General features: G+C 41.8%; 4 protein-coding genes across 4 annotated transcripts; all 4 read right to left on the bottom strand.

The window, feature by feature from the left end:
• Positions 1-17746: 17746 nt before the first annotated feature.
• LOC311081394 (meprin A subunit beta-like) lies at positions 17747-33423 on the bottom strand (the record flags this gene model as incomplete). Its single annotated transcript, XM_084111935.1, has 5 exons — positions 17747-17903; positions 32428-32547; positions 32841-32952; positions 33086-33238; positions 33375-33423. 5 exons carry the CDS (start codon positions 33421-33423, stop codon positions 17747-17749), a joined length of 591 nt encoding a protein of 196 aa, XP_083968061.1.
• A 25-nt stretch (positions 33424-33448) lies between these two features.
• Positions 33449-42600, bottom strand: LOC311081393 (meprin A subunit beta-like; the record flags this gene model as incomplete). Its single annotated transcript, XM_084111934.1, has 10 exons — positions 33449-33495; positions 33624-33812; positions 33897-34121; positions 34208-34363; positions 34567-34785; positions 34871-35049; positions 35221-35338; positions 35436-35509; positions 42101-42242; positions 42396-42600. 10 exons carry the CDS (start codon positions 42598-42600, stop codon positions 33449-33451), a joined length of 1554 nt encoding a protein of 517 aa, XP_083968060.1.
• A 7885-nt stretch (positions 42601-50485) lies between these two features.
• Positions 50486-61641, bottom strand: LOC311081391 (uncharacterized protein; the record flags this gene model as incomplete). Its single annotated transcript, XM_084111932.1, has 7 exons — positions 50486-50507; positions 53499-53576; positions 54459-54570; positions 54831-55017; positions 57782-57846; positions 61019-61301; positions 61576-61641. The coding sequence occupies 6 exons, from the start codon at positions 61639-61641 to the stop codon at positions 53516-53518; spliced, it is 774 nt and encodes a 257-aa protein (XP_083968058.1). The 3' UTR covers positions 50486-50507; positions 53499-53515.
• Positions 61568-66015, bottom strand: LOC311081390 (uncharacterized protein; the record flags this gene model as incomplete). The annotated part of the gene is made up of 15 exons (XM_084111931.1): positions 61568-61769; positions 61940-62104; positions 62333-62414; positions 62498-62612; positions 62730-62834; positions 62908-63068; positions 63149-63358; positions 63437-63460; positions 63601-63886; positions 64279-64600; positions 64733-64828; positions 64911-64991; positions 65120-65191; positions 65279-65380; positions 65807-66015. 15 exons carry the CDS (start codon positions 66013-66015, stop codon positions 61736-61738), a joined length of 2064 nt encoding a protein of 687 aa, XP_083968057.1. The 3' UTR covers positions 61568-61735.
• Positions 66016-72089: the final 6074 nt, after the last annotated feature.

The following is a 72089-nucleotide window of genomic DNA, read 5'->3' as shown; positions in this document are numbered from 1 at the left end:
TTACTATATAAACATAATACTTTTAGTAATTTTACCATAAAACTAGTATTTAAATTAAACTACACCCATGCTTCATTTCTAAGAGTGTATATGTCTGAATAATAATATGTATTTAAATAGTTTATTAATCATTAGGGTTAGGGTTAGGGTACACTTTCTAAGTGATCTTATGAATCACTGACAACTCCTAAATAACTGGTTTGTAAATGATGCAATACTTCATATAGAAATGATAAATTGATCATTAATAAAGTATGAAAATACAATTATTAAACACATTATAGGTATGCTTATAAATCAAGAATAAAGCATTTAGAACTGTGTTTATAAACTGCTTATTAGTGTCTATTAATGCTTTATAAATTACAAATGAACTGTTTACTAATGCTTAACTAATGATTAATAGTGTGCAGTTATTATAAAGTGTTACCCAGATGTCTTTTGTTAACACATGTTTCCATGTGAAAGGTTTGCCTATATAATGAAATGCAGCAGGGGATTCGGGGCCTTTTCTGTACCTCAGATTGGCCCGTGTATTTCTTAATGTTGGGTTGCATCTCTTCTCTCTATTCCAGAGAATTTGATGTTTTGTATCGATTATCTTTGAATTGATTATGAAATTGGCATGATACATTTACCTGACATAATAAATTGTTACATTTGATTATTCTAACCAACTTTGACGTTATTTTCATTAAAGAGTTAAAATAGTAGAGGTCCTGGGTAAGATTTCTATGCGCTTCATTTAGCGGAGAATATCTTAACTGTTATAGACTAATATGACCCCATTGAACAACATGGGATGTGTGCCAAAATCTCTACCCGGGACGAAAGTCCTGAAAATGACCACAACCGGTGACACTTATTATCACACTACAGGTGAATCGGACTTTTTTTTTCTTTATAGATATCCTCATACATTTCTACCAGATTAATCTTCATATTAAGATAAATACTTTTTGTATTACACTTTGTCTTAAAAATAAAATAAAATATGCAAATTAGGCAATATCTCATTAAATATGCATACATATAAACCCTTGAAGCTACAGATTTTCTGAGGTGATCACAATGTTCACAATGAAATGATTAAGGTCATACAAGAGTGTAAGGAATTGCCAGTTATTTATTAACCTAAACTTTAAAAGCTTACATTTCCTGCCTGTTCTAAATATTGCTGTCATCATGTCACCACCTCCAACCTTTTTTTTTTCAACAAAAGTTTACTTGGCCATAGTGACCAGAGGTCATAGCAGAGCACATAATTATAATGAAGTTATTCCTCACAAAGAACAGTTGGTACATACCAATTACTCATATTTGAAACCTTATTTTACAAAAATCCAAAAGATCTGGAGAGTGAGAGAACAACTTATCCATCCAGTGTCACATAGATAATACTTCACTGGACTGGGCTACAGCGGGAAACATGGTGAGATGAGCTTTAATTAATTAATTTCAATTTATTTGTGGATTATGGGGGTTAATGGGATACTTCAGGATTTTGTATTAGTAGAAAACCTGTAGTATTTTCGAATTACTATGCTTTCCACCCTCATATTCCCCTGAGACGAGAGATTTATGTATTTTTTGTCTGGAAAAAAAATCCGCCATTTTGCGTCATCGGAGGATTTTTTGGCCAGAGGCGAGAGACTACAGCCAGTAGGAGGAGCTGTCCCAACCCGCCCATAGAGGGTGGGATCTCACTCACAGAATGTACACACAGTCAGCCGTCTTTCTTTGGAAGCTAAGCTATCAGGCTCTTGTTCTGTGGAGAAAGCTGAGTAGTAGGGGTTACCATCCTCTTTTTCCCGGACATGTCCGGCCGTCGAGATCGTCCAAAATGTCCGGGATTCGGCTTTTGCTTTCTGCAGTTGCCATTCATTGTTTACATGCACACCTTTTGTTTCAATCTAACTGAATTCATTCCGATTGGTGAATCTGAATGTAGTGTTTACATGAACGCTAAACAAGTGATCGGTTGATGTGCATTTTAACATTGCTAAGATAATTCCCGCTCCTCCGTGAGAGATGCGAGACCGCAGCGTCTCAGTAATCACACCACCGGCCTCGCGCCGTTCTCCCGCGCCCCTCAGCCTCGTCCTGCTCGCCACAGTAAACATGATGAATGGCGACTGTAGAACGCAAAAGCCGAATCCCGGACATTTTGGGCGATCTCGAAATCCCGGGCAGAGTAATCTGAGTGTTGTGTGTAGAGAGAAAGATGACCCAAGAGCGATATGCAGCAATACAGTCTTTAATAAACAGAGTCAGAAATCCAGAGGTAAGAACAGAAATCTTCTGTGTATAATAATTGACAACGAAAATCTTCCGGATAAACAGTTGCCGGGAACTTAACACAAATCCTCCGTCTAGGCAGCGGAGCGTCTCTGGTAGTCGAGGGTACCGTGAGAATGCCAGCCCACTCCGGGACCTCCAGGAGATCAGAAAGCAACGAGCGCAGTCACAGGTACTCTGTAACAAGCATAGCTTTGTAGTAATTCACAGTGGTAGAACAATCCCCTTACGTGCACAGGACAGGACAGAACAGGACAGGATTTTGACACGACAGGAGAGGATACTTCGCAGAGAAATCGTTCGCATGGCTTCTGAAATAATCTGGCAAAGAGACAGGGAAAAACCAGGCTAGAAGAAGTAAAGATAATTAGGGAAAATGATGACTGGTGTGGAAATGATGATGAGGATAATAAGTAATGAATGGGAACACCTGGGGATGAGAGCGATGTGTGTGCGTAATGACCAATGAAGTAATCGGGGGTGAGTGTGCGCATGTATGTGAGTGTGTGTGACCAGAGGGGGGAGACAAAGTAAAGGAAGAACCAGGGTCATGACAGTACCCCTCCCTCAACGAGCGCCCCCTGGCGCTCCCGAGGAAGGAGACTGACGAGACCGAAGAAAATCATCAACCAGCGAAGGGTCCAGGATATCCCGGGCAGACACCCAACTCCTCTCCTCCGGGCCGTACCCCTCCCAGTCTACTAAGAATTGATGTCCACGGCCTCGGCGGCGCATGTCTAAGAGTCGACGGACCTTGTACACAGGAGACCCCTCGATACGAATAGGAGGAATAGAGGGGCGAGTGGGCGCACGAATCGACGGTTTAATGCAAGAGACGTGGAAAACGGGGTGTACGCGACGAAGATTTGGAGGAAGCGACAGCTTGACTACGACAGGACTAATGACTTTACAAATGCGAAATGGTCCGATGAAGCGAGGGACCAATTTACGAGACTCAGAGTGAAGTGGCAGATTAGACGAAGAAAGCCAAACCCTCTGGCCACGAACGTAGCGGGGGCTTTTTACGCGACGTTTGTTGGCAGTGGCGCTCATACGTCTCCTTGAGCGACAAAGAGCTGATCTCACCGTTCTCCAAGTGCGCTTACAGCGATCGATAAACGCCTGTACGGACGGAACACTGTGGGTGAAACCCGGACGAAAGGCTAGCGGAGGCTCCAATGAGGCGACAGAATTCCCTCCAGAATTGTGAGGCAAACTGTGGTCCCCTATCAGAGACAATGTCAGTGGGCAGACCGTGCAATTTAAAAACGTGATCAACCATGATCTGAGCCGTCTCCTTAGTGGAGGGGAGCTTCGGGAGCGGGATAAAGTGAGCGGACTTAGAAAAACGATCGACGACCGCTAGGATGACCGTGTTCCCCGCGGAAAGAGGGAGACCGGTGATAAAATCGAGTCCAATATGGGACCACGGACGCGAAGGGACCGGTAACGGGCGAAGTAGACCGGCAGGAGGCGAGTTACCGGATTTAGTCTGGGCACAAACCACACAGGAAGCGATAAAACGCCGCGCGTCACGGTCCAAAGTGGGCCACCAAAAACGTTGGCGGATTGTGGCAAGAGTGCCCCGTACGCCGGGATGGGCAGACAACTTAGAGGAATGTCCCCACTGGAGAACAGCCAAGCACGCAGTGATAGGAACAAACAGACGATGCTTAGGACAGGCGCGCGGGACAGCGACACGGGCTAGCAAAGTTTGACCAACCTCTCTATTCCCCAAACCGCCGCGCCCACCACACAGGAAGAGGGAATGATCTCCTCCTGGGTGGTGGTGGGAGTTGATGAATCAAAGAGGCGAGAAAGGGCGTCAGGCTTGACATTCTTCGACCCGGGGCGATACGAGATGGTGAAATTGAAGCGTGTAAAAAACAGCGCCCAGCGAGCTTGACGAGCGTTTAATCTCTTAGCAGAACGAATGTATTCTAAGTTTCTGTGATCAGTCCAAACAATGAACGGAACCGGAGCTCCCTCCAACCATTGACGCCACTCACCCAGAGCCAAACGAATGGCGAGTAGTTTGCGGTTACCGACGTCATAATTGCGCTCAGCGGGAGTGAGGCGGTGAGAAAAGAAGGCACAGGGGTGTACCTTCTCATCAGAAGGTGAGCGCTGAGAAAGGACAGCCCCGACCCCCACCTCCGAGGCGTCGACCTCGACGATAAATTGTCTCGAGATGTCCAGAGTGAGTAAAATGGGAGCCGTAGTGAAAAGAGTCTTAAGACGATCGAATGAGCGTTGAGCGGAATTGGACCACTCGAACTTAGACTTAATAGAGTTTAAGGCGGTGAGAGGAGCGGCCACCTGGCTAAAGTTGCGTATGAAGCGGCGGTAAAAATTTGCGAAACCAAGAAACCGTTGGAGCGCGACACGAGAATCGGGGACGGGCCAATCGGTAACCGCTAGTACCTTGTTAGGATCCATACTGACCCCTCAGCAGAAATAATCGAACCGAGAAATGAAACAGAGGAGACGTGAAACGAGCATTTTTCTGCTTTAACAAAGAGTCGATTCTCCAATAAGCGCTGGAGGACTCGACGAACGTGTTGCACGTGCACTTGGAGAGAGGGAGAAAAGATCAGAATGTCGTCGAGATAGACGAAGACAAAAATATTAAGCATGTCCCGAAGGACATCGTTTACGAGGGCTTGAAACACGGCAGGAGCGTTGACCGGACCGAACGGAAGAACCCGGTATTCAAAGTGACCGAGGGGCGTATTAAACGCGGTCTTCCACTCGTCACCCTCCTTGATGCGCACGAGATGGTAGGCGTTACGGAGATCGAGCTTAGTAAAAATCTTTGCTCCCTGCAATAATTCAAAGGCAGATGACATCAATGGTAAGGGATAGCGATTCTTAACGGTGATGTCATTCAGCCCTCGATAGCCTATGCAGGGACGCAAAGAACCGTCCTTCTTCTTAACAAAGAAATACCCGGCGCCGGCTGGAGACGAGGACGGAACAATAGTACCCGCATTTAAAGATTCAGAGAGATAATTCTCGAGTGCTTCGCGTTCAGGAGCTGATAAAGAATAGAGTCTGCCGCGCGGGGGAGTGGTACCCGGGAGGAGGTCTATGCTACAGTCGTACGGCCGATGAGGAGGGAGAGAGGTTGCCCGGGACCGACTGAAAACCTCTCGCAGATCGAGATACTCCTCCGGGACTCCAGACAAATCACCTGGCTCGACCTGTGAAGAAGAGACAGCAGAGACAGGAGGGATGGCAGAGGTTAAACAATCAACATGACAAGATAAATTCCATGATAAAATCGAATTATTTGACCAATTAATAAGGGGATTATGTTTGACCAGCCAGGGGTGTCCTAAAACCACTGGGCTAAAAGGGGAAGAGAAAATTAAAAAGGAAAGAGTCTCCTTATGGTTCCCTGAGACAGTGAGAGAGAGAGGGATGGTCCTCCTTTGAATCCTAGGAAGTGAACTTCCATCTAAGGCAAACAGGGGGGGTGGAGTCTCTTAAGTCTATGAGGGGAATACCTTGTTCTAGTGCCCACGTCTCGTCGAGGAAGTTTCCTTCAGCGCCAGAGTCTATAAGGGCAGAACAAAAGACTGAAGTGTCAGGCCAGTAGATAGAGATAGGAAGAGAGGTACATGATCCCGATGGAGAGTCCTTGGAGTATGCACTCGCCAGTAGCCCTCCGTTCACTGGCGAGCCCTGGCTTTTACTGGGCAAGCGCTGACGAAATGGTTAGGCGCGGCACAGTACATGCACAGGCGATTAGTGATTCTGCGCTCTCGTTCTCTTGCAGTGATGCGCAGTCCACCGAGCTGCATTGCCTCCGGCTCCCCAGCAGAGGGCGAAGTAGTGACGTCAGGCGGAGCAGACAGCAGAGATGATTCCCGGCGGCGCGCGCCGTGACGTAACTCAAAGCGCTTCTCTATACGGATCGCCAGGTCGATGAGTGAGTCGAGACGAGCCGGAACCCCCCGAGCGTAGATCTCGTCCTTGAGTTCCGGAGAGAGTCCCTCCAGGAAGCGGGCCACCAAAGCTGGCTCATTCCAGCCACTAGTGGTAGCTAAAGTGCGGAATTCGACCGAGAAGTCCGCTGCAGAGCGCCTTCCCTGGCGAAGAATAGACAGTAATCGTGAAGCCTCCTCTCCATAAGCCGAGCGATCAAAAACTCGGATCATCTCTGCCTTAAACTGGGGAAAATTAAACACACAGTCAGCGTCGACCTCCCAGTTAGCAGCTCCCCATTCACGGGCTCGTCCAGCAAGGAGAGAAATGACAAAGGCGACTCGAGCACGATCAGTAGCATAGGTCGAGGGCTGCAGAGAGACGACAACTTCACATTGCGTCAGGAAGGCACGACATTGAGTGGGCTCACCGGAGTAACATGGAGGATTGTTTATCCGCGGCTCAGGCAACTCACGGTGATCCTGGGAAACGGATGCTTCAGGACGCAGATGATGTACACGAGTGGAGAGGTCCGATACCTGAGAGGACAGGGACTCGACAGCCTGTCTTGCGGCAGAAAGCTCCTCCTGATGACGGCCCAGCATCGCGCCTTGGAGCTCAACTGCTGCCTGAAAGGGGTTGCTGCTCGCTGGGTCCATTTGGCCAGATTATTCTGTTGTGTGTAGAGAGAAAGATGACCCAAGAGCGATATGCAGCAATACAGTCTTTAATAAACAGAGTCAGAAATCCAGAGGTAAGAACAGAAATCTTCTGTGTATAATAATTGACAACGAAAATCTTCCGGATAAACAGTTGCTGGGAACTTAACACAAATCCTCCGTCTAGGCAGCGGAGCGTCTCTGGTAGTCGAGGGTACCGTGAGAATGCCAGCCCACTCCGGGACCTCCAGGAGATCAGAAAGCAACGAGCGCAGTCACAGGTACTCTGTAACAAGCATAGCTTTGTAGTAATTCACAGTGGTAGAACAATCCCCTTACGTGCACAGGACAGGACAGAACAGGACAGGATTTTGACACGACAGGAGAGGATACTTCGCAGAGAAATCGTTCGCATGGCTTCTGAAATAATCTGGCAAAGAGACAGGGAAAAACCAGGCTAGAAGAAGTAAAGATAATTAGGGAAAATGATGACTGGTGTGGAAATGATGATGAGGATAATAAGTAATGAATGGGAACACCTGGATGAGAGCGATGTGTGTGCGTAATGACCAATTAAGTAATCAGGGGTGTGTGTGCGCATGTATGTGAGTGTGTGTGACCAGAGGGGGGAGACAAAGTAAAGGAAGAACCAGGGTCATGACACTGAGGGCAGACTAAGCCAGAACGCCCACACACGTCACACACCAGGAAGCGCGCGCGCCCTCAGATCACTTGGACGTGGTTGTGTACAAGAGGTAAAACCGATATAAATACCACTCGTTTCGTGTCTTAGGCCATCATGTACTTACGATGGGGAATTGTTTTAATTTGGACTTTAATTTGGACTCTTGGAGTGACCACAGACCTGCATTATAGGACTGACAGACAAGAACGGTTTGACCTAAAAATATCAAAATTGAAACTACTGCGGAAACAAAGACACCTACATCTTGGATGCCCTTGAGGTAAGCTAAACATACCACAATTTAATTTGAGTGAACTATCCCTTTAAGGGGTTAGTTCACCCACAAATGGAAATTCTGCCATTAATTACTCACCCTCATGTCGTTCCAAACATGTAAGACTTTCTTTCATCTTCACAACACAAATGAAGATATTTGGTAACACTTTATATTACGACAATATATAAATTACGATTAATTTCAAAGTGAACTATCCCTTTAAAGCACGAGTAGAGTAACGGTGATAATATGGCTATGTAGCCTACATCAAACACGTTTTGCTATTAAGGCAGCCTAACACGCCATTGATGTGAACTTAGCTATACATGCCATTTACCTCAGAGGGAGCTATTTCAGGCCCTGTAGAGATTTAGTGAAATGCCCATGCTTTTTTATTTTGCTACTTCGCCATTTTGAAATTACACATTCCTCATATTTGTGTTATTGCTACTATTTGTGTTATTGACCTTTCAGTAATAAAAAAAAGACTAAAGATTATTGTGGGAGTATTTTTGTATTTTCAAAATACGAATTACATGTATTTTATTTAAATACATTTTTCACATCAGTATTTTGCATTTTATTTTGTTACATTTCATGAGCCAGTATTTGTAGTTTGTAACAAAATAGTTTTTGATGTATTTGTGCCCACCTCTGGCGCTCTCTCAGGCCCGGCGCCACGAGGGGGCAATGCCCCCTCAGATCTGACTTGTGCCCCCTCTGTTTCATTTTTGTATTCATGGTTAAAAATAAAATGTTCAACCTTTTGAGTTAAATAATAATTTAACCTTATCCCCATGGGATTTAGAATGTTCAGTGTTGTGACTCGTGACATTACTGCCAGATTCAAATGTCTTTCGCGTTGGTTGGCGCTGAGCCAGATACGGACGAGCTCAACGCTGTCATATATCACAACTATGCAGTGTTTTCAACCTCATAATGTTTATTTTAGATTTCATACATTTAAATAGGCTACACATAAGCACTGGTAAAACAATAGCCTACATTTGGAGTCTGTGGAAGCAGCAATAACAATCTATTCAAATATAATTTGCCGACGTGTGTTTTTCATATCAGACAAACACAGTGGAAGTAACTTAGGCTAACTATAAAGTTTACTCTATTGTTATAAAGGTTTTTAAACGACCAAACACACTCACTTACACATATTTGAGAATCGGAATATCAGATAGTTGATGACATGGTAAGTAAGTTTGTGAATATTTCGAATAAAAAAGGAAAAACGAAATGAAGGATAGCCTACATCTGTTATACAGTGTTATTATTGTGGCTGCGGTGTTTCACGTGACAAATATGACGCGTTGCCATGGAAACATTAAGGGGGAACGGAACGTTCTAAAATAACTGTCGCCTTGAAAAATCTTACTCTCGGGAGTCAGTTAGAATATTTTAAACTTAAGTGTGAAAGGGTTAATTATTCATAATGACGCTGGCTTATCTTTTGTTGACTGTGTGATTTCCTGATGTGGGTATTAAGTCACATGGGAAATACAGCTGTTTAAATTTAAAGCAAGGGGCGTGGTTTTATCCAACCCCGCGCCATTCGGTGTCCGTCGAGCAAATATCTGAACGTGTGATATTATCAGCAATTCAGTTTCAGCTAAAATGTGAATTATCATTAATATTCAACAATGGACATAAGAAAGTATATGCAGCGTATTTCAGACCATAAAAAGGACACTGAAAGTGTGATTGAGAGTACAGCTGATGAAGATGACAGCCATCAAAATTCAGCTGCATTTTTTGATGAGCACCAACACTCAGAGCCAGCAGCACCCAGCACGAGCGTCGACCTGGACAGCCAGGCCCAAGCGGCAGTCCTGTCTCAACCCCAACCTCCTCCGCTGCTGCTGCCTAATGACCTCGGAACAGAGAGCCCAGTCCAGGTCTGCCTGCAGTCGTACCCAGGTCGTATGTTCAATGGCAGGAAACGTTCATTCTGCAGTGGTTGGTTTAAAGGAAGGGAATGGCTGGAATATTCACGTTCCGCCGATTCAGCCTTTTGTTTTCCATGTAGAAAGTTCAGTTTGGGCCCTAATGCTGACAAGGCCTTCACGCTAAGTGGCTACTCTAACTGGAGACATGCAATGGATTCTTCAAAGGGATTTTCCAGGCATGCGCATGCAAAAGAGCACTTAAAATGCATGGCGCTGTGGAAGGAAAAGGAATCACGCAGCACAGCAGGAACAGAGGTGTCAACTCTGGTTAATTCGAGACAGCTAGATAGAAATCGCAAGTATTTTTCTGCAATTGTTGACATAATTGAGTTTCTTGTTTCAAACACGCTGCCTTTCAGGGGTTCGTTGGATGCTTTTGACACAATGGGAGAGGGGGGCAGTGGCCTTTTTTTGTCCATGATGGATTATACTCTCCGAAAAGACACAGAACTTGCTGAAGTGTATCGCACTATACCTGTCAATGCCAGATACACATCGCATGACATTCAAAATGAAATTATTGGACTTATGAGTGAACTTTTAACTGAGGAAATTGTTAAAGATGTAGGAAATTCATGGTACACGTTAAAGGCAGATGGGACCCAAGATGCCAAAGGCCGTGAAAACATCTCCATCGTCATTCGCTACCTGAATGAAAAAAACGAAGTTCACGGGCGGCTGTTGTGTGTGGCAACAACTGAAAACTTTGATGCATTGTCGGTAACTAATGTTGTCTTAACAGAGATAACACGTGCTGGTCTGAGCACAGAAAAAATTCTAAGTCAATGCTATGATGGGGCCAACGTGATGTCGGGGAAGAAGGGGGGGATGCAAAAGATTCTACAGGATAAATTGAACAGAGAAGTGCCATACATTCACTGTTTCAACCATCAGTTACATTTGGTGGTGGTGCGCGCAATGTCAGTAGAGAATGCACTGGAGCATTTTTTTAATGTGTGTGACAACCTGTATAAATTTGTGAAGAAACCAAAAGTAGCTGCCCAATACCATGGCGAAATGTTGAAAAGACTTCTCGATCAAAGGTGGACAGGTCACCTGGCAACAGCGTCTGTCATAGTAAGAAGCTATGACAACATTGTGAATTTTTTGTCTGACATAGGTTTGCGACGCGCAAACAGAGCGTACAGCACAGACATAAAGCTGGAGGCTGCAGGCTTGGTGAAGTCGGTATCTGAAGCGGATTTTAAGTTCATTGCTTTGATGGTACACAAGATCCTCCTTCTCCTAGATCCCGCAAACAAGATACTTCAGGCCAAAGAAACCGATCTGTACACTGGCCTAAAACTTGTGCATAGTGTGTGCGAATGCATTAAGAATCTCCGGTGTGACAGTGAGTTTGAAGCATTGTGGGCACAATGCAATGACGAGCAACAAGCGAATTCTTCCAAACGGCGAAGATACGTGACCAAGGGTCTCGAGCAGTTTGTAGTGGAAAGTTCCTGTGGACAGAGTGATGAAGCAGATGAAACAGAATGCAAAATACTTTTCTTCAGTACTTTGGATACTGTCATTGGAGAAATGTCAGCACGGTTCAGTGAGCGTAACAGCCAATTGGTTGAAGCCCTGTGTGCTCTCGACCCTGGAAGCAATGACTTTCTGGACAGTTCAACGGTTAAACCACTCTGGGAACTAACCAAAACAGAAATTGTGGATGCTGAATTCACTGTCGCTCGACAGTTTATACGGACTGAAACTGCTCTTTCTAACAGGGAGAAATGGACCACCCTGGATGTACTGCAAACGTTTTCTGGGGCTCTAGCTGCAATGCCAACCGTGTACATTGCGCTCAGACATGGAATAACTTTTGGGGCATCTACTGCCACCTGTGAAAACTCTTTTTCGACCCTCACTAATGTGTTCACTCAGCACAGACGGAGCATGTCACATCAGAGGAAAGCGCAACTTATCCAATTGGCATTTGAACGTGATCTAACTGCAAAATTCAAAGAGAAAGAATGGCATGAAAGGTTACTAAGGAGATTCAGTGCCAAATCAAGGAGACTGCAGCTCTTCTAAAAAGGTAGCTTATAGGACATGATCATCATTACGCTGTTTAAAATTTGCTAGTCTCTGGTTACCTGCAGTTGCATATGGAGTGTTTTAGGGAGCGCTGTATTTAAAAATCTGTCGTTGCAAAGCGAGATCTCAGTGTGTATTAATCATTGATGGTGTAATAAAGTTAAGCCCCCTTAACAATTTCACATGCCCCCTCGGTCATTTCATCCTGCAGCCGGGCCTGCTCTTAGATGGACTTTGAAAGGACCGCTTGCACCTCAACTAATGCAAGAAAACATATACAAACATGTACCATTTACAGACGCCACCTCGATCTTAAATGCAGATGCTTATGGTTTTGTAAGAAAGGGCAGTTTATTAGTCTCTGAGATTTTAATCTCAAGACCTGACGGTTTGCCAGATCCCTGCTCGTGTGGTAAGTGTGCACACAAGCATGGGTGTCCCTGTCGGGTAGCTGGTATCCGTTGTTGCAAGTACTGCAAATGCAAGGGAGGCAATAGTTGTAAAAATCCTATCACTGAAAGAGCTCTCATCATCATCCCCATACCTGGAATCTGTTGAGACAGTTTTACCTTGCAACACAGCAAATAAACCTGTTGTTTTGTATTTCTCCCTTAAAGTTAAAATTCCAATTATAATAATAGCAAGGTTGGATATAAAATGTCTGTATATTAATCAAAATGCTTGTTTTCTTTCTTTTAAAAAAGTCCCTTGTTTGTATACAATTGTATTTAGAATTTTCCATTCAATACAGCACAAAACAGGACAAGACAAAGTATATTACAAAAAGTATTTCTCTTAATATGAAGATTAATCTGGTAGAAATGTATGAGGATATCTATAAAAAAAAAAAAAAGTCCCATTCACCTGTAGTGTGATAATAAGTGTCACCGGTTGTGGTCATTTTCAGGACTTTCGTCCCGGGTAGAGATTTTGGCACACATCCCATATTGTTCAATGGGGTCATATTAGTCTATAACAGTTGAGATATTCTCCGCTAAATGAAGCGCATACAAATCTTACCCAGGACCTAGACTAAAAGGAATAGTCAAACATTTGCTCACAATTAATGATCCACAGATATCATTAAAACCTTTTCATTTATGAAGTCAGATGAAATAACGAGAGAATACATATTCAAATGTATTGCATTTAATCAAAAAATACTTTGCCTCGAGAAAAGACAGTAACACGTAAAGACCTTCCACGCTGGTCGGATGCCGGACTTTGGGCCGATTGAGCACGAGCTTACAGTCTCAAAACAATGATTAAAAAAAGCTGTGATTGGATGATGACAGGTGTCGTGATCATTCTCCAGTGTCGTGATCAGCACTGCTGCTGTTGTATCAGTCAGTGGTTAGATCAGCGTAGTAGGCTAGTCAAAAAATGGGACACGGGAGGTCACGCACGGGACAAATAAATTAGGCCCAAAATACGGGACGTCCCGGCTAATTCGGGACATTTATGAAATGCATATTCATGTTTTGTAAATGATTAATTAATCATTAACTAAGCAAATGTAAATGACTTATAACTGAATCTACAAAACATATATAAAATAATGAACATATCACTTATTAATCATTTATGAATGCATATTCATGTTTCATAAATAATTAGCTAATCATTTACTAATCACTTGTTGCAAATGACTTGTAACAGAATTTACAAAACATACATAAAATGTTAGTATATCACTTGCTAATCATTTATGAATGTTTTGTAAATGATTAGTTCATCATTAACTAACCACTTATAAATGACCTACAACTGAACGTTATTATAAAGTGTTACCCAGCCCTGTTTTCTCCCATAAATAAAAACCTTGCTACTTGGGGTATTTTACATGCACAATGCCAAGAGAGGCATAGTCTAGAAGTAGGCGTAACAGCTGAACTTCAAGTCAGTAAAATAATAATAAAAATTATTATTTAATGGTGGTATATGTAAAATAGGACTATTAATATGTAGATATTCAAAATACATCAATAACTGATATCAAAGTGTAACAGTCAATATGATGGTAATGTAATAACACACAGAGCCTCACAGATTCATGCACACAGACAAGGGCTCACCCTACTCACAAACACAAATACACTCAGTATGATTTTAGTTAAGGCTTGCTTTACTAAGACTTGAGCGTATTTTTTGTAAAGCACCTTGAATTGCACTCTGCTGAAATGTGCTATATAAATAAACTTACCTTACCTGACCTGACCTGACCTGACCTGACCTTACCTTACCTTACCTTACCTTACCTTACCTTACCTTACCTTACCTTACCTTACCTTACCTAGAGTTCAGACCTGCTGAGGAACATAATATGTGGTTATGCCTAAAGGCTTTTGACTGTACAAAACATCTCACGAAAAAAAAAAAAAATCACACCATGAAAGTGTACACTGTTAGCTATAAAGAAGATTGTTTGTAGCTTTAGATGTCATGGTTTGGTCATCAAGACCTATCAGGACTAAAGTTCACCTTTTAAAGTTGATTTGACTCTTCTTAAGACAGTCTTCAAAAAAAAAGTTTTTAGGCATGATTCTTCAGATTATTGTTTGATTGAAAACCTTGCACAAGTTCAGAGAAACACTGCCGCAGCCATCAGTTTGTGATTGAGTTTAGATTCACTGAGTTTGATGACCTCCAGTAGCCGAGAGCAGTTTAAAAGCTTGAGGCAAAAAAAAAAGGAAAAATACTACATAATTAAGACGAATTTACAGCGTAATTTCGGTAATTATAGTGTACCTATAAAGTACTTCCATGTAAGTATAAGGGAACAATATGCAAAATTTGGGGAATAAAGGGGTAACAACCAGGAGAATTAAAAAAAATATATATTTATACCGTAAGTATTATAGAACTACTATTATGATACAACAATCTTACATTTGGGAGCAACACTGTGCACCTTTTTGTAAAAATTGTGTACCAATACAAGCTGTATAGGCTTTTTAAAAATTGACAGGGTACATATCTATGCATTTATACAGTTTTTTTTTAAATTTTTTTGATAGCAAAAGTGCAGATGTTTAAGTTTGAGCTTACATGCTTCAAGCATTCTTTCATGCAAGTAAAGCTAAAACTATTGCATTTTTTTTTTTTTTAATACTGGGAAATATACTCTTGTTCCAAGTAGTTACAGGGTAAGTGTGACATTGCGGGCCGTAAATTAAAGTGGTGCTTGTTACCCTCTTGTTCAATATAGTTACAGGGTAAGTACAATAAAAAATACATACAGACAATCTTATAATACTGACTTGGAAACCTTTATAAATTGGTCCCAAATGTGATTGTTGTATCATAATAGTAGAATAAGTACCCCTTAGATCTACAATACTTACAGTATAAAAAAATAGATATGTCTCCTGGTTGTTACCCCCTTTATTCCCCAAACTTTACATGTTGTTCCCTTATACTTACATGTAAGTACTTTATAGGTACACTATAATTACAGAAAGTTACACTGTAAAATCGCTTTAATTACACAGTACTTTCCGGGCTGTAATCTAAAGCGTTACCTCATTTGTTTTTCCTGCAATGTGTACAAAGAAGTTTCCATGCTTACCCTTGTGTTACTATTCTACGTGACCAAACGGTCAGGACTGATAAATAAGGAGAAAGCTAATAATAAAGAAGCAGACAGAACATGTAAACATGTAAATCTGTAAATCTTACGTAGATATATCAGTTTCCCTCTTTAAACTTTTTCAACTGCCATTTCAAAAGGTTTTTAAAGTTTTCACTTCTCTTTATATCAATACATATATACATAAAACACTAAAATGCTCCACATATGATGCATAGAGCATTGATACGAGAGCAAATGTGTCCTTAGTCAATGGCAGGTGCTAAAGAACACAGACAAAGGCTTCTAAACTCTGAATAAAAGTTGTAGTGTCTGCTTAACTATTGCCACTTCTAAAAGTACAATCATGTTTTCCTTTATCAAATGTTTTGCTGTACATTCAGGCAATTATTTAAAGTTGGGCAGAATTTGACATGCTATTCAGTAAAGTCCATAACACACTCTTTTACAGTATGTTATGGATCTGCGGTCAGGGCATGAAACATTAAATAAAAACACTTTTACACTTGTAAGAAACATATTTTCTGATTTAGATCAGTGGTGTTGAGAAATGAAGCGACAGCTTTTAACCTCCTCCCAGCACAAGCATGAGAAAATTAATGAGTAACATTAAAAGCATGCTGCGGTTATTAAGCAACATGTGACATAAGGTGTTACTTGTGTACTTTCACAGTAGTCTGACTCCAAGCAAATTTACAAATTGTGTTTATTTTAAATATATATCTTCCAATTTTAGCCATTCTCACTGTTTTACTCATGGTGCATCACAGAAATTTAGTTAGGATGTCTCCAAGTTTGATACTAAGGATCCAAATTCCAGCTCTTTTCAAAATCCTACAACTCAGCTCTTTAGATACACAGTACATTGTTTGCAAAGGCTTGAACTTTCATGTTCATATTCATGTCATTTCACAGTCATGCCACATTGTTCATCAGTGTTTCAAAGCACAGTGTCACCACTTTAGTTGAGGGGCCACACACATGCTGAAGGCATTGATAAATAATGCTCAGTTAATGATGACTACTGCATTTGAATGCCAACAGAATTCATATGTTATGTGCTGTGATTGGCCAATTGTGGGGTCTGTCCATTTACCTGCAGGCTATGAAGACATGAACATGATGGATAACTCAGATCATAATTCAGAAAAAAAGTTCTCACATTAATTGATATACTGTTCTAGCCTGTATGCATGCATTAGATAATGTGGATTTTTTGTACATTCCTTTAATAATTCAAAGAGTAGTCTTGCATGCATGAATTAATGCTTTTTTATGCATGAATTCATGATGATTCATGTACCATAACCATAGCTTTATCCACAATGGGTGATAAAGACCAATTTTTTTTGTGAACAAAGAAAACATCATGATCATGCGTAATAAATCATAATTCATGATGATGTACTCATCTTAGTTAATGTTTTAATTAAGGTGTTGTTCATCCATGAAGTCATGAATGAAAAACGTTGAACTCGTGTTAGTTCCTGATGATTCATGAGATATTAATGCATGAATGAATGCATATTTCATGTGTGGCAACCCACGGGTGAATTCAAAGGATAATTTGCCAAACTACGCCACTCTGGGAGTAGCCTGGTAATACCAAACTCTGCTACTTCGCTTTGCTTCGTAGACAGAGTCTGGAAGGGCATAATTGAAAAGCGTTTTCTTTCTCGCGGGGGGGCGCTTGTCTGAAGTTTAAAATCATTGGTTACCCGTAAGCCAATCACATAACGTTTGGTTATGGCGTGTGTTATGCGCATGCTCAGCCGCATCTAACTTCCACTGTAAACACATGTATGATGCGAAAACAAAACCATCGAGCGAAATACCGGAGTGAACATGGCTGTGAACGACTTTTGCAGATTATGTGAAGTAAATCTACGCATCCACGGTACAATCAGCGTCTACGTCACGGCTCTCAGCCCGCCTTCTGTTCGTTGATTGGCCGGCTGTTTTGAGGCCGGAGGAAAACGGAAAGATAGGTCGCTATCTCAGACTGAGTACAGAAGCGAACTGAAATTGAGCAGAAGTACGAAGTCTGACGTAGTCAGGCTACTCTGGGAGTTCCACCCAGAGAAATTAGTGTCTCTAAAGGACACGCAAGTTCGCTCACCCATAAACGCTCTGAGACATGGGTAATAGTACAAAACAATTGATTTTATTAAATCACACAATTACATTAAAACAATCATTAAGACATATCAGGCCTCAGCCAACGTACAAGATTTTGGCTCCGAGAAGGTCACAGGAACACAGCTAACTGGGGCTTACCAGCAGGGTCAGGCTATCAGAGATTTTATCTGCCTACAGCAGAGAAATCATTCCTTTCACCAGTGCACGCAGACACTCAATGTTACACACGCACACCTCTTCCCACGGATGAACACCGCACACTGTGGATAACACACCACCACCACTAGGAGGGAATAGAGCCGGCCTCCCTGCCTTTGGCACCCAGATCCTGTGACACAAGAACAGAGAATTTTTTATAAAGAATCACTAAAATGTAGAGTTATGAAACATGGCATTAAACTGCCCTCATGTTGATTTGACAAACTAAATAACAAAACACAAAATCTAAATTAAAATGAACAAAACTGCAAAAAGACCAAGGCCTATTTGCCCTCAAATTACAATAAATAAATTCAACAAAAGAGTTAAGAAAATGCACAAGAATTTGCAAAAAATAAAATAAAAAAAATAAAAAAACTAGAAAAGAAAATGCAAAAGAAAAGAATAAAGTTGCGTGTAACAAAATATAATAAAATAAATCAACCGGCCAACAAAAACATACAAACAAGGATTGTACAAATCAAACAGAGTGCTACCACTCTTAATAGGAAGTAACAAAGAAATCAAACACGTCACACAAAACACACAAAAAATAATACACAGCAAAATAAACCCAAAAACAAAAGATAAGGCTCCTAAAAAATATAGAAATCAACCAATTACAATACCACAAAAGTTATATTAGAAAATGCAGAGGCAAAGAAGAGCAAAAGAGCATCACTTCTAGACAAATGTCAATAAAGACAACGTGCGTGCATAATCACACACACAACAACGGCAGCCACAGCAGCAGTGCGAGACCCGCATGAGAAACAGAACAGCTGATTTGAACCATGCGAAAGGGAATGGCAGTCAAGCAATCGGAGTTTTCTCTGGTGCAGAAAACAGGCAACCAGCGACATTTAGTTACTAAATTTAAAAGATAATCTCACAACAAAAGCACCACGCGCTCATTCTTCTTTCCAATATCCACACCTGATGCCGGAAGCAGCCACAGTACAGCGTTAGTGACGTCGACAATGACGTTTACCTCAAGCACAGGTCTATCGCCTTTTATATTCTCATGGTGACAGCCAATTGGCTTACGACCCACATATTATTAGGGAAGGTAATGGGCTTACCCACCACACATGCATGAACATGAATTCATGATAATTCATGTACCCTTACCGTAAAGTGTTACCAGACTGTTTAAAAGTATTTTATATTATTGAATTTGAATAAAACATTAGGTTGCTTTCCTATAATATGAGTGTTTAATTTTTTTTAAACTTCTGTGGCTTAACTTCATTTATATCTAGGATATCATTGTGTGTCTCATTCATGTGTCGTTTTAGATTACAGAGAAAATGTCGGCTGCTGGAACAACAAAAGACATCAATAAATAACTAAAAACTCTTGCATGCTAAAATCACAATCGCGTCACAAAAGTGAACCCATGTTGGAATGGGCTCTATCTGCAGAACACACTCATAGGATCTCCTTTCTGGGACCCTAGCACATTGGATGACCAAGGACCGCCCTAAGGCCTAAAAAAAAAAAGTTTGGTTCCGGTTGGTTGTCAGTTGAGGTCATGGGTCGGTAGGGAATTTTTTTTTTTTTTTTTTTTTAGTGGCAGGAAGAGATAGGTAGGAAATTATTATCAGGAAACACGGGTCTAAACACGGGTTTAAAACAATCACATGCAAACGTAAAAATATATGCATAAAAACAAAATATCTACAAAAATATGCCTGTATTTCAAGTTGATCAAATAATTTAAAATCCACATTAGTTTATTTGTGCCCACGCGCCACGCCCTCCCAGGATCTATAACTTTACCTAGGCTACTTTCACTTTTAAAAATGCATCATAACCGCGCGCGCGCGATCTGCTTGCAGTCGTCGAGATGGATGCTGAGGAGTTGAAGAAAAGAATAGCTAGTGGAGATTGTAAAGTTGTCAACAATACGTCATAAAACATCAAGTCCAGTGTGTGGGAGAAATTTGGAGTTATCTGAAGAAAATATTGTGAAAGGCTTACTGCATGCATTTTGTTGGATAGCCGCAAATGTGGAACTTCATCGCTGAGGAAGCACGCAGATAACTGTGGTAACAAAGTAGTTCTATCGAACAGTATTTTTCCAAATTTAACACTGTTAAGTATGTGTGGTTTGCAGGGCGTGTTTGAAATCAAAATTGTCAAATGTAGGCTAGACGAAATTGCGTGGCAGATATAGTGTTGTAGCCGCGTCTGGTAAAATGTTATAAGTTATTCACTTTTGTGGTAACGTGCCATGATCTTTGTGTTAATTGCCGTGTAATAACTTCTGTATGACCTGGCGATAAACATTTTTGTAAGTGTGTCTATAATGTGATTGGCTAAACTGATTTTATTTCGGGTGCGGGTCGGGTGCGGATTTTAATTAGTGCTACTGTCGGATAACGGGTTGGATGCGGTTTTAAGCACTGCGGGTACGGGCGGGTGCGGATTTACAAAATCGGACCCGTGCAGGACTCTGTCTTGCATCGCAAGAGTGCTACAAACGGTGCTGTACAAAAACGTAAATTATAGTTCGCCTCAAAGTTTTAAACAATTTAAAATTGGAATACAGAAAGTAGTATTTGTGTGGAAGAACTGCAGAATTGTAGTATTGCCATATTGAGACATAATGGTTGAGGGCGGAATGAACCTATGGTCGTCGCTTATTTAAGTGCAAAAGCTGCTTGGAGTTTCAAGATAATAAAAACATTAATTACATACACTGAAGTTCAGTATTCAGATCATCAGTATTTTAAAAATGCAATTGTGGCATGCCAAACCCAAGTTATATTTACTGAATTTACAAAACAATGAAAGCACAAAGCTGGCATGGAGGTGTGTATAATTAAAATTTGACTCAGTTACTAATGTAAACTTGGTTCCCTTTTAGTCGGCCATTTTGTCACATGCCTGTCCTGTCTCGTGTAGCACATGTGGTGTTTGTGTTCCTGTCACTGTTTTGACCCCACCCTCCTTGTTATCTCATTATTGGTTTCATTTGCCCCACCTGTTGTTCCCTCATCACCTGCCTGATTTGTCCCTTTTATAAGTTCCTTTGTGTTTGCAGTCTGTGTCGGATCGTTGTTTTGTTTACGTCTCCCGCTTTCCCGTGAAACCCCGGTATGTTGTTTTGAAGTTGTAGTTTTGGTTATTTCATGTTTTCCCCCTTGAGGGTTTTTGTTTCATTTCATGTTTCTTTTATTTAATAAATATTCTTTCTGCATTTGAGTCCTCTCCTTTAGTTTTTCCTTAGTTATACGTGACAGAACGATCCGACCATGTTAAGGACTCAGCAGAAGAAATCACGACACCCACCAGGCCCTCCTGTCTCGTGCCCCCAATACGAACGCATTATTCGTTTTCAGGCACTTAGTTCCCTCCGCCAGCAAGGGGCTGATTTGAGGAAATTCGCGGCCGAATTCCTTAGAGCGGCGGAGGGCCTACAACTGAACGAGGGGCCTCTTAAGGACCTTTTCTTTTATGCACTCGATGAGCCCATGGACTGGTTACTTAGGAGGGCGTATGACAGAAGTACCTTTGAGGCAATGGTGGAGGGTCTCGCTCACTTTCAGGAGCGAGAGGCCAGGAAGAGGGTCCCAGTTCCGGTGACCTCAGTGCCGGTGGTCCCGAGTCCAGTGGTCCCAGTTCCGGTGGTCCCGAGTCCAGTGGTCCCAGTTCCAGTGGCCCCAGTTCCAGTGGTCTCGAAACGGAGGAGGAAGAGGAAGACTCCCTCCGTGACTGTTCCGGTGGCCTCAGTTCCGGTGGTCCCGAGTCCGGTGGTCCCAGTTCCGGTGGTCCCAGTTCCGGTGGTCCCAGTTCTGGTGGTCCCAGTTCCGGTGGTCCCAGTTCCGGTGGTCCTGCTCGCACTGCCTGCACCACCTCAGCGATCCGTCACGTCTGCCCAGCCAGAGACTGTTCACGTCACGTCTGACGGGCCTGTGTCTTCAGACAAGATGGCCGATGCCGAGCCTGTTCACGTCACATCTGCCAAGCCAGAGACTGTTCACGTCACATCTGCCCAGCCAGAGACTGTTCACGCCACGCCTGCCGAGCCTGTGTCTTCGGGCAAGGTGGCTGCCGCTGAGCCTGTTCACGTCACGTCTGCCGAGCCTGTGTTCCCTGACAAGATGGCCGCCGTCGAGCCTGTGTCTGTTCCTGAGCCGGTGGTGTCTGTTCCTGAGCCGGTGGTGTCTGTTCCTGAGCCGGTGGTGTCTGTTCCTGAGCCGGTGGTGTCTGTTCCTGAGCCGGTGGTGTCTGTTCCTGAGCCGGTGGTGTCTGTTCCTGAGCCGGAGCCAGTGTCTGTTCCAGCTCCTGAGCCGGAGCCAGTGTCTGTTCCAGCTCCCGAGCCGGAGCCAGTGTCTGTTCCAGTTCCCGAGCCGGAGGAGTCTGTTCCAGTTCCCGAGCCGGAGGAGTCTGTTCCAGTTCCCGAGCCGGTGGAGTCAGTTCCAGTGCCCGAGCCGTTGGTGCCAGTTCCAGTGCCCGAGCCGTTGGTGCCAGTTCCAGTGCCCGAGCCGTTGGTGCCAGTTCCAGTGCCCGAGCCGTTGGTGCCAGTTCCAGTGCCCGAGCCGTTGGTGCCAGTTCCAGTGCCTGAGCCGTTGGTGCCAGTTCCAGTGCCTGAGCCGTTGGTGCCAGTTCCAGTGCCTGAGCCGTTGGTGCCAGTTCCAGTGCCTGAGCCGTTGGTGCCAGTTCCAGTGCCTGAGCCGTTGGTGCCAGTTCCTGTTCCAGAGCCGGTGGTGCCAGTTCCTGTTCCAGAGCCGGTGGTGCCAGTTCCAGTGCCTGAGCCGGTGGTGCCAGTTCCAGTGCCAGTTCCGGTGGTGCCATCTCCAGTGCCTGAGCCGGTGGTGCCAGTTCCACCGTCCAAGGGGTCGTCTCCGCCGTGGCCGCCCGAGGGGTTCTGGCCGCCCGAGGGGTCGTCTCCGCCGTGGCCGCCCGAGGGGTCGTCTCCGCCGTGGCCGCCCGAGGGAAAGTCTCCGCCCTGGCCGCCCGAGGGAAAGTCTCCGCCCTGGCCGCCCGAGGGAAAGTCTCCGCCCTGGCCGCCCGAGGGAAGGTCTCCGCCCTGGCCGCCCGAGGGAAGATCTCCGCCCTGGCCGCCCGAGGGAAAGTCTCCGCCCTGGCCGCCCGAGGGAAAGTCTCCGCCCTGGCCGCCCGAGGGAAGGTCTCCGCCCTGGCCGCCCGAGGGAAAGTCTCCGCCCTGGCCGCCCGAGGGAAAGTCTCCGCCCTGGCCGCCCGATGGACTCTCTGCTCCGCCCTGGCCGCCCGATGGACTCTCAGCTCCGCCCTGGCCTCCCGAACTGTCCATTTTCCCTGCCCCACCCTGGTCTGTCTTTCCTGTTCCCCCTGTCCCACCCTGGTCTGTCTTTCCTGTTCCCCCTGTCCCACCCTGGTCTGTCCCTCCCGTCCCGCCCTGGTCTGTCCCTAGTGGAGCGTCTGGTAGCCGCTCCTTAAGGAGGGGGTAATGTCACATGCCTGTCCTGTCTCGTGTAGCACATGTGGTGTTTGTGTTCCTGTCACTGTTTTGACCCCACCCTCCTTGTTATCTCATTATTGGTTTCATTTGCCCCACCTGTTGTTCCCTCATCACCTGCCTGATTTGTCCCTTTTATAAGTTCCTTTGTGTTTGCAGTCTGTGTCGGATCGTTGTTTTGTTTACGTCTCCCGCTTTCCCGTGAAACCCCGGTATGTTGTTTTGAAGTTGTAGTTTTGGTTATTTCATGTTTTCCCCCTTGAGGGTTTTTGTTTCATTTCATGTTTCTTTTATTTAATAAATATTCTTTCTGCATTTGAGTCCTCTCCTTTAGTTTTTCCTTAGTTATACGTGACACATTTTCGACGTTACGTCGATGTCACCGACATATTGGGATCGCGTCAGAGAGCCCCAATCATCAACAGAACGAGCCAATGCACACTGGCGTGCGAGATTTGCATCTCACGCTCCGCCCCGCGGCGCAGGTATAAATTTATACCTGCGCCGCGGGGCGGAGCGTGATGAAGCCGATACAAACACCAGTTGTCTTTTGCTTCGGAGCCGAACGGTTTAGAGTGGCTATTTTCAACAAGTTTGTCGGAGTTCTTCAGGATGAAGCAAGGCTCGGGACAACTGTGGATCAACTATCATGATGATCTGACCTTCACTTAGATTGGCATTGTCCTTCTACCATTTTTGCCGGGGCTGTAGGCTTGGTAAATAATGCTGAATGAAGTTAACCCAAAAGTGATCAGCTAGAATTTGGCTGTGTCACCATCGTCGTCTCCCTAACAGATCACTAGATGAGCAGATTGCTTGTGGGAGTGATGAATCACGACGGCCCATTAGCAATAGAGTGGCTTAGAGTTGATGATTCCCTCAACTTCCACTAGCACTGTTTGCAAGACTGGTTCAGTTCATTCATTTTCATTTTCCAACTAATAGAATGTGAAGTTGATCTGGCTTGATTTACTGATGCATAAATAGTATTGAACGATTTTGAAAGAAAGATTAAAGATTATCTGTCTGAACTTGATTACACACCAGAAATCACTGATCACAGATCAGGCATTAGAATAAACATGGTTACTTACATGTTTGTGGCGTTCCTGGAAGATCCATATCGTAAAAGTCTGTTTGCAAAGCATGCGTCAAAATTGCGACTGAATTACTAAATAATTCCAAAGTGAAATGCACCGAATACAAACAAATAAAGCACATTCACATTGTTGAAAAAAATCATTAGGATCGTTAACATTGGTTTGGAAGGTAATGGTATCGATCTTTTCTCGTTCTCATGTCACTATTCACTAATGCGCCAGTTGGCGTTGATATTCTTCTGCAAAGGCGGTCTTTCGCTGCCATGTGACATCATAAATCTCCACTTTTAAGACCCTGTCGTTTTACAGATTTGCTTTCAATTAAAGCAGTTTTTGGAATAACAAGGAAGTTTTGAGTTTTGAAACTTACAGGGTATTTTTATAGTAGAACGAACTCTTAAAGGGATACTTCACCTCTGGGAAGATGAATGTGTATTTAAAATAGGTAATTTAAGTAGAAGAAATGTGAAGAAATTTTTGAATTTGGAGCTTTCTAGACTGAGAAAAGCCAGAAAATGTATTTTTGGCTTATGTGGATGAAAGACAACAACTCCCAGAATGCACTTGCTTCGCTGCCTTAGGAGGCCACGCCTACCGGTAAGAGTGCGCAGTTGAAAACAACAAGGCTAGCCTACGTGATGAGTTTGCCAGGGATTTAGAGATCGCCCAAAATGTCTGGGATTCGGCTTTTGCGTTCTACAGTCGCCATTCATTCATTATGTTTACTGTGGCGAGCAGGACGAGGCTGACGGCCGCGGGAGAACGGCGCGAGGCCGGTGGCGTGATTACTGAGACGCGCGGGTCTCGCATCGCTAATGGAGGAGCAGGAATTTTCTTAGCAATGGTAAAACGTACATCAACCGATCACTTGTTTAGCGTTCATGTAAACACTACATTCAGATTCACCAATCGGAATGAATTCAGTTAGATTGAAACAAAAGGTGTGCATGTAAACAATGAATGGCGACCGCAGAACGCAAAAGCTGAATCCCGGACATTTTGAACGATCTCGCCCGCCGGACAAGTCCAGGAAAAGGAGGATGGTAACCCCTACTTACTCAGCTTTCTCCTACTATTCAGCTTTCTCCACAGAACAAGAGCCTGCTAGCTTAGCTTCCAAAGAAAGACGGCTGACACTGTGAACATTCTGTGAGTGAGATCCCACCCTCTATGGGCGGGCTGAAAACATGCGGAACAACGCCATCTACTGGCTGTAGTCTTTAGCCTCTGGCCAGAAAATCCTCCGATGACGCAAAATGACAATTTTTGCGTCATCGGAGGATTTTTTCCAGACAAAAAATACATTAATCTCTTGTCTCAGGGGGATATGAGGGTTGAAAGCATGGTAATTCGAAAATACTACAGGTTTTCTACTAATACAAAGCTTAATGCTAAATCCTGAAGTATCCCTTTAACTATCAAAAGATCAAGAAAAATTTGAATTCTCAGTTCATGACCACTTTAACCTCTAATTTCATGTAATTTAACAACATGAATATCATTAGAATTAATATTCTTTTTAACTCTGTTATGTCATTGTAAATGTCATTAGCAAAGCGTGTTTTGTTGATCGTGATTTGCCTCGAGCTTTTAAACTGCTCTCGGCTACTGGAGGACATTAAACTCAGTGAATCTAAACTCAATCACAAACTGATGGCTGCGGCAGTGTTTCTCTGCTTTTGTTTATGGTTTCATATTTTAGATTTTGTTTATAGTTTAGGTTTCATGTTTTGGGATTTTTGGACTTTCACTGTAAATAAACTGCACTAAGGTTTTCGCCTTCGTCAGCTTCTATGTCAGCACCGTTACAAAATGCTGGCCTTTGTGGAAGTGTTTTTAATTTGTGTCTGGGTAATGTTAGTATTCGCTGCTTTCATTTAATGCTTTAAGTGTGTTGTAACAGAATCAGAGTTCTACTGCCATCTGCTGAGTTTTCATGCTGTTGTTTGTGATGTCTGTATCTCATGCCTTCATTGATTGTGTTGTATAAGATGTTGTCAGAGAGTCAATGGAAGGATGAACTGGGAAGAAAAGTGTATGCTGACTGTTCTGACAGTGAAAGTCAAGATTACTGTAGTTATAAAAGTTTGCCAAGATGTCAGCAAAGCACAGAAACACATTTGACAGTCACTTTAATAAAATAGTGAATTGTGTCACAGTTCTGACTTGTGCCATTAAACTACTTTTCCTCAAATGATCATTATATTGTTATCAGCATGTTATTCTGTTATTCATCACTTATTTTATACATAATAGATTATATTTTGTTCACATGCAGAAAAGTGGCAGCTCCACCACATGCCACTAGATGCCGCCACAATCTCATCTGCAGGAAAGTGCAGTCAAACCAGTGAACACAGGCTCCTTTTCATGATAAACTGGGACAGTTGAGCTGGCAAACGCTTTCATTGGTAACATTTTAGATTAAGGAACATTTTCTAGTTTTCCCTAAATAAAGTCATAATTACTGCTTATTAATAGTTAGCAGCCAATATCCTAGTAATATGCATGCTAATAAACATACTAGTTCAATGTGAATTTTGTAAAGACCACCCGTCGGCCCAATGATGCAATCGAACTGTGTGGGCGAAGGGATAATGCGTGTGTCTTTTCACCATTCCAGTGAAGTTCACTTAATTTATTGGAATTTAGTTTCAATATTACTTTAGCTCTACGCTTAATCTGACTCCAATTTCAAATGATAATCAAATTTAGATCATGTTTCTTATTAGAAAATCATCATAAATATTGATTATGATTAAATTTCTCTGATTATTCTGGGTGTCCCATACTTTCAATTATTCGTTCATTAAAGGACTCGGTATCGCTTTGAGACGTCACGTCGCGAATGTGCGCTCACGATCACAAACTAGCCAGTTCTGAAATAGTCAGAGGGTGCAGTGCAACTATTTTAGCCTTAAGATGCCGCTCAATGCTGAATTTTTTAATAGTCGCGAGCTGCAACGTGCTAAATCAGTGATAGTCAGAAATCGGAAGGTCTCCTTAATGATGTGCCTTCGGTTTGATCTATCCTTGACAGAGATTTGCGGAAACACCAGACTACACATTAAAGGTACAATATGTAAGAATTTTGTAATAAAATATCCCAAAATCACTTGCACAATGTGATATATTTCCTGCAGTTGAGTACTTAAAATATCCCAAAAGTTTCCAAAGACTTTTAATTTCAGAGAAATTCCTATTTTAAATAATGGCTCATCCCGGAATCCCTGTTCACTTGTTGCCTGTCACTGACGTAATATCCACGTTATCCCTGGTTTCCGCTCATACTGCCATAGTAACCATGGCAACAGCGAGGACAACTGCGAATTTCTTAATGTCTGCACGCTGTTGTTGTTTTGTTCAAACATTATGGACCATGGCAAGCAGACTTTGGGAAAAAAGGAGAACTAAAATGAGGATCGATATCAGCATGGTGTTTTCGAGACACCGAGAGCTCCACGTCCTTGACAAACTTCGACTTGACAGAGTTCTAACATGTAGTTTATTAGACAGGTGAGCAAATGTACATAAAACTAATCAATGTTATATAGTTCAACATGATGAAATGTTAGAATATGATCTGTATGTTATTCTAATGTTGACGAACTCACTGCTAGTCTCATATAGCCAACAAACTAACACACAGAATAACATTATAACTTTCAACACACTCAAATGCAGTTTAGTGTGATAGTGTAGAGCAAGTGAAACCGCTGCGTTACAAGTTTCATTCGTCTAATAAACTGACCTGTGTGAGTAGTAATTCAGCACTTGCGTGTAGTTCGGTAGAATTAAATGTCCTTATCAGGGTGGGAATTATACCGCGGCCATGGCCGCCGTTGCCCTACACTTTGGCCTTCATGCCCCGTGAAAAAAAAATCATCGTACGGCCACAGTGGCCTGTGTGCCCTGGCCCTGTCCAAGTTCCACCCAAGTAGTCTCTGAACTTCAATTAGTTTGTGGATTCGCGCAGGTGCAGTGTTATAATCACATCGATGATCTCACGCATCAAAACAGCAGTGCAAGAAGCATGTAACGTCAGCACCAACAGAAGAACGACACTCTGTTGTCGACACTGGTGCATAGACATATACACTAGATTTCGCCTTGGCTACGGCATTCGTTCATGAACTGCATTCGTTCATGAACTGCCAAGGCGAAATCTATGTCTATCTATGCACCAGTCTGCGCACACGTCACACAGCAGGAAGCGCGGGCGCCCTCAGATCACTTGGACGTCGCTGTGTTACAAGAGGTAAAAACGATATAAATACTGTTCGTTTTCTCACACAAACCGCTCGTTTCGTGTCTTAGGCCATCAATGTGTACTTACGATGGGGAATTGTTTAATTTGGACGATGGGGAATTGTTTTAATTTGGACTCTGTGGATGCTCTTTGAGACCGTGACCATAGACCTGCATTATATGACTGACAGACAAGAACGGTTTGACCTAAAAATATCAAAATCTATTTGCTAGTAGATAAGTGCCCTTTTCAGAAAAGGGCCCTATGCAAGGTTCCAGAGGTAACGGCGTCGGCGCACTGAAGCGTTTTTTTTTTAATAGTTCAAAGTTACTATAAGATTTAATGTTTTTACCTTGACAAACTATAACTTACATCATTAAAAAGATATAAGACTCACGTTTCAGTATTTGACCACTATTGTATTCTGAGAAATTTATATTGACATTTATGTCTTAATTTGTGTCAGGAGTTATGAAATGCAAAAATGAGTCGATACCTTTAATATGAATTATGAGCGTCAGACGCTCCCATTCATAAAAAACTCCAGTGCTGTCGTCATGACAGCGATTCACAAAACAACGTCCCTCACGGCTTTTAGCTCAAAAGTGTGCAGATTTGGAGAAATATTGATATATTCTCAGTTTACATCAGATTTCTATTGACAGGAATAATATTTTATTGAATTTATAGCCAAATGCGTCGATGTAATCATTATGAGCGCTGTATACTGATGTGCTGTGTTTTCAATTCATACCAGCAGCCTGAGGGTGCTCTACTGAACTTTGCTCTACTTTTTTTTTATTAAAAAAGTCATAATCCATGTCTTATTCCAAATTAGGATGTTATGGTATCAATCTGAATGGGAAAACCATCGAATTGTATGATGGCCTTTGTGCCCTGTCATATGGCCTTGGTGCCCCTAAAAAAAAAAAAAAGGTGGAGGCCAAATGGCCTTGCCCCTAAAATTACATAATTCCCACCCTGGTCCTTATTCCTTTATATCCGCGGGATGCGCTGATATCTGTCTCTCATTAGCAATCGCCCCCTACTTTATCCCACAGTCATTTTAAAAACATCAATGTTTTCACTCATTCATAAACATTATTAGATCCATCGGCTTGACGACAAGCTCCATAATTCCACAGGAAATTTTGTGTCATCAACCTACACTTTTTTTTATTGTTAGAGGCGAAAAAAATACATATTGTATCTTTAATCTACTAGAAATAATGATTTCAGAATAATTCAGATATAACATTTTATTTGTCAGGTAAAAATGTATCATGCCAATTACACAAGTAAATGATTAAAAGCCAATTTAGAAATAATAAATACACAATATCAATTACTCAAAGATGACTTTAAGAGTAAGAAATGTATATCTGACAGAGACACACAGTGTTGTGTGAGTGTGTTCTGAGTGTAAAACTTGAGATGACACTGACACAGCACTGCATGGGGTTTACTGGTTACAGATCCCCAAAGTCCGCTCTGCCACTTACCCTTATATACCCAGACCAGAACAAAAGGGTTATACAAATATTTTTTAGGGTTGTTTTGGGTCAAATCATGTACCCCAGGGGGTAGCACCTGGTTTCGGGGGAGAGGGGAGAATTATCAGATATCTTGAAGAGACATCACCCAAAGAGGAGAACAGGATTCTCCTAAGTGTTCAATCTTTCTCATAATACCAATGACTGCAATGAAACTGAGACCATTTTACCAATCGCACCAAGACATTTAAAATGATACCAAACATGAAAAGGAAAAACAATAGATTCACAAGATACATCATATGTGATATATGGACAATCTCAGTGAACTTTTAGTGACTTGAGGGGGAGAGGAAAGGTGGATGGAGAGGGGGATGCAGAGATAAGGAAGGAGAAAAGTTTGGACGAGACGATGCTCTGTGCTCTTTCTTTGAGATCTTCTCTCCAGGGTGCATTTTCTTGCATTATTGTAGGGTGAGTTTTATCTCAGCTTTTTTCTTAGCAGGAAAATCAAGTCTTACAATTTGTTCCCTAATCTAAAGTGGTACCCTTTCATCTTTGAAAAATGTATATGAATATACTCTTACATTCACATTCATGGACCAACTCGGAGTGTGGAGAAGAACCCAGGTGCGGGAGTTTATTAAAACATAAGCGGATAAGATATTGCTCAAAACAGGAATTCAGGATTTCAGTCTTTACAAAAAAAACGGGAAAAACGTAAAAAATTAAATAAGAGTGTGCAGTTTATCTGTCAATCAAATGCGTGTAAAAATCTGTGTTTGTTTCCACAGCAACAGTAAACTCTCAGTCACATTTTCTATCAGAATCATCATTGGTTCAGTTGATTTTTACTATTAAAACAAAGTGATGTACAAGAGCGCTCTGACCCTGAAGGGTTTGCTCTAAATTGTACTCTGATGCTGATGAGAGATGTTGACAATTGTACTTTGGACAGAGTAAAGTTAAAGTTAAAACTGTTGTTAGATCATGCCAAAATGTTCGATCGGATAAATCTCCACGTCAGAAATATCAGATATATATTCGACCCTGGACGCCGAATCCCTGCCAGAAGATATAAGTCTTCTATCAGCCTGAGAGTTTGACTGAGACAATTCCAACAAGTGTTATTATATCAAGAGAAAAACAATGTAAAATTATTTACATTATAATAATGAGACATTCTCTCATCTCTAACTCATGAAGACAAACATCCCCTCAAACCACACAATCATGAGATTAAACAACAATAGCAAGCACTGCAAGAGCAGGGAAATAAGTAAAAATAGATTAAATGATAATATGAATAAATGATAAATCAAATGACTACTACATAAATTACTAATGATTATGAAATTAAATATAAAAGGAAAGAAAATAAAACAACACCAATGTATGGTTGCTTTCTTAAAGTAAAACACATGATATTGAAAACCCTTAGATCCTTGACATGTCCTCATTATCTTTAACTGTTTAGATATTATATCATAACGTACACAAAGTCGTTGGTGAACAGTCAAAATTATGTTATTAGTTATTAGTTATGAGTAAGCTGTAAGCTATGACATCAAACATACACCCTTGATATTGGTAACTATTATGATTAAAGCTAAGATTAACATTGACTGTAGATTATATGAGAGCATCTCCTTTATTTAACAATACACACTTAAGTCTGAAGACAGATGTAGTTTTTTCATTGAAATCTTGTGTGGTATAGAGCAGTGATAATGGTGAATCGTCATGATTAAATCTCCAGCAAAAGAAAGCAAAGCAGCAAGAGGATCAGAGAAGAAGCAGTCTTGGCACTGGAGTTGCAAAATATGTCCACACATTTACTACAAGAGGAGAGGAACACATGGGAGGATAAACATTAGTAATGCAATAGAAAAATACAGATTTAATTGCATATGTATTTGTAAAGTGCATGCAATAAATCATTTCACAAAGAAACGGGTCTTTTGAGGCAGTTCTGTTAGTAAATATTAGACAGACTGTTTGAATCACTCAAAGGACACAAATCCTTCACTAATTAAACTCACTGAATCTGTCAGAGATGCTCTGGAAACATTTTTGGATGTCCTCAATTGTTGTAAAACCAATTCATAAATAAAGAAAATAGAGATTGTAACTGAAACACATCCAAATGCATCATAATCAAATCAAAGTTACTCAAAGTGTTTGAGTTGGAACCGAACTGAGTTGGGAAATGTGTATGAATACGCAGCACTATTTACGGTTATTACGTGAAACTCCTGTTCATCATTTCACTGCCGTAACAGATTGCTGTTCTCGTCATAAAGCAATGCTCTGTTGTGTTGGGATGCCCCTTAATGAATTAGTTTAAACTAATGTTGTAGTCTTACCCCTCAGTGGGCTCTGGTGTAGCTGTAGTGCTAGGTGTTGTAGATGTTGTAGTTGTTGTAGTTGTAGTTGTAGATGGTGTAGTTGTAGTTGTAGAGATCGTCTGAGGTGTGGAAGGTGCTCTAAGAAACAAACAAAATACTGTTAGAGTTTTATCATCAGATGCATCAGTTTATCTCTGAACACCTTCTCCAAATTATGCAAGTCATTCTTCACCTGCTTTTTTTGTTACGATTATTAGTTCAAAATAGCAGCGTAAACTTCCAGATTACAGATGTGACTATATTCACACAGTAGAGCATATTCTCTCCTACATTATTTCTTAAATATAGTGATTCTTTGTAGAGTACTTTTACATTTTCTTTGATTTGTGTATTTTGCATAAGAGAACAACAGAGGATAAAAGGATATTCACCTTGAGGCACAGGGTCCCTGCTTCAGTGCACTTGCGTCAGTAGAAACGTTGAAGTTCTTCACTGTTGCTTTAGGGCAGGGCAGAGAGTCTTTCTGAAGAAGCCCTGAGATATCTGGATTGGTACACAACATTTATAAAGTGAGACACAATAGAAATATCATTCCTGCCCAATCATCATTCTAATAACGCCAGTTTGCTCTTAATACTGCAGTTGAACTTGATCTCTGTTACTTCACAAACCCTACCTTGCATGGAGAAGAGAAGTATGAGGTCACCACCCTTGATAAACTCTCTTCTAGTGAGATCCTCTTTTGTTAGGAGCACAAAATAGGTGTATCCACCCACAAATACATCCAAATCGTTGAAGTTTCGAGGATTGTCCCAGTAATGTCTGCCATCTGTTAGAACACAACATGGCTTATAAAATAACCCTAAAAGCTACAGATAATAACTTTGATTGTCATCTAAGTTAAATGACGCATATAAACACATGAAAATTACAGAAAAATAATCAGATTGCATTAAAGATCTAACCTTCATTAGTCAAATCAGGGTCAGTGGTGATGCTTTGCTCAAAGGACATGCGCTTCTGTATGTGTGGATTCTGGTCAAGGATCTGGACGGTTATTTGTCTCCATGGACAAGGCCACTGCAACTGGTCATCATATACACCAGATACCAACTGAACAAATATTGAAAGTTGATTCCCTAACAGTAACCGAGCCCTAAAGCGATAACCATCACTGGAGTAATACAGTGGACTCAATAAATATTCAACCCCACTGTCCAGAATCTTCTCAAAGTCTCTTATCTGCCATGTGAGGGGACACTCGGTCTCTGAAACATTGATATCATCCAGTGAGAATCCTCCACTGGAGTTTCCAGCTCCTTTACGGCCTTCAAACACAACTTGGAAAGATGTATTTGCGTTCAGTGGCACGTGATGCAGCTTCCAGTAATAACCAGGGGTTTCTGCAAGAAAAGAAGCGGTCAGTAACACTGAAACACAGGCCTATATGACTTGCAGTCTGTAAAGTTCTGCAGGAAGAGACGGACCTGTGATCTGATCCATGAGTCTGAGAGTTCCTCGGCTGTCTGCTTCATCCTGGTACTCTCGGATCCAGATGTTGAGCTGGTCAGACTCATTCCCGCTGTGATAGTAGTAGAACTGCAGGCACTGGACTTTGCAGTCTCTTGTAGGGGTCAGTGTCTTGCTCTCCAATCTGGCTGCGTCCCCCTGGCTTCTGCCCTCAGTGCTGAAGTGCATGAAGAAAGACGTCCCTGCAGGCATGAAAACAGGAGTGTGTGGTTTGGGGAACTGGGAGGTACAGTGACTGCAACTGTGGATGGAAGTGAAGTGATCTCACCATTCTTCTCTTTGCCCAAGTAGCTGTGGTCAGTCACATTGATGCCACTCACTGACTTCACTCTCTGCCAGCCATAACCAGCAGCAGAACAGACACTCATCTGACACAGAGATTCATCATCAAAACTACAGTGGTCAAGGAAAGAGATGGAGGAATCTGCAATGCAAACAAACAAACACAGACTAAATCAATTCACTACCATTTCAATTTATCACAATGGTCTTTGGTCTCCCTGGCATCAAATATTGGTCCGGGTGAGATATCCAGCAACCGCAACTTCCTTTTAGTCTTACACAGAATCCACAAATTAAAAACAAACCAAACATTAAAGGCCACAAATGAAAACTGTAAATACTCACTGCATTTATAGAGTTTGTTGAGCTCAATCGCATCATATTCACTCATTTCCATTAGTTGTCCGATCACATCTTGAAACTCGGGATTCTTGGTAATGATCGTGGATCCATTACCGTTGCTGAAGGCATTTTGATCAAAATGCATCACAGAGTAATAATCATATGGGGTGCCTTCGGTGCTGGACACATTCTCACTGGATTTATTGAAATAACTCTCATACCCTGAACATAAAGACTATTGCAGTTATTAAAGTGATTAAGCATGTAAAGCATAATGAATTTTTTTATAATAAAACGACATGACAACCTTTGATGATGTTTTCATATCTGATTGTCACATAATCATCTCTGTCATATCGTGTCTGCTCATGGTAGAATCCCAGTGCATGGAGAAACTCATGCTCAACAATGGCTTTTATTCCACAGCCATTCCCAATGGAAAGAGTCTGGCCTCCAGGAGATGTGCGTCCGATATATGACCAACACCTGCAAAATAAGTCATTTCCAATTCATTTCCAGATACAATATGTGTTTAAATACCTTATTTGTCCAGACTTTTGACTGGTAAATAATACATTTTAATAATACTGTAAATTTTACTCTACAGATTCAGTCTAGCATAGGCTACATCAGAAATGTCTGTAATATATTCCTAACCCTTCACGTCTCTCCACAGAGATGTAAAACTCTTCTGCTGCTCTGGGCTTAAAGTCAATACATGATTTCAGTCTGAACTGCTCAAAGGCTCTCAAAATGACTCCTCTGTAGTTCATACCTATAAACACAAACAAAACTGAGTGGAAAACAATATAAAAGTTACATTAAATATTTCAAAGTTGATTGAAGCGTAAGTGAGGAATCTGAAATCTTACTGAGATTTACACTCAGCTCATAGGGGACGGGAATATCCCACCAGGACTGATTCCCTGGAGTGGCGCTCGCTTGCCTAGGCTTTAAAGCAGATCATTTCAATTATCTGGATTTCATTTATATAGACTTACCTTCATTTATATATATACAGACTTACCTTCATGATGTCTCCTTCTGTGAGATTTAAACCTAATACGACAAGAGTGTTCAGTTCACAGTGAATATGCTTGAATAAAGCACGAGTAATAATAATAATTTACAAACAAAAATAGATAAAAGTTTTCTTACTGCTTATAAAAATGTATTTGGGTTCTTGAAATGCTATAATAGTTTTACCTTTGTTTATATCCGGAATGCTCTTCCATTTCTCAGAAATGCCTTTTGAAAATTAAATTGAAAATTATATTGAAGTCAACAAAAGACACAGAGAGGGATTGAGCATCGTGTGCATTGAGTGCAGGACAAAATGTTATGAAACATTATGAAAGTAAGACGATAGATGAGCATTCACATCATCAGGCGGTAATGAGCAGTTAAAACAGGATATTTCATCCTGGAAACATTATAATAAATTTACAACAGATTAATGTGACTGTACTGTACTTACTTACAAGGTGGGTTTTGAGAACATGAGATATAAAAACAAGACAAAGAAAAATAGTTTTAAGCCTTAAAAATCAACAACTGTATATTGCTTTAACAATGACAATGTGGACAATGACTGTCCACTATCCAACTTACATCTGATGCTTGACCAAGAGCCAAAGCCAAGCTCAGCAGAAGAAAAGCACATACATGCATTGTCACTGGAAATCATAATGAGCACATTTGATTGATAAAGTTTCATCTTATCACTTATTAACCTGCAAGCTATTTAAGTTAAATGTAACTATACATATATTTAATATTAATTAATGATTAGAAGACCATTAACTCAGGAAACTAAAAGAGGGATACATACCAGTTTGCAGTCGGTAATGAGGCTTTATGTGTGAAGCAAGAGTCTTTTAAGCAGCAATGCCTAAAACCACCCTGACACTGACTGGAAAAACCAGCTAGATTGCAAAGTTAACATAACAGAAGTGTCTGTTTGTTTGCTCATTTTGGTCTTTACTTAAACATTTCAGACTCCATCATTGATGTTTAATATTTTGACATTTGGCTGTTGTAAAATCACTAAACCACAGCTTCACAGGGCTTGTTTTTTGTTAGTTTGTTTACGCATTTGGCAGATGCTTTTATCCAACGTGATTTACATTGCTTTATGCTTATAATCAGGGTTGGGAAGGTTACTTTTAAAATGTAAAATGTCCGAATCCACTTTTGCTAGTTTAACAACAGGAAAAGTGTTTGTGCACCCAGCACAGCGCCGCGATATTAAGTAATAAGGAAACAACCGAGAGAAATATATGTCTACTCCCTCAGATTTAACGTTTGATCTGTGTGTATACTCTCGTTCACGGTAGAGAAAGCTGCTTACATGTACAAAAGTATCCGTGAAGACTAACGGTGCAGTCTGTACGTGGTTTCTCCCGCCTCCTGCTCCTCAGACTGGACAGCACTCACACGGGTTGCCAGTTTGAGCACACTCAACAGGAACAAGCGCAATGGACAATGAGAATTGGCTAAGCGCAGTATCACAGACCAAACCAATAACAAACGTTCCAGCCTGGAAACGCACATTTCAAAGTAAAATTACTGGCTGTAGAAGTGTTTTTCAGAGAAACGAGTATGCGAGCTTAGCATGTTTCCTCAATACATGCAAACATATTATGGTATTTTTATGCTTTAGTAGAGTGAAAAAGTTACAAACAGCACCTATAAATGTAAACACAGCTTTTGAGTCTTTATCATCTTTTCCATATGTGGCAACATGATGATGACGTGACTCTAAGGGTTTGTTAAGAAAATTTTTAAATTTACACCAGGGAGAGAATTACCGATACCGGCAACCCAGCCCCAGAGGGCAGACTTGAAAAGCTACACCTCTAAAGATACCCGACTATGCCACCCCGGAATCACCTTTTGTAAGAATCACTGAAAAACACAGCAAACAAATGGTCATCCAAACCATTGGAGGCCTCGGAGAGAGTGTGTACTCCACACAGTGCTGAATCTGCGGAAAGCCAAGCTAGCGTTCAGCTGAGATTCACAGTGTCTAGCGCTGAAACAAACACACTGGTAGTAGCATAAAGCTAGTCTAGCACAGCAGAACGCTAATATACTTCACAGACACTACACAGCCGATCTGGATCTGGCCATAACAAGACAGTATGCTGTAGCGGATGAGCGGATCATTCATTTCATTTGGTTCTGAATTAATGAATCGTGGCTCGTTGAATCTGAACACAAATGCACATTCCTTCTTGCTTTCACACTCTGAACCCCCGAATGCAAATCATTTATGTTGGCTCCAGCTAGTCTGCAACAAATGGTCTTTCGCGACACTTTATGGCACCCCCCGGAGTATTACCAGAACCTAAAAATCAACATTCTCTTGCGAGCTCCGCAAGCCTTTCTATGTGACACACACACACACACAAACGTTTCTTTACACTGTTGGATTACATTTTTATTAAATGTTTAATTTAGTTTTTCCACTGCAATAGTATCTAAACTGATAAAATTTAGTACAAAATTTAAAATTTACTACATGGTTTTCTGTGTAATCATGTAGTTTATATGACATTTTACACCCTGCGTCGCAGGTGTCAACAGTTATGGTTTTGAGAAGAACTATGACACTCATGTAAATCAAGGACACAACACAGAATAAGTTATACGTGCCTGTAACTTACACAAGTTACAAGAATTAACTTTTAAGTGTATAAATTTGTATTTTTGTGAGAGTTATTAGAACTCTCAAAGGGGGAAGTGTTGGATTACATTTTTATTAAATGTTTAATTTAGTTTTTCCACTGCAATAGTATATAAACTGATAAAATTTAGTAGACTGATTTCAGGTGATTATTGAGTCTCCAGCAAGAGTCTCCATTCCTGCCAGACCTGTTTTCTCTATTGTGTTTTAAATGAGTCAGATCACTTGATTCTCACCTTTCGGAGCCCAGACGTTGAATAGTTAGGTTGAATGACTTTCACTGAGAATCTCACCTTTTGTTCTGCAAATGGCTTTCGGACCCAAATGGCTCTTGGAGCCTTATGCTGATTGAATTAGGATTGGCCAGACCCTCACAGTCTAGGGTGTTACCTTAACCTGTATAATCATTTACATGCTTTGTTTGAATTTGTCTCCACCTCCAAAAGTCCCTCCCCCTTGGAAGGTATATAACTGTAAATGTATAATGTTTGAGTTAGGTCATGTTGGAAGTTTCTACAGCCGCGTACAGCGGAGTTCTCAATAAAGAATAACTTCTGTTGAACGCGATCCCGACTGTCTCACTGGTCTCTGCTTCGAACAAAGAAAACTTTACAACAACACTCATCATGTAAGTCATTACTAAGATGTATTTGATAGGTTTGTGCGTTGCATAGCTGGTTAGCTCCTTTGCGACTGACATGAATCAGGTACTCAAGATGGCGGCAGACAAGTTTTAGAAGTGAGTGACGTCAGTGAGGAGATGTTGGTGACATCATCTGATATTCATCTATAGAAATATGCAAGCAAAAATATTGATTGTCCCCAAAACACTGCTTGCATACAGACAGCCGGCCTACTTAAACTCAACCCCACAAGACCATGCTGGATTTTATCAGTAGTGTATAAACAGTGATATTAAAAGAAACACATGATAATATCAAACTCAACACCATACTAATTTCAAAGGGAGGAAAATGCTTAACATGTAATTAAACGAGTTGCGTTCATATTCTGCGCCCATCTGCTTTTCTTTACATAGTATGCATTATTATTAGTATGGTGTTTACTAAGTTTGATAATATCATGTATTTCTTTTAATATCACTGTCTATATACAGTATTAAGCCACATTTAGAACGTCCCCAAGGAGGACGTGTACAAAAGAAGTCCCATTTCATTGGCTTGGTCAAAACGACTCCTTTGCGTTTCCTGCAGTTCCAGGATGTCAAATGTTGAATTTGCTGTCGAATTTAAACCACTGAATTTGTGGAAGCGAATTTGTAAATGGATTGAAAATTGCCTGTTGAATATTTTAGGTTGTATTTTTAAACAGAATGAACATTTTGGAAGTGAAATCTGAAAGGTGAATATTGAATTTGTAATAATGAAAATGTGTGTGAAATGTTTTGAATTGCAATATTCATAACTTAAATATTCAAAAAAATTACATTTCAAACCAAAATAAATACAATGCATTAAAATGCAAGCATGGTTAATGCAATATATATATATTTTTTCATTTAGTGCAATTCAACAAGCTTTTTTGTTTCAAAAACATTTGGCATTGCTTTACTTCCATATTGCCTGTTACAGATTACATTAATGTTTAAATAAAATAAATGGGATTCAAATTCAAAGTAATCACTCTGGTAATCTAAAATACTTTTTGGATGTAACTGTAATTAGATTACCACCCCTTTAAAATATAACTGTAATGAAATTTAGTTACTCATATTTTGCAGTTATTTTACAGTTACTCCCCAAACCCTGCTTATAATATAATATATTTCTGCCTCATACTGTGATCAGATCGCACTCGCTGGTGTCTGAAAGTGAGTTTTGAGCTGAGAACATGGTTTGAAATTTCAAAGTTCTGTCATGAAACTCTATATGGCACAGCATTTGAAATTGAACATCTAAGATGAGTGAACATTCTTTTACTCCTTATTACTGTTCATTATTGTGTGGTCTGCCTTTTAATCTTTAAATGAGCAACAGTACACATTTTAGAAGCAAGCGTCAGGCAGGAGTAAAGCATAAGCAGCAGCGAATACATGATTGTGTTTATGCAGCAGCAGCAAACAGTTCATGTTAAGTTTCATAAAAAAAGCTGAGAAAATAACATTTTTGTCAAAGACTACATCCAGATAAGATTCAGAACGATGATCAAAACATAGATGGAGCGCATCGAGTCCATCAACATTCCCAAAGCTTCAGGGTCCTATAGCTCGTCCTGGGTCGACATTTCATTCAGTAACATTGCGATTGTTTTGATTGATACTGTTAAATGTTGATGTTCACATTATTTTACATACGCATATGATTACAAATGATATCGCGCTTGTTTCTGCGTCATCTTCAGCTTTGTTTTGATCTGGATATTCTGTACTCTTCAGAAGATGTGTCATATCGCCCCCTAGCATAACATTGAAAACACGGAAAGCCGGAAAATTCCATCAATGGCGGGAATTTTCTAAAAGCGATTTAAAAAAAGTATTAAATGCTGAACGAGTGCAGGTAGATTTCAGATGCACGCAGTGTCAGAGTAACACTCTATGAGAAAACATTGCAAGAACAACGTTCATGGAACATCCTTACTATGTTATTTTCCCTTGACGAACATAACATTGAGAGAAAACGCTCTTAGAACAGAATTCTCGGAATGTCTTTACGTGATTAATATTTCCTGAATGTTTTTGGAATGTTTGCATGAAACATTGTGAGAACAATTTTAATGAAAAATCCTTAGAATGTTATTTGAAAAACATTCAGAAATAACGTTTTCATAACATTTTCAAAATTATAGAATGAAATGTTCCTCTAATCTTCACATAAATCAAGATTTTTTTTTTTTCTTAATACATAAAAAAACATTGGACGTTTTGAATGTTAACAAACATTCAGAAATAACATCTTCATAACTTGGGAATGTTAGCGAACATTCTAAGAACACTTTTTTTTTTTTTTTTTACTTATGTTTTTATTTAGAACCACAGCATTTTTATACAGTACAGTATGGCATCGGGTTTTAACATGTTAGTCCATTTTGTTTCCATAATATTGACAATTCTTAATTATATCGTACACATTATACAGAGAATGAAAACAAATACATCTAGTACAGGGGGAGGAAAAAAAATAAAATAAAAAACAAAAAAAGCGACTAAATAAATAAAAATAAATAAATGTAGAAAGGCAGAGATGAACACAGGGTGGATATGACAGTATAATTCTTGATCATAATTGCGCTGTCCTGCCTCGAAGGAACCTGAGGCAGGTGAGCACTGACTGGACGCGTTCCTCCGTGAGGTGCGCAGTCCGGGCAACCGAGTCCAGTTCCATACCGAGATAAGAGATCCTCTGCACGGTGCAGAGTTTGCTCTTATCCTAGTTGACCTGAAGCCCCAACCGGCTGAGGTGCCGAAGCACCATGTCCCTGTGATCGCACAACATCTCGCGAGTGAGCTAGAACGAGCCAGTCGTCGATATAGATGAGAATGCGAACGCCTTGCTCTCTCATGGAAAAATGGCCGCCTCCGTGACTTTCGTGAAGACACGGGGCGACAGGGCCAGCCCGAAGGGTAGGACTTTGTACTGATACGCTCGACCCTTGAAAGCAAACCGTAGAAACGGTCTGTGTCGAGGAAGAATCGAGACGTGAAAGTACGCGTCCTTCAGGTCGATCGCTGCAAACCAATCCTGGGGACGGATGCATTCGAAAATGCGCTTCTGCGTGAGCATTTTGAACGGGAGTTTGTGCAGGGCCCGATTCAAAACTCGCAGGTCCAGGATTGGCCGTAACCCACCGCCTTTCTTGGGTACAATGAAGTAGGGGCTGTAAAACCCAAACCTCATCTTGGCAGGAGGGACCGGCTCGATCGCGTCCTTCGCCAGCAGGACATCGATCTCTTCCCGCAAGACAGACTGAATTGCATAGCCGAACCGAATGGTGCGGATGAGCCATCGGGACGGACCCGGAAGCGCTAGCCAGGCTTCCAGATACAACAAACCCACCCTGTCTCAACAAACCCACCCTCGCCACCGGCGTACCCGCGGAGGGGCAGCGAGGTGGAAGACAGGGACCCGGCTCTGGTGGCATTGTAGCGACCGAGAGCGGGATCTGGGCGTTTTAACTTGACACCAACCTGCTTCCACCTGTGGGCAGACGGCAGAGAAGGCCCGTGGGCATTCTGCCGCGGGCTGCCCGGTGGCGAGGGGAGGGGGAGAGACGAGGAACGAGGCCCTGACTCCTCGTGTCCTGGTCTCTGCGCCTCCGGGCCCAGCTGCTATCCGCGAGCTGGGGAGAGGGGAACGGGAGTGGCGCTGTTCGGGGGTGGCGCGCACTGCCATTCTGACCCTCTCGGACGGAGGAGACTGGTCTTACTGGTCTGCCAGACTCGACCGTGAGGGGAAACGAGGAGCGAGGCCCGGGGAAATGAAATTCTCCACCCGGCCCTCCCCCGGGGGAAGGAGTAGTTATGACACGCACTCCCGAAGAGCAGACATCACATACTCTGGGTCGCTCCTCTCAGGGTCGTTTCCCTTACCTTTGCTGGGGGGAAACAAACTCCGAGCGGGCTGGTTTTGAGGCGCTTCTGGACCACCAGTGTGGACATCGTCTGACCGAGGGCCAGCGCTGTGACTAATCACGGTCAGTCACTAAGCGCAGCTCCACCCCGAATTAGAACTACCCACGTGCACTGAATGTGAAGGGGTAGTGAGAGAGGAAAAACTTCTGCAGATTTAGGCATGTTTGGCTTGCCATATTGGCACCAAAATGCTTCCATACTGCCAAAAATTTTCACACGCATCCAGGCACTTTAGACCCAGGAAGTGTGGCTGTCAAGTCTGAATCTTCAGCACTAGAACACACCATTATAATAGGAACTCAGCATCATTTTCAGAGTATAACAGCCCTCTCTCCGATGTAGCGATCGACATCTGTCCTCCCCTGGGGCCCCGAATGAAATGCTTGGTCCCTCATGAGAAGGACCAAAATCCCATTCAAAGCCTCGACGGCACACGGCACGCTGAGTGGCTCAAGCCTTTACGAGAAAGGGGAGACGAACAACGTGCCGACGTGGTCATGCACTCATGAGAGAACATGAACCACCCATGAACGCAGTCCCAACACACTGATTAGGCATGTGAAACAGCGATCATGGCCGTCAACCAGGCATGCAAGACAGTGAACGTGGCCATCGCATCGATGACACACAGCACGCTGAGTGTTCAAGCCCTCAGGCAGGACGAACAACGTGCCGACGTGGTCATGCTCTCATGTAGATAGCACAAACCACCCACGAACACAGTCTCAGCATGTTTGCGAGTGGTTCGTGCTCACTGTAACCCTCAGATCACCAATGTTATTCGCCAAAGTAGCCCTCTTCTGGTGCACCAGAAGAGAGACTAGATCGGGAAATAAGCAAAGGGACTCACCTCATAGAGGCACGCGAGTCTTGATCTTGACCGCGCATCTTGAGCGCCGAATGACGCGCGCTGGGTTGCCGTGACAACCCGCGCTGTCAATTGGCAGCTCGACGGCACACGGCACGCTGAGCGGCCCAAGCCTTTACAAAAAAGAGACAAGGCTTTAAGAGCTAATCAAAGCTAATTATTGTGGTTACATCTTCCTAAACTCTATTTTAAACGTTTAAGAGCTATGAGTGATGCAATACCAAAATAAAACGATAAGCAGACTAGGCTGTCTAATAGGCGGAGATTAATGTGCACACAAACAAAGTCGGCAGTCGCGTTGAGCCTTCTGACAGGAGTAAAGGCTATGAGGGATAGCCTGGAAATCCAGACCTAAATCTAAAAGATTAATGGTCTGGTGTGGACTAATGAAAATCGGCCAGCTCGAGGGGCGGCACCAAGCATGCATTTGAAAATCTCACTGCACACAATTGGATAACACTACGACCAATCATAACAATGAGCCCCATACGCTTAGCTACCAGCGGAGCTAACTGGTAGATTATACTCTTACCGTATCCGGTCGGAAAAACAGCAAAAACGTCCTTCTTGCAAAGGAAGGATTCGGGCGGCGTCTTCTGTTCCTCTTTTAGATAAAAAGCCAAGTCTAACTCGTTCATTGTAGCGGCCAAAGCCGTTTCAAACAACTGTGTTCATTCAGAGCCATCCTGCAATGTTTACTAATGACTTCGACATCACAACGCTGTCGTCATCGGATTAGCTCGCCTCTGGCCCGCCTATATCAGATGTGATGTGATTGGTGCAGCTCGGATCGAGGGGCATATTTAATGAGCATCATTACTCGACGCCAGAGTAACTCGCTGAGCAAATTTAACTTGTGCTCTCGCGAGAACTCTGGATTACCAGGGTATATGAGGGATGCAATACAAAAAATGATGAGCTGACTAGGCTGTCTATTAGGCGGAAATTAGCCTAATCTGCACGTAGGGTTGCCAACTTCAGAAAAGGAAAATGCGGGACAATCGTGGTTCTTTATAGGAAAATGAGGGACACTCAAAATATTTGTACTGTATCACACAGTGTACGTCATTTCAGTGTCTGCTGTTAAGTGTGTTTTTAAAAGGTTATCAGACATAAACACATTTGTATTGCTTAACCTATTTATGTATTTAATTGTAAAAATAATTTTAATGTCATACATAAAAAGTCACATTACAAACAAACCATCGTTAAAAATAACAGCATTTATCTAAAATAGACATTATACACTAGGCTTACAGTTCAAAAGTTTGGGGTTAGTAAGATTATTTTTTTGGAAAAAAAATTAAAGAAAGTAATTGCCTACTTTTATTCAGCAAGGATGCATCACATTAATCAAAAGTGACAGTAAAGACATTTATAATGTTACAAAAGCTTTCTATTTCAGATAAATCTCTTATGAACTTTATATTTATCAAAGAATCCTGGGGGGAAAAAACCTGTTTTAAACATTAATAATAATCAGAAATGTTTTTTGAGCATATTATTCCCTCAGGTAGATTACATGTTTTCTTGCGTGGCTGGATGTTAGACTCATGAACAATAATCACGTTGTTTGCATTCGCCAAAATTGATTTGCCGAAATCAAAACGTGGACAGTGAAAGGAAATTACCGTTAGCGCGAGACGAGTCCGGCTTGAAGCGGAAGCGACCAGACGGCAGAGGATTATGTTCGCAAATCAAACAATGATTTGTCTCAAAACAAGGATTAAAAAATTGGATGATGATGTCGGTGATCATTCTCCAGTGTCGTGATCAGCACTGCTGCTGTTGTCAGTCAGTGGTTAGATCAGCGTAGTAGGCTAGTCAAAAAACAGGACACGGGAGGTCACGCACGGGACAAATAAATTAGGCCCAAAATACGGGACACTTATGAAATGCATATTCATGTTTTGTAAATGATTAGTTCATCATTAACTAACCACTTATAAATGACCTACAACTGAACGTTATTATAAAGTGTTACCCAGCCCTTTTTTCTCCCATAAATAAAAACCTTGCTACTTGGGGTATTTTACATGCACAATGCCAAGAGAGGCATAGTCTAGAAGTAGGCCTAACAGCTGAACTTCAAGTCAGTAAAATAATAATAAAAACAATTATTTAATTCTATAATAGGACTAGTAATAAGTAGATATTTAAAATACATCAATAACTGATATCAAAGTTTAACACAGTCAATATGATGGCAATGTCAAGTCAAGTCATCTTCATTTATATAGCGCTTTTAACAATGTAGATAGTTTCAAAGCAGCTTTACAGAGATAAACGTGTAATTTATGGTAACAGAGATTGTTTTGGCTTTATAGCGGTTCTTTAATAAAGTTATTTTCCAGCTAAAGTTAGTTTTGATTGATTCACTTCCGTCGCAACGATCATTTGTTATTAAAGGAGAACTCGGCAACTCTAGTCACTTCTTCGCTGATTTTCCCTTTTGTTGTCGCATGTTTTCCCCACGAGCTCCCCCTACAGCTGTGGGGCGTATATTTCACAACACTGTCGTGAAAAACTCACTTGCGGCGGCCTCCTCCCCCTCTCTACCGCTGCTCATGTGCGTTTGTTATGATCGGAGTGAGCCAACTGTATCGTGTGGAGTCATGTCTACTGAGGTGGGTAATACTTCATACACACATCATAGAACAATGACATGTACATTTTGTATTCTGTTATCAAACATAAACCGTAACGGGTTATGTGGATAAAACAAGAAAATATTACAGCTAGTAATTATATTAATTATAGTCTAACCTACCCCCAATGGAACTGTTATTGCAAAGTTTAGCTTATCGTGATGCAGAAAATGCTCAAGTTGCATTATTTCATAAAGTAGAAAAAAATTATAGTTTATAATGAATGTTTTACCTGTTATTATTAAACAATTATAGATCTAAATGGAGTTAGTCGACCTACCGTAAGTATAAACAATTTGCGCACAATTTTCCTTGACTACAAAATCAAATGTTAGTGTTTTAAATTAATTTTCTACGGTATACTAAACTGTTTCATCGAATGATAATATTACAGGATTCAACTTCAAATTCGGCCTCGTCCGAATTCACCCCTCAGGCTATAGGAACCAAAAGGAACACTAAACCTCCAAGGACGAGGGCACCTAGGAGGGTCACAAGACCTAAGGACCTAGAACCTGATGTCCAGAGCAGGCTGAGGGAACTGCAGGAGAAACGGACACACGAGACAAAGGTTTGTTTGTGATCAAACAACATTAATCTTACTGTTAGTTTTTTGCTGAAGATATATGTATCTAATAACATAAATAATGTGTTGTAGGAGAAAATTAAGTTTCTGGAGCCTGGCCAGAAGGACGTACTTCTTGAAAAAGTAGTTACAAGACTACCTGGGTTGATGTTTAACATCTTGTCTTTAATGGAGTAACACAACAACCGGACCCTGACCCAGAAGGACTTCACTGGTGCGTTTGTGGCCATTGTCGTGATATGGCAACAGATGTCGAAAAGGTCTACTGTCGCCAAACCCACGAGCACTGTATCAGCAACATGGCATACATGGCACACTATGTATTAGACGAGGTGGTGTTGCGACTGGCCCGTGGAGCTTGGAATGACATTTTTGCCCTAAATGGTCACCAGGAGCCAGGGGAGGAGCAGCGACAGTACAGACATTCAGCCTACCGCCAGTTTGTACTGTGGCAGCATGGCCGCCTTGGAATAGGGAATAGGGTCGTCATCCCAAGCTGTTGTGTTTGGAAAATTAGACCCAGACAGCAAACTGACTACGAAACGCATCCGCCGCGGTGTGCAAGTGGACGCAGTTTCGGATCCGCTTTCTGGATCCGTTCCGGAGTTCACTGTACCTCCGCGGCGGATGCGTTTCGTAGTCAGTTTGCTGTCTGGGTCTAATACTGATCCGGCTCGCGGATCCGGTCCGACACCGTTGCGGTCCCTTTGCGGATCCGTGCATAAATGGATACATCCGCCCCGGCTTCGCTTTGGATCCGCGAATGAGCCGCATATCCGCTCCGGGTCCGTTTTGGACCCGTTCATATGAGCATCGTATCCAGCCCGGGTCCGTTTTGGACCTGTTCATATGAGCATCGTATCCAGCCCGGGTCCGTTTTGGACCCGTTCATAAAATTCCGACTGCAATGCCACTTTTTTCCCCACACTGCCTGATAACATCCTCCTCATCCAAAATTAATGCAATGAATCCAGTGTATGAACGTGATTGCACTGCGCCTTGTTAAAGATGTCAGGAGGAGAAGGCTGTGAAATCAGCTTGACGTGGCTATATGTGGGTTTTGGTATGATTACATTAGGCTGCATTGCATTACGTTTGGCTGACGCATTTTTAACATGGTAGCCTACAGTTTGCATTTTAAGGCAATTCTCTCAACAATTATATATATATTAAAAAGGTAGAGTACAATAAGAATAAGTGCATCAGTGTCGAGTGCTGTTTTTAAACAGTCGAGTTTCAGTTCTAAGTGCTAGGATCAGCAAGACTAGTTGTAAGTAGTGCTACGAGAGGAGATGTTCTCTGATTATAAATGGGCTACAGGCCAATGGAATTTGTAAAGGGCATGGTCTCTGAATTGGAAAACAATGTGTAGCCTGCGACAGACTATTTAAATTAAAACAAACAATTTGAAAGAAATAAAACATTTTATTTAACAAAAGAACACAAACATAACAAAAGAACACATACAAATAAGTAGCCTAATCTTCGGCCTCAGCCTGGTTAAACCGGTTGTTCAGGCGCCTCCTCGCCGCACCACGGTCTGCAGCCAAATTGAACTATCTTATGGAATACCGTTGAATGTCTGTGGCTGTACGACACAAACCATTTGCACGTACAGCACCTGTAAGCACAAAATGAGGTTTTAAATTCAGTATTTGGTAGGCTACTACCCGGGCTGCCCAGTTATTGGCTGGAATTAACCAGTGTTGCCAGATTGGCATCTTTTGACTTCGTCGGCTGGGGAAAATAAGCCGGTGTTATTTTAACACCGGCTTAGGCGGGCAGATAAAGTTAAATTGTAGGGCAGATTTGAGTTCAATTGTTGATCTGTGACAGAATCATTGTTGGGGCGGATTTTTTGCTGAAGGGGGCGGGTTTTCGATCATGATTGGGTGGAAATCACTCAACCCAATCTGGCAACACCGTTTACAGTCGACCCCAGGCGCACACAATCTCAGCACGACAGACACGTGGAGCCTCAGCGGATTTTCTACAACATCACATAAAGGTATGCTCCCCTATTATTTTGTTTAGATAACCACGCTAAGTTTTGCTGATTTACGTTACAAGCAAAAGTTTTTGTCGTTAACATGGTACAGAGATGGTTGCAGTGGGTCGTCAGTATTCAATGATCTGTGGTAACGCTATGCTAACAGGTGTAGTGAGCTTGTATTCGTCTGAAATGGAACTTAGCTAACTGCTGTACCATATTGCATACAATTGAAGCTAACGTTACTACTTACCAATACAACTGCTCATTTTAATACTGGGCTAGCTGCTAATGTTACAAAATAGAGCCCTCTTGCTATTTAGTGGTAAGTTAAGTTGCTTTGGCTATATATTCTCTATGCCGTAATGGTACAGTAGCCAAGCTAACTGTGTGTGAGTGTGTGTTTTAACCCTAGATACTTCTTAGCCTACACTGGGGAAGACGGTAAAAGTGACATGACCACAGGACGCAAGTACCCCAACATACACATGTTCAAATTACTGTGTGATATGCTTTAAGAACTATAATGCAACTTTAACATTAGCGCTCAATAGTTGAGATATCCAGCAGCTAACATCATGCGCGGAAGTTGACATTGGAAGGGGGTGGGGACGACACGAGCCTCGGTAGGACACGAGCACGCAGCTGTGTGTGGGAGCCGTTACACTTCCCTTCCCTGCTGCTGAATACTTAAAGTGACTTACGGTACAGCAGTGTCTTTGACGACATGTGACCGAATGCCCTCTTGCCGTTTGCCCCCTTCCAGCTTATGGTCTTGGCCACTTCTTCAGTGAACATCCGAGAGAGGATGTTCCACGCCACTCTCTTCACATCTTGGCCACCGATCGTGGCCAAAGAAGAAATCTAAAAGTAAGTCACAAAACACCTTAAAATACAGACAAGGTATAAAGCCCTGATGCAATAACTTGTACGACAATCTTTGCCCCATCTCCACCCCACACCCACCACTTTACCAATTAGAGTTGAGAGTGACAGGCAGGAGCATACCATTCTTTGTTTGGCTGCTGCATTGGCAGCATCTTTCAGGAATGCTTCAAGCTCATCCACCACTTCCAGTGATTCGTTGGGGAACTGAATGCATTCAGGACACTATGGATCTTGAGCTGTTGAGCTGTTGAGGTGTTGAGCACCCTGCTGCTCAGGTGATTGACCTTGGCCACCAGCTGGTCATGCTGCTGCTTAATGTGCTCCAGCAGGCTTAAAATGTGGACCTGAGCAGCTGTTGAATACATAGTATTATAGAATAATTATTCCCCCTCCATTCCATGCACTTAAGTCCCCCCATGTTCCCTGTGGTTAAAGTCAAGGTATTATAGTTTGTAGTTACAGTTATTTCTTACCAGAGCAGGGAATGGTTTCTGGGCCATGTCTCCCACCTCTCCAGGTAGGTCTGTAGACCTGGCTTGGCTCCTCTGGCCCCCGTTGTTGCTGGCTGCATTGTGCAGGTTGAGAGAGGAGTGTCTGTGGTGGTAGTGGTGGTAGTGGTTGGGGAGGGGCAGTTCTGCCAAACACTGTGTTGTTGTTGGGGTTGGGGGGGGGGGTTATTGGTGTCAAGCTTATACAATAAACACAACACAAAATCACACAGACTTAAGAAACATTCACAGAGGACAACTGTAGGATGACTACATATTCAGTATGCATAGAGCAGATAAAGCTAAAAGCTGGATGGCCCGGGGAAGAAAGGACTTCCTCAGCCTGTCTGTTGAACATGCTAGTGACAAGAGTCTGCCACTAAACTTGCTCTTCCGTGTTGTTACAATCACGGCTGAAGCAGATGTAGAAGCAGGATCCAAGTGCAGCAGGTTTATTAAACAAACTCAAAAGATAACAAAATAACAGTTACTCAGGACACAAGAACAGCCCACATACAACGTTAACAACTCACAAAGACTGAAACAAGACACAGGGCTTAAATACACAGACAGACAAGCTAAACAAGATAACAAGGGGGCGTGGTTAATAGAAAACACCTGGGAAGACTAATCAACATAACGGGAAACTCCAAAACATGGGACAGGACAGAGGAACACAGACATAAATCATAACATAACCCCCCCTCTTATGGGCGGCTCCCGACGCCCATAACAACAAAACCCATAGTTCAGGAGGGTGGTGGAATGGAGGCGGACCGGGGGGCGGGATGGAGGGCCAGGCCCGTGGAACGGCAGAGGGCCTGGAGACTGCGGCAGGACGGGAGGCCAGGGCGGATCAGGCAGTGCAGGCGACCAGGGCGGATCAGGCAGTGCAGGCGACCAGGGCGGATCAGGCAGTGCAGGCGACCAGGGCGGATCAGGCAGTGCAGGCGACCAGGGCGGATCAGGCAGTGCAGGCGACCAGGGCGGATCAGGCAGTGCAGGCGACCAGGGCGGATCAGGCAGTGCAGGCGACCAGGGCGGATCAGGCAGTGCAGGCGACCAGGGCGGATCAGGCAGTGCAGGCGACCAGGGCGGATCAGGCAGTGCAGGCGACCAGGGCGGATCAGGCAGTGCAGGCGACCAGGGCGGATCAGGCAGTGCAGGCGACCAGGGCGGATCAGGCAGTGCAGGCCGTGCAGACCAGGGTGGAGACGACCCTTCGGGCGGCCAGGGAGGAGACGACCCTTCGGGCGGCCAGGGAGGAGAAGACCCCTCGGGCGGCCAGGGAGGAGAAGACCCCTCGGGCGGCCACGGCGGAGACGACCCTTCGGGCGGCCACGGCGGAGAAAACCCCTCGGGCAGCCACGGCGGTGAAGGCTTATTGCCCCCCCAAAAAATTTTCTTGGGGAGGTTAACGGACTTAGGCGCCGGGTAGAAGGAGTCCAGTGGCGAAGGCGTGTCAGGGCTGGATGAGACAGGCGGTGAAGGCAGGTCAGGGCTGGACGAGGTCTGCGACGAGGGCAGGTCAGGACTGGACAGGACCAGCGATGAAGAGGGCTCTGAGCTGGGCAGGACCAGCGGCGAAGAGGGCTTAGTGCTGGACGAGACCAGCAGTGAAGGCTCTAGCTTGGCGGGCATGTCGCTTGCCGTCTCAGGCGCGGCGGGCATGACACTCTCAGTCTCAGGGGTGGCGGGCATGACACATACTGCCTTGGCTTCGGCAGATTTGGCGTGAAGTGCGGGCTCGGCTGGACTGGCGTGAAGCTCTGGCTGGACTGGGCAGACGACTGGCTCTGGCTCGACTGGGCAGATGACTGGCTCTGGCTCGACTGGGCAGACGACTTCTTTACCATGTACTAGACTCTGAACTTGACTTGAATCAAACTTGACTAGGCTGGTGGGATGTGGAGCATAACGGCGAGTTCCCCGGACGGATATCAAAGGGGGGTCGATCAACTTGGATGCCAGATCAGCACTGTTGGAAACCAGCTTGCGTGCTCTGGGCCAGACAATCCCCACATCAGATCCCAGGCGGATACTGAGCTCCTGCTCGGTGGGTTTAACTGGTTTGACGAGATGAGTGATGTTGGTGGAAAACGCACACTCAGGGAAAAAGCTGTCCCAGCAGACAGATATCGCCTCCCTCCAGTTTAGCCCTGAAAGATCGGGGAGCGGTCGTGGGTCAACGTACTGGGCCCCGATCTGGTAACAGGTGATGATGATTTGATCGCTCAGACCACAGTCAACCGCCAGAGAACAAAATCCAGTTGTGAATTCGAACAGATCGCGGCTGTCCTGAGCCAGCGCCGCGATCAGATCCCAACACATCCTGAGCACTTAAGCTGAATCTTACTACGGGTGTGGCCGGGTATTCTCTTACATAAACCCTGCTGCTGGATTCATGATAATGGTGAGTTGTTCTGTTACAATCACGGCTGAAGCAGATGTAGAAGCAGGATCCAAGTGCAGCAGGTTTATTAAACAAACTCAAAAGATAACAAAATAACAGTTACTCAGGACACAAGAACAGCCCACATACAACGTTAACAACTCACAAAGACTGAAACAAGACACAGGGCTTAAATACACAGACAGACAAGCTAAACAAGATAACAAGGGGGCGTGGTTAATAGAAAACACCTGGGAAGACTAATCAACATAACGGGGAACTCCAAAACATGGGACAGGACAGAGGAACACAGACATAAATCATAACACGTGTAGTGAGTGGGGGTCATTTTGTGGTTTGTGTATGTGTTTTTTTGTGGTGGAGAAATAGAAACACATATTTCCATTTTTTTATTTATTTTTTTAAAAATGATTAGGACATGAATACTGTTGTAAACTCAGAATCAAAGACCAGGAGACTTGGTTGTTTCTTCAGCAGGATTCTTTACTGAGATCAGCTGCAGTCACAAAGTCTGACTAAGTGAATGTTCTCTTACAGTTTATATACATTTAGGGGCAGGGACCAAAACTTGGTGATGAGACAGGTTTAGGAACCGGTTTAGGAACCACAAACTCCAAGAGCCATTAAGAGTTTCAGTAAAACAGGACTGACCGGAGACTTTTGCTTGAAAACTCTGATAATAATAATTTATACCTAACCTTAACATGCTAAATTCAATGTAAACCTAAATTAAACATTTTAATAAATTTGTAATCCCACAATACTCTCTGACTCTTACTTTCACAGAGCTCTGGACTATTTGCAGGGAGTTGGGGGTCGGTAGTCCTCCTCTACATCAGTGTCACCAAAGAAATGTCTGTTTAAATAAAAAAAAGAAGAAGATATTTATCTACATGCAAATCAACATTTAAAGGAGACAGAGAATGGTTGAACAGGGCATTGATCTCTGTTCTGTGTTATGTAACTGAGAAAATGGCCCAGGCTCAATGTCGGCCCTTACAGACTCATAGACCTAAATGCACGTTCACACTAAGTTCACAAGAGTTTAGGGTGTTTTGCTGTCTCGGTTGCCCACTTCACCCTGTCCCAATCATGCAAACAGCAGGGTGAGCACTCACAGCCTGGCAAAACTCATTCACTTTACAGCGTGAGTCAGTTAAAGGATTAGTTCACCTCAAAGTTGAAAATTGTGTCATCATTTACTCACCCTCAAGTTGTTTTAAACCTGTATGAATTTCTTTCTTCTGCTGAACACAGAGAAAGATATTTTGAAGAATGTCGGTAAACAGACAGACTTGGGTCCCATTGACTTCCATAGTAGGAAAAAAAATGCTATGGAAGTCAATGGGACCCAAGTTACAGACATTCTTCAAAATATCTTTCTTTGTGTTCAGCAGAAGAAAGAAATTCATACAGGTTTGAAACAACTTGAGGGTGAGTATATGATGACACAATTTTCAACTTTGAGGTGAACTAATCCTTTTAAGTCCATGAGGGCTCAGGGCTTAAGTCTCAGGGAGGACATTGAAACTCCGCTAGTAAGATGTATTTTTGGTGGAGATTTCTTAAGCAGAAATTTACATGAAACAGTGGTTCAGAATGTCCAGCATTCGTATGTTCTTGTATGCAGAGAAACTAACAAATATAAGGTTAAACTGTTTTTTGATTTGGTCTTTTTTTAAAATAAAAGTATATGGTGTTAGTGTTTGTATGTGTAACATGAAGGAAAAACACTGACTTCGCTGTTGTTCTCCTTCTCCCAGGCCGTTCCTGTTCATCCTCAGTTTGGAGGTCCGAGGTGCTACATGTCAGAGCCTTCATCAGGATTTGATGTGCCTCCATGTAAGTATCTGAAAGGTAAACATGGAGCTTGACATGAGTCTTAAGGAACATGCCACCATTTTATGAAATTAATTATTCACGGTCTCCCCTACAGTTAGATAAGTGCGCAAAAACATTTTTGTCACTTATCTTACTCAAGGGGAGACCGTGAATAACCCAATTTCATAAAACGGTGGCATATTCTTTTAAATAGTGGTGGTAGTGGATTTGTAAGTGTAGGATTTGTAAAAACCACTTTGCCAAGAAACAACTTTGAGATTTGGCATACCAGATGATTTGATGATTCTGACATCATGTGTCTGCCAGTCATCCTGTGGCTCCTCTCCATGTTTTACAGCCCTATTTATTCTTTCATCGCTGTTATAATTTGGCCATGTTGCACAACCATCCTCGTACCAGCTTTGGGGCACCACTGCTACGGTTTTACTGGTAACAGTCCAACTACATGGAACATCCTTAATGGAGAAGACAAGAAAAGAAACAAGAAGAAACATGCACAGTTATTGTGAGTCAGAGTAAGAAGATCTAGTGGAAAAAGCTTTGACATTTTGTTTTTATTGATTTTGATAATATAGGGGCTCATGTGAAGTGTCAACTTGCACAACACTGATACTGACAGTTGACACCTGAAAGATGATTAACTTCAGCAAAGTACTCACAGCAACTTATCAGCCCGTTTTCTGATGCAGCAGAACCACTGCCAGCAAGTCAAACTTTGGTCAGTCCTCAGACCCTGATCTAAACTAGTCATGCTATGATTATGATTGGTACTAAAGAAATGAACAAAAACTATCAATTAATGTAATGAAGTAACTAACTAATTAATGTCTGAACTAATAAACTGATTGAAATGCATTTTTTGCATGTTAATGCAGGAGAGGAAAGGCCACAAAACCTTCCCTGTGGGGCAGGGCGACACATTTCCCATCAAGCTCTGAAACATTGGCAGCCTTGATGATCTCAGATTTTTCTGAAATGATGTAAATATTCAGTGTATCCGAGCTGAATGGGTAGCTAAAGAACAATGACTTCCTTCTATATTCCTTATATATTGCATAAATGCCCCCTCCAATGCATTCCACAATATTTTGGATGCAGACAATGTCATTTCCAAGCCTGAAGATGTTATCACCAGTCGATGTTCTGAGAGTCCACTTCTCAGTGGACATCTCGCCATACTGTGCCTTGATGGCCATCCCCCCAACAATAGGGCCCACAAAATGCTGCCATCTTAAAGTGCTGCCAGGTAATGTGACCTCCCGAATTTTTACTTCTGACAGACGACGAATGATCTGTGCCAAAGGATATTCCGGTTTTCTAACCAGTTTTTTTATCTTCTGCAGATAATTTTCATATGGGAAGGCAGAGAAGGAGTCAAGGCGACCATGCTGCTGAACTTCACCTGCCAGATGGGTTATGCAGTGTACATTATACACAACGTGGTGTCTCCCATAAAGTGTAGCAAAGTGCTGCACAAACGACTTCAGTAAAGTGTCAGCATAATCAGTGAGGTAGGAAAGTTTTGGGCTTGCTAAGATGGAGATGCCAGAGAAGAGAAGCATAAAATTCTGATACAGGTCTTTGTCCAGAAAACTGGCCAGCATTACAGGTCCAGTGTACAAAAGAAATTGTCTTAGCTCAGTAGCCTTCCAGCGATCCAATTCTCTAAGAGATCGCGGCTTTCTGGCAAACTCCACCGGAATATAAGGCCTCATGGATACCAATTTAGCAGACATTTGTTCAACTATAGTTGCAGGGACACGGACAGTCAGAGGACCACGAAGCCACATATTGAGCAAGCGCCTAACGATACCCAAGCACACGAGGTGCATGTAATCTAGGGGAAACTGTGACACCATGCCAACCCCAGTACCCTCAAGTGCATGTGGCCCCTCATGGTGATGTATCTCATCTAACCTGTCATTGAAAGACTCATCCGTTCTTAGTGCATAATCTTTACATGGAAAACTCATTCGGCTCTGTTCGTGTCTACCAGGGTTTGTGCATTTATCACAGCCGTGGTAGGCATTATGACTTTTGGTGTGTTTCACAAATGCTCTTGCCGGTGTGTCACAAATTACTGTATCAAGTTTAAGCGTCAAAGTCTTTCCCTCGAAACAGAAACCCTTTTCCAGATGAACTAATTCTTTGGTGAAGTCTTCGAGGAATTCTTTTGCTGATGAAGGTTTTTTTTCTCCAGAGTATAATGCGATCACTACAGGCTCTTTCATAGGGACACTGAGCAGGAGACCCAGGATGGGCCACAGCTGAACACTTGAGCTTTTAAATAATGGTAGCCCATCTATGTTTATTTGTAGCCTCAAAGTTAACCCATCAGTTAGCGTGTGTGCATACCCGCTGAGTGTAGAACTAAGTGAATGGATGATGCCAAAATAGTAGTATTTTCCCCCTGCCTTCTCTTGAATGGAATATTTAGTTGTTGTCCTAAGGAGTGTCCTGCCATCCTTTGGAAGCTCAGAATGGGAGAGGCGAAGGATGCCTAGTAGGGCAGTAAGAGCAACCAATGAAATTCCAAAGTGTCTGGCCCAGTCCGCAATCTTGTCAGATAAGGACATCTCATAGATCTCATCTTCAGGTTCGGAACTATCACTGCCACTAGCTAAGAGAACCTCAGTATAGTCTGACTCAAACTCCATGCCACCTTCCTCTTCATGAAAGACTGCTCCTGCTGCAATACCCGAGGTATCATTTGCACAACCGAGACAATCTTCTAACAATCCTACACTGTCATTGTCATTCTCATGCCTGTCATTTAGCCCTGTCTCTGTGTCCATGTCAGTCAGATTGAGATAGTCATCCTCATCCCGAATTTGTTCAAGTCTTTTTCCCACATCTACACGGGTCCTCCGTCTTATGGTGGAGCTGGAAACTGGCACAGTCTTTCTGTTCATTTCCTCTAAAGAAACATTTAATTTCATCAAACATTTCAGAAAGCAACCAGTGAGGGGTTAAACGACCAGATTTTTAAATGCTGCTTCAAGTATTTTGGAGTCAATCAGCCCATATCCCTGTTCTTTGAAGCTAACATGAAACAACATTACATGGGGAGGTGGTTGAAAATATATTTGTCATGATGTAAACCAAAATAAACTCAACCTAACCAAACCAGTGTACAGTGTTAAATGCTGTAGTGGGGAGTCTGGGGACCAGTGTCAGTATTTGACAAAATATCTGGCTAAATCAAGTATTAAATCTTACTTTACTCAGATATTCGGATAGATGAAACTGTTGATCAGACTGGTAGCACTTGAACAAACTGTAAGCTGAAACAGAACACACACACACACACACACACACACACACACACAGTCTTTTAATATGATATTAAATAATTATCTGAAACAACATTACATGGGGAGCAGAGGTGGGCACAAATACATCAAAAACTATTTTGTTACAAACTACAAATACTGGCTCATGAAATGTAACAAAATAAAATACAAAATACTGATGTGAAAAATGTATTTAAATAAAATACAAGTAATTAGTATTTTGAAAATACAAAAATACTCCCACAATAATCTTAAAGGGTTAGTTCACCCAAAAATGAAAATTCTGTCAGTAATTACTCACCCTCATGTTGTTCCAACCCCGTAAGACCTTCGTTCATCTTCGGAACACAAATTAAGATATTTTTGATGAAATCTGAGAGCTGGATCACTCCTCCATAGGCATAAGGCATTATAACTTGCTGGCCCAGAAAATGTATTAAAGCTGCATTATGCAGCTTTGCCGATTTCTTCACTGTTTTCTCGCTTTTTGCTTGCGGGTTTCTCTATAGAGCTCCCCCTACAGCTTCGGAATAGATATTTGACAACACTGTCGTCAAAATTAGTTGGCTCGTCCCATCTTCTCCCGCTGGTCATGTGCATTTGTTTTCAAAGAACCCGGCGAACGCACGGAGCCATGTCCACTGAGGTATGTATAATACACAGAAGGCTAGCATATAAATGTTTAGATAGTATATGTGTGCAATGCCGTAAAGCAGTTTGTTACATCGCGAGACCTGATATCACGCGATACTTCCTGATGCTGCGGCCTGCCGGCCCAAAGTTGCAAGGGTGGTTTTTCGTCTCACAGGCGCTCGAGGGGTGCGAGAAGACCACCATTCAACCCAAAAACAGTCATATAACCATTCCAATGACTCCGAAGCTGTTCGGTTAAGATAAAAAAGTTACTTAGTTCACCTTTAAAGACATCGTTAATATAGTCCAAGTGACTACAGTGGCTCAATCTTAAGTTTATAAAGCGACGAGAATACTTTTTGTACGCAAAAAAACCCCGACTTTATTCCACTATTCATTTCCTTCTCTCTGGGCCTCGAGTTAGTTCACGTAGTGTTTTAGCGCAGCGCATCTGTGTTGCACGTCACACGCATCACACACATGACCAGCGTCGGCCAATAGTGAACCTACGTGTGACGTGCAACACAGACGCGCTGCGCAGTTATACTACGTGAAAAAACTCGAGGCCCAGAGAGAAGGAAATGAAAAGTGGAATAAAGTCGTTATTTTTGTTGTTTTTTTGCGCACAAAAATATTCTCATCGCTTTATAAACTTAAGATTGAGCCACTGTAGCCACTTGGACTATATTAACGATGTCTTTAATACATTTTTTGGGCCAGCAAGTTATAATGCCTTATGCCTATGGAGGAGTGAGACAGCTCTCAGATTTAATCAAAAATATCTTAATTTGTGTTCCGAAGATGAACAAAGGTCTTACGCGGTTGGAACAACATGAGGGAGAGTAATTACTGACAGAATTTTCATTTTTGGGTGAACTAACCCTTTAATGCCGTTTTTAAGAGGAGCAGCGCCACTTCTTCTCCTGTGTTCAAAACTCATTCACTTCTTGGAGGGAGCCCGGTCTACAGGGTGTCACGTGATTTTCGTGCATTTAACCTGGACATTGCCATTGCCAACATCAGACCGAAAATATGGCAAAATCGTTTACTATGGTGATAAGCATATGGTGATTTTTCTTAAGTATTTAAGTATTTGAAATACTCTAAATACACTCCCTCAAAATATTTTGTTACAAACTACATTTTATTTTTTCCACACCTGCAAAATACAAATTACAAAATACACTAAAGTAATTAAATACGTATTTAAAATACATTTAATTGAAATACTGCCCATGTCTGATGGGGAGGTGGTTGAAAATATATTTGTCATGATGTAAACCAAAATAAACTCAACCTAACCAAACCACTGTACAGTGTTAAATGCTGTAGTGGGGACCAGTGTCAGTATTTGACTAAATATCTGGCTAAATCAAGTTGGAAAAGTATTAAATCTTACTTTACTCAGATATTGGGGAGGTGGTTGAAAATATATTTAGGCGGTCTTTGACGTGCCAGGGCGGGAAGTGCCCTGATTGGCTCAAGCGTCTGAGCCGCCTCGCCATAGGTTCGTGCAGCATTTGCTGCAGCACAGCCAATGACCGCTCTAGACTCTAGACCGCAACTTTACTGCTTCACAAAAAAATTGGCTTCAATATTCTCGAGAAAAGGAGTTTTCCCGTCGTAATACGAGACCTCTCGGAACACAAATTTAATTGAGAAAGGTCATAACACTTGTATATTGTTACTGTTAGTCTAACTGATTTTATTGTTCTCATTTGTAAGTCGCTTTGAATAAAAGCGTCTGCTATATGAATAAATGTAATTAATATAAAAGTCATTAGGTGTCCTTCCGCTGTTTATGAAAAGTCATAAAGTCGTAATTACACGACTCTGCAGAGCTGTCTGCTCTAACGTTACTGAACTCAAGCGAAATGTCATCCGCTCCCTCGAGCAACTAACAGTGACAAGACGTCGTCACTCGCGAAGTTATGGCAACCAAATAACAACAATATATTGTATATAATATATTATAATATATATAATATATTTGCCTATAGGGAAAGTGACAAACAGCGACGAAAGCCGTGACATGAAATCCGCACTCACGGGTCCCGTGAAATATGACAGCTAACGTACAGCTTATTGGAAAATACATAGCATTGTGGACACTGAATTTGATTAATTTAACTTAACGTTACTGTTTATTAGACCCCAGACGACACAAGAAATGTTTATGTTCACAAGGTATGGTTTCAATGTAACTTAGACGGTATAACTAACATTAGCAGAAGCCCGCACTTTTGAGTTTGACGTTCAAATAGGCGGCATAGTTGTCTGAACCGACTCAAACAGTGATTAAAATGCCGTAACTTAATTTTCATTATATAAGAGGATGGCAGACACACACACATGAGACCAAAATTGGCAAAATGCAAACTTAATAATGCACAGCTAGCTAGAAGCTAGCGCTAAACAATTAAGTGAACATTCTAAAGTTGTCCTAATATTACAATCATTAGTATACAGTGATTTAAAAAACAATGTTTACTGTGAATGTCGCAATATATCAATAAATCAATATACTTACTCAAAAGAGGGTTCAACACAACCATGTCACAGCAAACATATTCTCGACTGATATATCGGCTCTTGGTGACGTGCTGTAGTCCAACCGTTGCAGTAAAAGGCGCGTCCGAAGTGCGGATCCGTATGTGATTCGTTCTGGGTCCGCCGATTAAAACCGCAGGCGGGGCCGATCCTGGAGGCGGGGCTGATCCTGTTAGCGCAGCGAAAACGAATCTGACAGTCAGGCGGATCTGGCGGCTTGAGGGCGGGTCCGCCACGGACTCCTTTGCTGTGTGGGGAGACACCTTTCCGGACCCAAGGGGTCACTACACAGGATTTAGGGTGACACGTCATGTTTAAATTTAAAGAATTTAACCTCTTTTATTGTAAATAGTTATTTAAAAATAAGAATATTTTATTGTACATTTGAAAAGAGACAGTATTTATTGAACGTGTTTATTTGTATAATAAAATATATAACAAATAAAAAAGTTTCCATAATTTAAACAATTTACATTGTTGCAATTTGTAAGAGGGAATAGTGTCAGTCCTCTTGTGTGTTTGTGGGCGCTGTGTCACCTCGTGTGACACGTGTTTTTGGACGAGCTCTGACGTGGGTGGTGGTGGCTGTGCAGAGGACACCATACCAAGTCACCTTGGATCATCTTCTCTTAGAGTGGTCTTGCGGGGAAGGCCGGTCCCACTCTTCAGTCTCCTACCAAGAATGGCCTTCTGGAGGTCAGGGATGTACTTGTAATCCTTTTTCTCCTTCACTGTATACACAGACCAGTTTTTTTATTTTTTATTGTACGTTCTTTTGTACCTGTAAAACAATGGCATTTTTTTAATATGCTCAGTTAAAAAATGTAAAAAAAATATATATATATAACAGTGCATGGTGTAAAAAAAAAAAAAAAACTTTATTCTTATAGTTAGTACTTACATTTTGTGGCCATCCTTGTTACGTGCTGGCATGCGTTGATTGTGCAGATTATAATCAATTGCAGCCAGCAGAGTCCTGGTCTTGTATATAAATGGGGTGTACGACATGCGCTTAGATGCGTAGAGCAGAATGTGATTTTGGAAACTCTCCAAATCAGATGTTGTCCTGTTGATCGAATTTGTGGCAGAATAATTGATTAATTAATTGAGTTTAATTATCTTATGTACTCACCACACATCTACAAATCTACTGCAACCCTTTCCTTACGTCCAAATGAAATAGGGACCTCACCTCAGTATGTCCAATATCGAATTAGATAAGTAAATAAATGACTATAGCTTGAGTGCACAATTAAAAACATTGCAAATGAAAAAAATGAGAGCAGATGATTACCTGAAGTTTAGGAACTTCTTCACCTGGTTCAGCCATCTCTCATCAAAAACAATTGCAGCCAGGGCCCGGTGAGCTGCTGAACCTGTAAATGCATCATATTATGAGTGTAATAAGTGCAGTCAGGTAGGGTATTCATTTTTTCACTTCTGTTTCTAATTTGGTCACCTTGCTCCATCCAAGGCTTGTCTTGGGTGCCTTCCTCCAGTAGCTCATGCTGACAGCAACCGGTTGCCCAAAAATGTTCGTTGCAGACATGATGCATCACACCAACCCACATCAACTGCAAGAATATAAGAAAATAAAAAAAAACATCCTTTACAATACATAAAACAATCAAAAAAATTGACACATAACGTTTAATTTGTTTACATTAAAAAAACTATAATCTTAAACATACCTTGAATTCCTCCTCTGTGGAGGCCTGTTTGCTGCAGTACCAAAAGTGGTTGACGATGTCACGGGACCAGGCGTGAATTAGTTTTTGCCCTTTCATTGCTCCAGCCTGAGTTCCATGCACAACAATAGCAGTGTCAATATAAATCTTTGAACAAACTCTTCTCTTGCCATGATGTTACAGGTAAAACGTTGATTAATATGGCATTGTTGAGTACCCTGCCAGTATGATAGTGTGGATGGAAACATATCTTTCGAAGCCTTTTGCTTAGACTTTTAGCAGCATGCCAAATGTCAAGAGAATGCTGTAATCCCCATGCTTTGCATCGTCCACGTTCAGGATCTGCGAATAAAAAATAATAATTGACAATTACAATATTGAAGTCAAGACTTCAAATAATATAGCACATAAGTTCTGCTTACTGAGTAATGGGGTGATTTGTGGGTGAGCATCAGTAACCACTTCTTTTATTTTTACATTTGGGAGCAGAGCATCCATGGTGCGAATGAAGCACTCCTTCTCCATGATCACCGAGTTGCGACTAGTCTCCCTTTTGTCGACAGAAACGATGTGTATAATGTCTCTGGAGTCTTGCTCAATTGTAGTATACGTGCAATACTGAGCACAGTGTCCTGAAGCATAAGCACAGCTGTCAGCAAATGAACTATGTCCTTAATCACTGAAATTAAACATATGCACTCAAAACTTACCAGGAGAGTCCATCCGGCCATCTCCTACAGCCAAAAGACAATAGAATAAAAGGCATTATAAATCACACATTGAATATAAGTCACACGTTGAATATAAGTCGTGGCTAAAAATTCATTTCTAGGTAATGGATTGAAGTTGGCAAAGACACAAAAGTATGCCTCACCTAAAACAACAATATGGTCCTTTTGACGCATACACTCCATGACTTTGGCCTTGATGTTGTCCCAGAATTCTTGAACAGGCTCTATGCAGTATGCATCTTGGATCCGATAGTAGGTTGACTCTGTAACCATCCCCATAGCCATGAACTTTAAAAGCAGAGCTATTTTTCTGTAGTTGTTGCCAGACAGTAATATATTTGTGGACAGCATGAAGTCACCACCCTGCATGCCAAACTTTAACGTTGGCTGCGAGTTCCACTTCCACTGGCTGTGTCCGAAGGGGCATAACTAATGTAAAGGGAAAAAAATGTATCATTACTAATTAACCGGAAAAAACATGCATCCAACAGTTATGTGCGACCACATATGCCGTGTCAATGCAAGACTTTCCATATTTAATGGCTACAATCACTAGTCCCTGTAAGTTATCGTCTCTAATGCTTTTTGATTTATGTGTGAAGTTTGGATCATATACATATATATCTACATACACACATATATTTTTTATTTATTATTATTTTTATTTAATTTTTAATGATCATACACTACAATCTCCAGAAAACATTTCAATGAAAGTAAAATATCTTGACATATAGAAAATTGTTGCTATGAGTCTGAATAAAATGTGAAGATTGGGATCTAAATTACATGTACATTCACATTTGCCAGCAACATCTTACCCATTCCAAAACTGCTCCAGTCCCCCGAGGTTTCAGAGTGACCTGAAATGGTGGAACACCAGGGCATGGAACACCAGACAGCCTGTCCATGTGTTGGCACTTCTTGATGGGTAGTTTCAGGTGCCGAGCGAGTTGAAGGAGATTATCATTATAAGTAATGTTGGCACATTTACCAACTAGGTCTTCCTCTGTAGTTATCCTCTGTTGGTCTGGAACAGATTCTGATTCAGATTCCTCTACAGCGATATCTGCTACTACAAAATCAAACACAGCTTCGTCCACACTGATTTCCGGAAGCTTGTCCGTTTTGGCACCAACAGTTCTGTGTAAAAGATGCAAAATATGTATGCATTGAACAGCACATCAAAATCTTATTAAACATTAAATAATTTAATCAGTTGTACGAGCAGGCCACCACCTTGTTTACTACAACAAATTAAACAAATGATTTTACCTCAAATGAAGAGATGGGACAAAATCCTCATCGGAGCTGTCCCCATCTTCCATGTCCATCTTACTTGGGTGACCCCAAAAATCATCCATGACAATGCTGTGAATTAAACATGTATAAACACCTTTGAAATATTGTATAAATCAGTGGATCTATATGATACACAATATACATTACTTACTATGTATTCCTCAAATCATTCACCGCCTCTTCATCTGGTGAATCTTGGTCTTCATGTTTACTGATATCCAGGGAATGCATGCTGCAAGCATAACAATAAACACATGACCAACTACATAAACAGGTGGAAAGTAAACAGAAAAGAAACATATCAACCCAAATCAAATACAAATACAGTACAACACAGCATGAGGTGCAAGGCAAGCTCACCTGGATTCTAAAACCTCTATTTCTCCCTCTCTAACCAGCGTTTGAACACCAATCTCATTAGCATTCATTTCTCTGATTGAAAAAATAAACAAATCATCAATCACTTTCTGCAATATCGACATTGTCTGAAATAATACTGCTTTGGAAGAAAAAACGTACAGGTCACGATCCGACTCCTCGCCTATACTGGACACCACTGGTTGTGGTGGTCTGGATTGTCCCTTGCGTGGCGTGGACGTTGTCGCTTGCCAGCGCTTGTAGCTACAACAAAATCGAGAGTACAGGCGGCACCTTTACACAATGTGTAAATTTTCTACACAATGTAAAAATGAACAAACATTGATGACTAATGCTAATACATTACAGAATAAAATGATTCAATATACTCTAGTTAGCAGACAGGTACTTTTTATTTATGCTAAAACACAAATGCAGAGACAGATCTTGGTTATTAGCCTAGGTTATTATGTAGCACTATAAGTCCCGACGTAAAATGCATATATGACAATTATTGTTGTCTGTCAAGTTTGCCACTTACAACTGGTTATAGCAGCAACCTAATACAGCAGTTAGCAATCTAACGTTGTCTCGCTAGCCAGTCAGCTAACTAACGTTACCACAGATGGATTGAATACATTTATAAACACTAACAAGAATAAGGAATAAAGAAAACAAAGAGTTACTTACAATTGCATTAGTAGAAACGCCAGGTCAGCATCTGTTTTGCATTGTTCACTATCCTTTAGCTGTCGCCACTCATTGAACGCTCGACCAATATTAACTCTCGTGCGGCCCCTCGCACGGTCAGCAAGTTTTTTCCTCTCCTTCACCTCTTCCGACGATAAACGTCTTTTTTGTCGTTTCGCAGGTAAACGAGAGTGATCCATCGTCGCCATGATCGTCGTTTGTACTAGCTAGTATTGAGGGGGGCGTGTGTGTTTATGTTGAATTGCCGTAAAGCAATTCGTGTTTCGCGCTCATTCTCGTTCTCGTTCTCGCTTCTCGCGAGACTTCCAATTTCTATCTTGCCGGGACGGTAGTACAGAAGTTGCAAGGTTGGTTTTCCGCCTGGGAACGCTGGGGGGAGCGGGGAAAGTCACCAATATCACCAGAACAGGTTGTTTAACCATCCAAATGATTTCTAGACAGTTTTATTAAGTTAAAAAAGTTACCAAGTTCTCCTTTAAATTAGGGGCCGCTAAGATGACACCATTCTCTCTACACAGACTTTAAACTCGAACCTGTGAGAAACGCTGGTGAAATGATGGCGTTCACATGCACATTAAGAATTGGTTCTACAGTTATGTGCGTTTGTACGGTGACCGGGAGGGGACATGTTCGGTTCACTTATTTTTGTCGTGGCCACAACATATAAACTCGTGGGAACATGATATTAAGTCGTGGGAACGTCATAATATCTTGTGGGAACGTCATATTAAGTCGTGGCCACGAGATCATTTTGTTGAGGTAACGACATCATTATGTCGTGGCCACGCGATGCAAAGTCGTAGCCTCGAGATCATATGTTGAGGGAACGATATATTTTTCTCGTGGCCACGACCTCATATTTTGAGAGAACGACATCATATTTTGAGAGAACGACATCTATTTGTCGTGGCCACGAGTTATGTTGAGGGAGCCACAGCGGCCAATACTGTAACCGTACCATAGCATAGAATGGGCTACAGCAGAGATGGAGATGACAGAAGAAATAACATTTTACTTTAAATTAGGAATGTCATCTAAAGATATAGTGCGGCCTTTGGCATTAAGACATGGGTACGTTATAAGTGAAAGACACATTCTTAGACTTTTTTGTTGCACGCATATTTAGGGACCGTCTCAAAATTACATGCGACATTGGCATAAACGTTTCTAACTTCAATAGCATTTGAAGACAATGACTTACAGTCATAAAACCAACTGTACATTGTTCACCCAGGTGTCTCATGTATGATGCACACCTTTTAGATTTTTGATATTTATGACAATAAACTGCTAAATCATATGCAAATATTGCTATGTAGGCCTATTTCACTACTGTATGGGATCATACACAAAATATGACAATATTTAAAGCTCAATAGCATTTGAAGACAATGACTTACAGTCATAAAACCAACTGTACATTGTTCATATAGGTCTCATGTATGATGCACACCTTTAATATTTTTGATATTTATGACAGTAAACTGCTAAATCATATGCAAATAATGCTATGTATTTCACTACTGTATGGGATCATATACAGAATATGACCATATTTAAAGCTCAATAGCATTTGAAGACAATGACTTACAGTCATAAAACCAACTGTATATTGTTCATCTAGGTGTCAGGTATGTGACAGTAGTGAAATACATAGCAATATTTGCATATGATTTAGCAGTATATTGTCATAAATATCAAAAATCTAAAAGGTGTGCATCATACATGAGACCTGGGTGAACAATGTACAGTTGGTTTTATGACTGTAAATCATTGTCTTCAAATGCTATTGAAGTTAGAAACGTTTATGCCAATGTCGCATGTAATTTTGAGACGGTCCCTAAATATGCGTGCGACAAAAAAAGTCTAAGAATGCGCTTCATGTGTCTTTCACTTATAATGTACCCATGTCTTAATGCCAAAGACCGCACTATATCTTTATATGACATTCCTAATTTAAAGTAAAATGTTATTTCTTCTGTCATCTCCATCTCTGCTGTAGCCCAGTCTATATGGTACGGTTACAGTATTGGCCGCTGTGGTTCCCTCAACATAACTCGTGGCCACGACAAATAGATGTCGTTCTCTCAAAATATGAAGTCGTGGCCACGAGAAAAATATATCGTTCCCTCAACATATGATCTCGAGGCTACAACTTTGCATCGTGTGGCCACGACATAATGATGTCGTTACCTCAACAAAATGATCTCGTGGCCACGACTTAATATGACGTTCCCACAAGATATTATGACGTTCCCACGACTTAATATCACGTTCCCACGAGTTTATATGTTGTGGCCACGACAAAAATAAGTGAACCGAACATGTCCCTTCCCGGTCACCGTACGTTTGAATATATGTGCGCAGGTTTGTAATTCCCTACAAACCAAGCCAAAACAAAGTACTGTTCTTTCCTTATAAATTTTTATACAGAATTTTATTTTATTTTGTCACTTCGGGGTAGGTACGCGAAACAAATTTCCTGACAACGCTTTATCTGTAGAGTGGTAAAGGGATCCTCCATAGGGAGAGACTAGTTGGCACTTCAGCACTGCGTTGTCATCGGGTCCAGGCGAAGGTCCTTTGTCAGATCAGGATACGGCCTGGATCCGGCAGACTGCAGGAAAACCTCGGGATAAACACAGAGACTAAAATTAGCGTAGATGCCATTCTTCTCATGATGTAATGAGTACATCAGGATTTATGGGAAGTGTTCCCGGTTCCGGCTGACCTAATCTATGCAGCCTAACATTGAATTATAGAAGTCTATAATGTGTTATGTGAATGCTAGGTCAAAGAGATGTGTCTTTAGTCTAGCTTTGAACTGACAGAGTGTGTCTGCTTCCCGGACAATGTTAGGAAGACTGTTCCAGAGTTTTGGTGCTAAATAGGAAAAGGATCTACCGCCAGCAGTTGATTTTGATATTCTAGGTATTATTAACTGGCCGGAATTTTGAGCACTATAATGCGTTAAGAGCTCGCTCAAGTACTGCGGAGCTCAGGGCCGTCGCTAGTGGGGTGAAAGGTGGTGACAATTATAGGGGCCCCCGCTGCCCAGAGGGCCCCACAAAATCCAGCAGTTATACTATATAGGCCCCTGTTGTATGAATAATTCTAATATTTATATTAGTTGTATGCCTGGGATTTAAATGAAAACCACAAAAACATGCAATTTGGTTAAATATTTTTTCCAAATATCTGCTTCTCTTACCTCCCTAAAAATGGTTTAAAGTATTTAAAGTATTAATACTTAAATACTTTATATTAAATACCAATCTAAAGTATTTATTAATTATTCAGTCAGTGACAAACATCAGATGGACCCAATAAAATGGTAAGTCCCAACCCAGCTCATGAACAGAACGAATCAGAGTTGAGGCGACAGTGCCTGAAGTTAACGATGAACTTGGTGGAATAGCAGGAGACTGACTGAAAATTTCAGGGAAAAGAAAACATAAATCAGGGAATCAGAAACACCATGAACAGATGGAGAGGGAGGCCAGGAGAGTTGTTGTATCTCAGTCAATCAAGACATTCTTAAAGACAGGTTGTATTGTTATTTCGCTGGGAATAAGAAAACTGCATCTACAGTCTGCCTGGTACTGTCACTTTTCACTATCGGTGCGCACCACAATCGACCGAATGATTACGTGTTCAAAATCCCTGTCTTTTTACACTATTGTAAATAGTGTCACGACGCATTGCATTATGCACCTGACCTGCCGGCTGATGATGTATTTATTACATCAAGAAAACACGCACTTTCTTTCTTTCTTTCTTTCTTTCTTTCTTTATTTATATAGCACAAGTAAACACAACCAACGTTGACCACTGTGCTTTACATAAAATACACAGAAAACAGAAAGACAGAAACATAATATAATATAAAACCTCGTCAAAAAAAAATCAAGGAAATGCCTGTTCGAGAAGATATAACTTTAGTTTGTGTTTAAACTCAAGTAAGGAGGTCAGTGTTCTCAGGGAAATTGGGAGGGTATTCCACAGCCTAGGACCCACAACAGCAAAAGCACGATCACCTCGCGACTTCAATCGAGAGTGAGGCTGGGACAGATTTCGACTGCTGGAGGAACGTAAACACCTAACAGACACGTTTGCTGTCAAAAGTTCAGATAAATATGAAGGGGCGATACCATTTAAGGTTTTAAAAACAAACAGCAATATTTTAAAATCGACCCTATAACGCACTGGCAGCCAGTTTAGCGACCGTAAAATTGGCGTGATGTGTTCACGTTTGCGGAGCCCGGTTAAGAATCTGGCAGCAGCGTTTTGGACCATTTGCAGTCTAGTAATAGAAAACTGCGGCAATCCCACATATAAGGAATTGCAATAATCAAGGCGGGATAGCACGAAGGCATTTAGTACTCTTTCAAGCTCGTTCGACGATAGAAAAGACTTGGCCCTGGATAACAACTTTAGGTGGTAAAAACAGGATTTAACCACTGTGTTAATATGTTTATCAAGCTTAAGGGCGGAATCTAGGGTAATTCCTAAACTCTTAACAGTAGGTTTGATCTCAAAATAAATATTTTCCGCATTAAGCAATGTTTTCTCATTTTCTACTGGAGGCCCAAATACAATAGCTTCAGTTTTACTAGCATTTAAGAGTAGAAAATTAGTAGACATCCAGGACTTTATCTCATTTAAGCACAAATAAAGGTTTTCTAGACCCTTTGTGTCAGTACGTTTAAAAGGCAGATAGATTTGAGTGTCGTCTGCATATAGATGAAAAGACACTCCGTGTTTCCTAAAAATAGAGCCAAGTGGCAACATGTATAATGAGAACAGAGTAGGTGCCAAAATGGAGCCTTGTGGAACACCACAGGTAAGAGGTGCTACAGACGAAAGAGAGCTTCCAATGCCAACAGAGAAAGTTCTATTTGTGAGGTACGACTTAAACCAACTGAGAGCACTTCCACGGATGCCAACAATTTGTTCAAGACGTGATAATAAAATTCTATGGTCAACACTATATCAAACGCTGCACTCAAATCTAGAAGAATTAAAATAACAGAATCCCCTGAGTCAAGAGAAAGTAAAATATCATTCAAGACTCTTAATAAAGCAGATTCTGTACTGTGGAGCAACCTAAAGCCGGACTGGAATTAATAAATTAGTGTTATTTAATAATATTACCAGTTCCATATTATCTTTATTAAAAAAATAAGACAATCAATTATTTTATTTTTTTAATTTGATTGCATTCTTGTCAGTTTCTAAATGTTTACTTTTTTGATTTATGAATTATAACACACTAATTGGAAAAACATAATTTTGCTGTTACTTTTTTAAAATTGGTTTTATTATAATTTAACAATTTCTTGCTTTTTGTTTTATGTTTTTATTAGTTGTAATTTTTATATAAATGTTTAGGTTTTAAAATAAAGGTTTTACAACAACATCACCATCTTATCTTATGTGGGCCTCCATGCTCAACTATTGTACAGTATATGATATTGGTGGAGGGTGGTGGGGGCCCACATCAATATATTTTTCAGGGGGCCCCGAATCCTCTAGCTACAGACCTGGCGGAGCTAAACCATTTAGTGCTTTGTAAGTAATCAGCAATATTTTAAAATGTATGTGATGTTTAATAGGGAGCCAATGCAGTGTTGACAGAACCGGGCTAATATGGTCATACTTCCTGGTTCTGGTAAGAACTCGAGCTGCTGCGTTTTGGACCAGCTGTAGTTTGTTTATTAAGCGTGCAGGGCAACCACCCAGTAGAGCATTACAATAATCTAGCCTTGAGGTCGTGAACGCATGAACTAATTGTTCTGCATTTGTCAATGAGAGCGTATGGCGTAATTTAGATATATTTTTAAGATGGAAAAATGCGGTTTTACAGATACTATTAGCATTAGCCAGCACTTTTAAATTTGCTTTGATGTCAGGCGCTCTGGCTCCCGGCAAACATGTGACTATGGTGGCTGGTGTCTCTATTTTCACGTTCCGTGTGATAGAATCACCAATATCTAGGGCACAATCAACATGATTCTCAGTGGGTGTTTCACTGAGTGGGGAGAATCTGTTTGATGTTGTTATCGGAACGGAAGAGTGGTGTTTTGTCCCGCGACTACAGCGTCTCACCGTCACCAATTGCCCTGCTGCACGGGCTCTGTGGCTGGAACCGAACAGTGTACAGAGTTCACTAAGCTAGTCGCATCCAAAGCAGTATCTAAAGCCCTTGCACTCTTACAATTAACCTCGATTAAAGTTTGGATGCGTGTCTCTAGTTCTGAAA

Source organism: Abramis brama, assembly GCF_963993115.1.
Source record: "Abramis brama genome assembly, chromosome: 4".
NCBI classification, from domain to species: domain Eukaryota; kingdom Metazoa; phylum Chordata; class Actinopteri; order Cypriniformes; family Leuciscidae; genus Abramis; species Abramis brama.
Note: the sequence above shows the minus strand (reverse complement) of the source record. Positions and strands in the feature narration are given on the sequence as shown.